We start from the raw sequence: 72,089 nt of genomic DNA, 5'->3' as shown, positions 1-72,089 counted from the left end.
GGAACCTTCACATACACACAGACATCTCTGGACGTCGTTGCTGCATGTTGGACTGATGGACCATTTTCCCTTAGAAAAAAAAGAGGAAAAAAAATTACTTTCCTGTTAGAAAATGAGATTTTTGCACAAACCAATATTTTTCTGCACAGTGAAAGAAAAAGAAAAAAACTTCCTAAAAATTCTCCAGCTGGAAAAAATATGGTTTGGGGTTTTTTTTTTTCACCTGCTTGAGCCAGCACGCTGCATGTTGGAAGACTTGTGATTTCCCCCACCTTACTCAACTGCTGGAAAAAATAATTATGGTAGATAGAGTTTAGCCAGTGCTGGGCTTTCCTGGGATCACAGGAAATAAAGAGCTACATCTCTGGTAAGCAAGAGGCTGTTCAGGCTGAAGAAAATGATGTCCTGATTCAAGGAAAAATATTTCATTTTAGCTCAAAATGTCAACATGAAACACTCTGACATTTGCAAATCAATTCTTTTTAGGAACTATGTATTCCAATTTGAGATGAAAACAAATATGAAAATACCAGAATTTCCCATGGGACAGAAGTTCTGTTTTCCAATGAAGTAGGAGCTATCTCTATTCTGAGGTCACTTCACTATTACAAAGGCACTGCTTTCTACAGCTGTGTCTAAACTTAACTAGATAGTCAGGGATCAAACATCTCAAAGCTACGTAGCCAGCTGGATTCCACAGTGCACATGGAGGGCCCACAACTTCTGTTTCACTGTTATCCCACATGGAGAATTTTTTCTTAATACCTAAATGGAATTTCCCTGATGCAATTTGTGGCTGTTGCCTCTTGTACCTTTGCAATGTGCCTCCAGGAATAGTCTGGCTCTGTGTCCTCTACGATCGTTCATTCATTGGATCCAGCTTGTAGATCCACTCTCAGTTTTCCTTTCCTCTGGCTGAACAAACAGCATCACAGAATCACAAGGCTGGAAAAGACCTTTCAGATCATCGAGTCCAACCATTCCTGTCCTGTGCTAAACCAGATCCCTGAGCACCTCATCTCCCCTCTGTTAAACACACCCAGGGCTGGGGACTCAGCCCCCTCCCTGGGCAGCCTGTGCCAGGCCCTGACAACTCTGCCAGGGAAGAACTTTTCCCTCCCAGCTGAGCTGACCCTGCCCTGGGGCAGCTTGAGCCCATTGCCCCTTGTCCCATCTCCTGTCCCCTGGCTGCAGAGACCATCGCCCACCTCTCTGCACCCTCCTGGCAGGGCAGGGGAGGTGGGGAGAAGGTCTCCCCTCAACCTCCTCTTCTCCAGGCTGAACACCCCCAGCTCCCTTTACCTCGTGCTCTCCATCGCTCTGTGCACACACCATGGACACTGCAGGGTCCTGATCACTTTGGTGGCCTCCACTGTCGCTCAGTGTCCTGTACCAAGGAGTCCCAAACCATACACAGCTCTGCATCTTTAATGAACGAGTGCCACAGGTGCCACAGGTGCCACAGGGTCTGAGGTTTGAACTTGCTCCTTGCTCTCCCTTTCCTCAGCAGCACAGTCTCCCTGATGGTTTTGCCATTTGCTCACTCTTAGCAGAAAGTGGCAACGCTCCTGGCTACTGTAAAGCAGCTCATCTCTGTGGGCTTCAAAATGGAGCCAGGCAGATCTGTACCTGGTCTGGGTGAGTCTGGCTGAGCCCTGGACAGCTTTGTTACCATTCCCATTTAAACAGAGGAAGCTGTGATTGGAAATCACCTTCCTGCCTGGTTACAAATAGCTAAATACCCAGTGGCACAATGAATGCTCCTGGGGAGAACAACCCAGTTATGGAATTCATAAATGGACAATAGTGTGGGGAGCTGTAGATTGTGTGTGGTTGGGGAAGGGGGGGGGGGCAGCAGATCCCAGCATATGAGCAGAGAGAAATGGAAAAGTAAACATTCAAGAAGAGCAATATGTAATTCTTTGCACCAAAGCACACGGTAATCATGCTACAAAGCTGACTGCAAGGAAAAAGCTAAATGTATTTTCAAGCAGCTTTTCATCATCTTTTAATGCAAAGTAAGAACTGGAAACAAAAGAGGGAAGCCAGCTCTCTGCACACCTCCAGCCAGCTCTCTGTGGAGAAACAGTGACATCAGGAAAAACAATCGCAAACCACAGGCCACCAGAAAGTGCCCCACACACCCAATGCAAATCACCACCACACACATGCCTGCCTTCTCTTGAGATCCTGATCAAGAGTCTGGGCACCAACTGCTGTTCCCCATCACACAAACCATCCCTCCCATCCCATGCATGGGGATACCTGTCATTAACAATGGGTTTCCATGGGATGCTCCCCCTTTCTTAGCAGAGGATGATCTCCCCAGTATCTTTGCTAGTTCCCTGTTTACTGTGCCTTGTTACTGGGGGGTTACATCTAAACAAGGGAGGGCTTTGCACCCCAGATACCTGGGGAAAGGCTTTCCCCAGCCAGGCTTTGGAAGAGAACCTAAAATCCCCAGAACACGATGCTGTAGTCTCATCTTCTCTTCTCTCATCTGTTCCAAAACTCCCAAAATATTTAGCCTTTATATTTCAGCCATGCAAACAAGACACTGTTGACTACCCCCACGCTTCCACATTACCACAGCAATTACACATCTCCCGTCTCCAACTTCTTTAAATAGAGATGATTAATATTCGGACTTTGCAATCCCTTGATTAGACAAGACACCCATGAGGAAGACACTCCCAGAGACCAATTGCCAAACTGGAACCCCCCTGTCAAAAATTATAAACAGAAAAAGGAAATAAAACCCCCAGCTCTTTCATCTGCTTCCTATGAAGTCTCAGCTGTGTCTGTGTCACCGTGCAGAAGGCAATAAGGGACGATGTCGACAGATGGGGAGCTGAGGACACAATTCACCCAGCCTTCAAGAAAGCTTACAGTCCCCGTACTATACATTAATCCACAAGGTCAGTAATGGGGAGGGGAGGGGGGGGAGACACTAGCTGTGTAAGAAGATAAAGAATTAAGATGGAGGGAGCAGACAAAGCGGGCATGTCTGCAGCATTTAGCGTGGATGGGGGAATCTGGTGGAATGTCACAGGGGGCATCTCAGCTACAGGGCCTTTTGCCAAAGGCATGACCAAAGGGGAGGAAAAGAGAGAAGAAGAACAGAAGGAAAGAAAAGGTGCAGGAGACGCTCATCCAAGTGACAGTCAGTGCTGAACAGGGAGTAAATTAATCCAGGATGACACTGGCAGACTAGGATTAAGTAGCTCACCCGTGTCATTAGGTTGCATGCACATATAGATGAGCTAACAAAGATAGGGACAATGCTTACCCCAAATAATTGAGGACACGAAGAAAAAAGGGTCAGGGGAAGGTTATAAAAATAGTAGATTAGGAAGCTTCTAGAGAAGCTCTCAAGTCAGCCCTTTTCTCACTTGTTCCTTTGCTAAATTATCTCTTTCTGTTCTGATCACCTCTCCTGTCACCTGAATTCCCTTTCTAGTTCCTCTCATCCTCCAGCCTGTCCAAACTACCAATTCCTTTCCTTGATTTACCATACATGTCATCTTGGTGTCCAAGTACCACATTATCTCACAGCCCTCCATGAAAGCCTATCAAGCCCCATTTCTTTGATAGAAGTCATCACTATGGTTCAGCTCATGAGGAATAACTTGCTAAGAAATGCCAAGGCAATCATTTGCCATCATGGGTCCAGAGAAGATACAACCAACGCACATCACAAATACAAATAGTACTGAAAATAAGAGAGCAGGGCTGTGCATGTTATGCTGCTCCATCCATAGGCTTGCCTGACACTGTACTTGGAGTTTCTCACAGTACTTGCCTGTTTGGGGTCCTCAGTGCTCTCTGCCAGCCAAATTTCACTCTCCCACACTGGAATAATGAAAACTGAAGATTGGTAATATGCACATCAGTGCCAAAGTGGCTCAAATCTGATTTAACCTTTGGTAAATTAAAAAGATGATCAATCTCCCTCCAAACAGACAAAGAGATAAGATTTAACTACCTATCCCTCAAGTGGGAAAAAGACCTCTAAAGCCTCTGTTGAAGGCAGCTCTGTCCAGAGCAGGGACATTCACCAAAGACATGTGGCTATCCCTTTGTTTCAGTTTTCCTTCCTCAAGACTGCTGCAATTAGCATTTCTTAATGCAGCTCAGCTGAAACTGCCACTAATATAATCCAAAGTTGCTAACTACAATGTCATTGTGCACCGTAACGAATGTTTGCTTAAAGATCAATAGGTGAGGCCAGTGTTAATTGTTAAATTAAACATAAACATTGTCAAAACACATCCATCGTTATTCTTCCACCTGATGACATGAACCTGGAGGTCCCTTGGTGACCTTATATTCAGGCTCTGTGACCTTCAGGTGGTTTGCATCAGATTGTCTTTACCTTATGCAAACTGAGCGTTTCAACCCATCCCTTCAGAACACAGCAGATTGCAGATCTCAGGCAGCCTCAGGAGGGTTTTCTTTCAGAAGCACTCTCTGAGGGGGGTAAAAACATCTAAAGGGTCCTTGGGAACGTTTGTTGGGTACAGGGAAACTTGGAGTAAAATATGTCACAGTTTAGCTGCAGCTGTTGGTGATCACACCCACCTGCCCGTTCCCAGATGCTTTGCTGATGGGTGGCATTCAGATCCTACTATCCAGTCACAGGAAGGCTGATGGTTCAGAGGACAGGCAGTGTGGGTGATGCAGGAAGACTGGTGACCATAAGAAGTCCTGGGCTCCAGCTCTGCACAAGCACCCTTGCTCTCCCTGACTGTGCAGTGACACTGTTTGTAGCAGTGAAGAGGAACTGAGTCCTGCCCTGCTCCACCCCCCTGCTTTGCTGCTATTGCCAGGTAATTAGAGCTTGCCACAGGCTGCAGAGAGCCTGAAATAATTACTCCAACATGCAATATCTGTCATGCATCTTCAGATACTGAAGTAATTGTAAAATTTGAAGGCATTGAGTCTGGTTCTTTACACCACAGGGGCAAAACTGCACAGGTTTGGTTGGTTTATCAAACCCCATCTTAAAACTTTAGAATGTTTGTGTCTGGTGGGGTCTGTTGCAGAGCCCCTTTCCTCTGCCAGTTAAAAGCTTCACTCGAACTTCCAGCCTTGATTTATTCTGAGCCAGTTCCTGCCTATTTGTTCTTGTGCCAGCATTTCAGCTTATATAGCTCTTATCCCTCCCTAGTGTTTACCCCCCCGATGCATTTCTGGAGAGCAGGCCTATCTCTTCCCAGCCTTCATGTTATTAGGCTGAACAAGCCCTGCACTTTCAGCCTTCTTTTATAAAATAGGTTCTCCATTTCCCCAGTCACCCCAGTAACCCAGCCAATCTGAATCTTAAACATGGGTAACCACAACTGTCCCACTCAGGTTTTCCTTCGTGTCTTCTGCAACAATATTAACATTACTATAGTTCTGTAATAAGATGGATATATTCTAGGATTGTGGTTGTTCTGTACACAGACAGGTTGCATAGTGGCCCATCTTTATCCCCTAAGTATTTAACACAGTCTTTGGGTATATCTGTCTTTCAAGCTGAAGAGTCCATGGTTTAAGGCAGCAACTTCTGTTATTGGTCCCAATGTGCATTGACTTTGTGCTTCACAATACCCAAATTCTGTTAAGTTGATCTGAATCAACAGTGCTACCAGTTTTTCTATCAGCAGTGTGTTTCATTAGCTCCAGCAACTCCATAAACATTTTCTAGGTCCTCATTTCTTCTTCCCACGTCACCTTCCATCCTTGCCCTTTTGACCACTCTTTGTCCCATGACAGAACACTGGTTTTAATCCTCATCTTCTCCATCATCACCACAAACTCCCTGTACAGCACAATATATTCAATTCTTCAGAGAAACCTAACTAGGCTGGGGCATTACACTGTTCTTGACTTCTGCTCAGTGACAGCTCTCCATGGAGCTCAGCACAATCTCTCTCTCACAAACTCATCTTGCATTTATCCCATTTTTTCATGTGCCTTCACGTAGTCAGTTATTTAAAAAGCTGCTCTAAAGCATTGCACAGTACTGAGGTACAGCCAGGAGTTTCCCTAATCACTTTTCAACAGCTGCTCCATCCTTTATTACAGGTACAGTGTTTGCTACTTCCCAGTCAAATGCTCGGGGCAGAGTACTCAGGCTTTGAGCAGTTTATTGAGAATCTTCGCTACGGGGATGGTGATTTCATGTGTCAGTTCCTCCTGTCTCCTGAGGCTGATCTGATCCTTACAGCCTTGAACAGGCGAAGCACTTGGAGCTCTGCATGCTGCACATGACCCTCTCTGGTTCTGTTCGCTCATTCCCATTACCCACCTTCATCCCTAGGGAAAGCTGAGGTAGTGCCCCTTCAGTGTTTGGATGGCACGTGCTAATCCCCAACCCATGCTTCTTGTGTGGTGGACCCATCCATTCTTTTTCACTTCTATGCCTAATGAGCCTTTTATTGTTTCTTTTCCTTACTGTACAGAATCCTCTCAGTTTCATACCCCCCTTTTTAGACCATCATCACCTAACTTTCAAGACATGGCTTCTCTACCTGATCTACCCCTTCTTCTATTGCTCACACCATCCATTTCACACCATATACCCTTTTCAAGGCTACTATTTATCTGCTCAGGTCTAAATCCCTTCCTGACAGGTTTTTCTCACTGGTAAACAACACAACTTCCAGATAACTTCTACACCTTCTGTTAAAGAAATCCCTGGCATTTTACATCTCCAAACCCTTGAGTTGGACCACCCTACTTCTTTCACCTGTATTAGACACCAGCATGAGTTACTGCTCGCCAGGAATATGTACACTTTGGGGACTCTCTCTTTGCCTTTGTTACAGGATGACTGAAGCCACTTGTTAACCAGCTACTCAGTTAAGGACAAGATGCATCCTGAATGGGTGTACACATGAGCTGTCTTCTCAGCTCCAGGCAGCTTTGCAGTAACAGGGAATGTGTGAAGCTTTGTCTGTCTGGGCTCTGAAATACAGCCTGTTGCTTTTTATAGCCCCTAGTTGATGCCTAGACAAGATGCCAAGCACCAGTTGAGACTCTGAACCCAGGTTAACAGGTAACAGCTCTTTTGCACCATGATCATCCCCTAGATCAAATTTTCTGCCTGCACGATTGAGGCTACACATGTCTCTCCAAGTCTGCACTGGCAGGACTGAACTGTTATCGGTGTTACACAGAAAGGAGTTGCCTTCTGATGGGATTCTGGAGTGGAGCTCTGCGTAAACCCTGCAGTTTTAATTTGCTGGAAGGAAGAATACCACTTTGATATTCACCCTCACTTCTGTCAAACAAGATACGTGCTCTGATCTGCCATGACTGCAATTTCATAACTTCAGAAATACACAGTCACACAGCAGCAAGGACGTGTTTTTGCTAAAGTCAACAAACCCAACATGACACTGGTTTAGGCTCCCTGTTATTTTTCACTGTGCTGTTAAAGCTGTTGAGTCCTCTCCTAATAAAGGCATTTATTCTTGCTACCCAGATTTCACAGTTGTGTAAAGGCACACGAGCCTCAACCACAGCACCTGAAATAATAAACACTGACATTTCATCAAGATAAGAAGGACATGGAGAGCTAGAATTAGGAGGACTGCTAAAAACCCACTAAGACAGCCTCCTCACCTCCCCTTTTTTTTCTGAAAAACCTGGGGAAAAAAAAAAAACCCACAACAAAGCGAGAGATGGGAAGAGATAGAAATGTCCAGATTCCAACTTCTCCACACCATTAATTATGGCAGTTAGAGGAATCAAGCGCTTTGGACAGATTTTGCCCGGATTCAGGAAAGCGCTTTAGCATGGGTTTAAGTTTACCCTCTGTTTGGAAAGTACTTAAGTATAGGCTTAACTTCAAGCAGACGTTTAAGTCCCCTTGACTTTAACATGTGCTCAAGTACTACCTACAAAGGAAGCATTTTCCTGAAGCAGAAGACCATCTTGGCTTAGGCACTGGATTAGCTGTCAAGAGACGGGGATTTGCTCCTGGCTCTACCCCTGGCCATTGACAGGGTGAGCCCAGGCAAAACGACATCCCTGCTCCACGCTTTGGTTTCACCACCTGTGAGATGGGGCTAACTGCACTGCCCTTTGCACAATGCTCCAACCTGGACACATTAAAGCCACTAAATTATAAAAGGACCCATTCATGGCATTATCAGGCTTCTCTTGCTGCTTCTTCCTTTCAGACAACGGGTGTTGGTAACTGCTGGACAACGAAGGATCTCAGCCACACATCCTCCTTATCCTTCCCTCATAATTCTGAATAAGGGATGATTTCCACTATTTATACATGTCTTAGAAACTCTTTTTTTTAAAAAAACATTAAAAATTCCATTGAAGTTAATGGGTTATTAAGTTGTTGGATGCATTTTACACCTTCATATGTGAAGTGAGTTTGGATTTTCATTAGTTAGAGCTAACACCAATTTTCAATAAAATATTAACCAAACACACAGAGAAATAGTTCATGTGGATCTATCCACTACTTCAATAAAATTAATAGACTTAGATATTTACTCTTGCCCCAGCAGTAATATTTTCCCACATTACATTTCAAACAGTGAAATGACACTAAATTCATTTAAAACAAATTTATATTATTGTTATTTTAAACAATACTTAATTCAATTTCAGTGTTTGGCATGCAAAGTTTGAAAATATCAATATTATTGTTTAATGTAAAAAAATAATAATAATATTTCAGCTACAAATTATTAGCATATGCAAGCTTCCTAAATTACTTCCAGAGCTGATATTTACATTAAACAGAAAATGAGCAAAACCAGCCAGATGTAACTGTGCCATACAGAGAGTGGGGCTGCTAAGACTTAAAACAAAAAAGGACATTCAGCCCTAGTTTCAGACCTCTCACCTGCACTTGGTGGTAGCTCAACTGGGGGACCATCACCGTGGGTTTGCTGTAGGTCAGCTGAAAACAGAGGCACACAAAGATATGAGAAGGGGAGTCAACCCACACACTGGTCACTGTGGAGCTTTTTGGGCTGTATTTATCATGAGCAAACTTCTAAATACGTTACAAATAGCATAACTTCCCTCACAAATGGGGAAACTGAGGCACCACTGCTCTTCTTACCATGGAGGACACTGGAGATACAGCCATGAGGGTAGGGGACATGAGCCCCTGCCATTGCAGCCCATCCTCACACCCCACAGCTCAGCCCTCACCTCCCCGTCTCCCCACCGACCAGCATGGCTTCTCACACAGCAGAGCAGGGTCTGTCTCTGGTGAGGAAAAGCCAAAGCCGACAGCCCATCCTCTACCATGTCGCTGTGGCAACACCTCCCCTCACGGCTAGGGAGCGGCAACCATCTTGTGTGCGCGGCTTCCTGCCATGGCAGGGCCTGAAGGGACAGCTCCTGGAGAGCAGCGGGTTTATTATTCACTAATGGCATACATTATATACTATAATATAATAGCCTGTGTCATTATACCTCTAATATATTACTCAAATATCTAGATTAATACAGGTACTGCAGGGAGATTGTAGGTCAGCTTCCGGGTCAGCACGGAGTGGTGCCGGTGGAGTTCAGGCCACCGTGGGCCAATGCTTCAGAGGGATGGCTCTACCCAGCTGTTTCCCTGAAAGAAATCAGATGCCTTGTGCCATTTCAGCCTCCCCTTATTGGGAAAAGGCTGGTTTGATCTTTTGGGCCAGATATTTCAGCAAATGAAGGGGATTGTAACTAACAGGAGGTTAAAATAAGACCTGGGTTTGTTTGAGCTGCCTGGAGGCACCTGGGAGGACGCTGGCATTAGCAGAAATGTTTTCTAGTGCTTTCACCCCATCTGTGACCAGTTGGGTTAGCTGGCCAACATCACCCCTTAACCTCAGTGTTGCTGAGCCACGTGTTCGCTGCCCTATGGCCAGAGCAATCTGGGATCAAACCCCTTCTGCACTTGGGATTTAAGACCAACTCATGGGGAAGCGGTGTCAGCACAGTGCAGGTGAATCCCACTTGGGGCAAATGGCATTTGAAACAACAAACAGTTCAAAGCTTGTAAACCAGGTGGAGAGTCAAGGTAAATAACATGCCCGCATGTCCCTGAATGCTCCATCAACAGGAAGGAGATGCTCCATCACTTGGAAACAAGCTGCTCCCTAAAAATTGCCAGGATGGCTCCTGCCAAGCTTTCCTGCTAACGGCAACACATCACCAGAACCTGGGAATGCTCGCAGAAAACCAGTCAGTCAAGGCAACCTTTGAGGAAATCACAAAGTACATTTAGATTTCATCTTTACCTACTAATGTGGCCCTTTAAAACCCTTTTAACAAAGAAGCAGTTGCCATTTGAGGATGCCTTCCCCACATCCAGCACTCAGAGGAGCTCTGGTTCAGAATAAAGCAAGTGGCTAGAAGAGTGTGTGGGTATTTAGCTAATTATATGTTTGGTAAAATTGTGTTTTAAAACAATGCTGCTTGTCTCCTCCCTTTGCAGAGTGCCAGTTCACTGGAGTGTTTCCCATGGATTCACAATTAGATGTAATTAGGTCTTGTGATTTCCACATTTGTCTTCATGTCACAAAGTTTACTACTGAAAATGCTCATTTCGATGGTAGGCGTTTTCTAATTGCTTACAGCCTGCAGCAGTAATAGAAACCATTGGCAGCTGCAGCACCTGAGTTTACTGCTGGATCAAGGCATTACTCCCTGCTCAAATTTTCAGGAGGATTTTGCAGCTCCACAAGTCTCAGCCAGCACTTTGTCTGGGTCAGATGCACTGAAGTCAAGGAGAGGGGACTTACACCTGCCTGCTGGCTCACCTGGTAAATCAGCTAGTAATTTGGGAGGTGAATTAGAGTAAAAGTTTAATAAGTATTAAAAATTTAGACAGGAGGAATTAAGCTTTCTTTCCTTCCTTTTCCTTTTCCTTTTCCTTTTCCTTTTCCTTTTCCTTTTCCTTTTCCTTTTCCTTTTCCTTTTCCTTTTCCTTTTCCTTTTCCTTTCCCTTTCCCTTTCCCTTTCCCTTTTCCCTTTTTTTTTCACCTCAGAAAAACCATGTCAGTATTAACCTACTAATTTACAAACCTTTTAGAATTCAGGTCTGTGACTGACGTTACCTCAGTGCCACGCAAGGCATTTTTCTGCAGTGAGTAGAAGGGACCTGTCTGCTGTGCGTTTCCAAGGTGGACAGGACAAGAAGTGACAGGATTGAGATGCAAAGGAAAACACAGATTAGGGAATATGAAAAAGGCTGCAGAGTGAGGACTGGGAATGGTGAACTAGGCTGGTGGTGATACAGTTGTTTCGAAACTGAAGATCTTTAAGATCTTTAAGAACAGCCAGGGAAAGGTGCTAACAGGAGTGATTTTGGTTTTGTTGGGTACCAGGACTGAGAGATGGACTAAATAGTTTCCTTTTGAGCCTTATTTTTTGGGTTTGAGAGTAGCACAAGTCTTTCTTTTGTCCACCATTGTACATATTGTCTCACTATGTGTGTATTTGTCACGTAAGTCATATGGGCACCAGTCCCCTCTCCTGGCTGGATCTCCTAAGCTCTTAAATGCATTCCCCTGAAGAGTGCATAGCAGAAGGGCGTATTTGACAAGCACAATTGGAGATAAGCAGCCCTGAGGAATTTTAGGACATTGAAGAAAGAAAATAATCTTCTGGTTTCTTCTTTGCACAAAAAAAAAAAAAAAAAGATTTAAAATGACTCCATCCCCTCTGGACTGGCGAAAGAGACACTGTAAACCAGATAATCTCCAGCTCTTAGACAGAACATTTTCTCTGTTGATCTCAAAGATCTTCGCTAAGGAGGTCAGCAGTGTGATCCTGTTTTGCTGATGCACACAGGTGTGCAGGTCTGAGTCGTGGCCACGCTGCCAGGTAAGCAGAGGTGGGATCCGGTTTTTCTGCTTGGAGACAGATCCAGGCTGTTCTCACCCTTTCCTGCAGATGGAGAGCACAGCACCTCCAGCCTGTGCATCTGTGTGGGCAGACCAGCTGGGCCCCGGCAGAGCTAAGCTTGCCATGTCTAAGTCCCTCAGCAGACACCATAAGACCAGCTCGTTCTTAGCAGGCTGCAGATGCTGTGTGCCTCGCCCACTGCTCGGCAACACGGACGACAGGCGTGCGTGGGTCACCAAGTACAGTGATTACTCTCATTTCCTCTTCCTCACCATGCTGGGTAGGCATATTACCAGCTACTGGTTTATGTTCACCCCACAGGTCATAGGATGGAGTAGAAGTAGAGCTAATGGTGCCATCCAGTTGTCCAGGCGTGTGCCTTTGCCTGGAGCAAGCACGCTTAGGGATGATGCATGTGGTTGTGCCTGTTCCACCTGCAGAGACTGCAGCTCTTTGTCTAGTAAATGCTGCTGTGACAAAAGCTGTTCCCTATCACTCCCTTTTATTAAATATTTGAAACAACACCGGCTCGGTGCTTTTCCTCAAGCTCCACAATCGTGGATTTAGGACTGACAATAGAGAAGCAGCTCAGAAATGGTATATGTGTGCACAGGGATAACACCTAAACATTAAAGGTCTGGTGATCCTGACATCACATAAGACTTTATTTGCTTCTTCAGTCAAGGTTTAAGAAAAAAAACCCCACCAAAACCCACCAACAAACCTAAAAACTGTCATCTAGTTTATTTTTGTCTGGAACTGCAGGGCAGATGAGTTTTCCAGAAGGGATAGAAGGCTGCCATCGATTTTATTATTGAGTCAGTTTTAATGAGTCACAGTATTTTTGGAAGGCTTTTAAGATTACTGTAAAGTGCTTAGTTACAGTGGCTACAGGTGCCAAGGCAGGAAAGGAAATAACAAAGAAATGCACAGCAGCTGTATTGCCACGCTTCCCCTCAGAACTGGGATCAGCACAACACCACACGTGGGAAATGCAAAAGAAAATAGGAGAAGATGTGAGAGATGACAGAAGTCAGCATGGTCAGCTGCTACACTAAAGCAAAACGCATTTTATTTCAGGGACTGCCCAGTGCTCCTGCTGCAAGTCGGAGAGGGCCCCTGACAGACTCTGCATTGCCAGACATTTGGTGAGTCGTGTGTCCTTCAAGCTGTCCTTCGGTTGTAAGTCACTTGCTCCCATAGCTGCCAAGCTCTGCCACTGCCATCCTGTGTTGAATGAAACTGTGGAGACATCTCATTTAGCAGATGAGAGGAGGGGAGGCAGAAAAGGGGGGAAAGAGGTGGTATGAAGAGGAAAAAATGAGTTTTTTCTTTGTGACTGGAACAGCCTTGCCTTTTTTTTTTTTTTCCCACCTGTACTATTCTGAAATACACCGGGCACAACTTTCAGAGACCTTACAGAGATGCTCTGTGTTGCGGGGTAAACAAGCAGTCAGTGTTTTCTCCTAAAAAGAACACGCTAAAAAAGTGCATTAGAAATATCTGGGGATGGAAAACAAAGAGCTGCAAAACCTCCTAGAGAGATTTAGAGAAAAACTTCTCTAGGAACAGGTGTAGAGAAAAAGCTTCCTGTTCCCATATGATGTGCAGGCTGGATTTTCAGACCCTTCCCGTGAAGACAGGACGCAGAGTTAGGTGGGTGCAGGAACTGTGACTTCGGTGAGCGAGCTGTGAGCAGGACCCGTCAAACAGGCTCCCACCGGCCTTGGCTTGGGCATCGCCAGCGACTGGACGCACAGCTGGACACTTGCCTATGCAAATACCAGTTTGGGCGTGCAGAGAGCCCCACGCAGCCCAGAGAGCCGCTCTGACTTCAGAGACCCGTTTTTCACTCCCCTCCTGCCGCCCCCACCCCGCTCCGCCAGACGGGGACGCGGGGAATTCTCTCCAGCTTGCACCAGCATGGCGAAGGGTCACCGCCGGCTCCACAGCGCCTTCCGGCATCCTCAGCGCCCACATCGCTCGCCCTGGAGATGCCACATAGCAACCTGGGCACCAGCCGCCCCGCACACAAGCAGGAGAGAGGCAGAGGAAGCTCCTTATTGTCTGCGGCGGAGCGGGGTCGCAGCGGATCCAGCCTTGTGTCTGCTCTTCATGCGTGACTGGCATGAGTCCCACCGCTAAGTCCTTGGCTGCCGGCCAAGCGCGGAGTGGCAGGCACCTGTCCCTGCTGGGAGACCTGGCGACCCCGACGTGCCCTAACGGTTAGTTCTTTTCTAACATCACGTCTACTCGAATTTACCTCAGGATTTCCCCCCTCCTCGGGGTGCCAGGGAACTAGGCTGATGCCAACTGCTTCACCATGGATAAAGCAAGGAGCGTTCCCAAGCTGCACCCGGGCACCCTTGAAGCATTCAGCTGTACTCTCCACCCTGGAACAGATGGGGCCCATCAAGGTGTTGGCGTCCTCCACCACATCAGCAAAATGCCCCAGCACTGGGACAAAGTCGAGAGAGAAAAACAAACCCCAGCGGGGCTCCCTCTCCACTGTCCTTAAAATGCAGTTTGAGACGTGTACCAAGGAGGAGCAGGCCTGGCTCTGTGCTCGGGGGTGGCTGTGGGCCTAAGATGACACCCCCTCACCACCCTTCCTTCACACAAGGTCTCTGTGCCCAAGGGAATCACAACTCCCAGGGCTCTGGGCTGCATTTTGATTCCCACTTCTTTAGGAAGTGGTTTTTTACCCCTGCAGCAGCACCTTTCACAAGTGGTTCTGCTGAAAGGAGAACAAAGAACATAGTTTCACAGGAGGAGAACCAGAGACCAGCCAGGAAGGGTTTTTTGGAGGAAGTTTGGGACAGAGGGAGGACTAGGACATGTATGTCCTCATTCTGCAGCCTGATTCTTACATAAAACTCTACTTTCTTCAGCGTTACTAAAGCAAGTGGAAATGTTTCCAAAGTGTAGGGAATTTTTGAATGATCTTCCATTATTTCAGTTCCATTATAGTCTCATCCCACTATTGGCACATCTCCCTTCTCCTTCTGAAGAAAAAGAATAGGATCTTTTGGTTTCTGCATTGGAAATTGGTAAGTTCTGTGTACCTCCTCCTCAACTCTAATGGCATGGAGTTCATCAGGTAGAAGAAATGACAGACTGGCTTGAAGAGACCTGACTGTGTATGGTTGGCCCTTGTTAGGAAAAATGGAGTTGTCTTGTGTGCATGTGTGATGAGGAAGAGAGGGTGGCTGAAGGCAGAGCATCCCAGCTCTACTGCTTCAATCCAGGCACTCAGTGTCTCAGCAGCTGCCTCTCTCCTCAAGCAACCACAGCCCATAGGTTCTTCTGCCTGTCCTGTCTCCAGACATTCATGGCCCAAGCTCTCATCTGCAGGGAGTATGTACAGGCTGGAAGCTTTATCTTGACAGGCTCCCCTGCAAAAATAAAATAGCACGAAAAAATCTAAAGATCCAAATCCTCTCTCTTAGAAGTCAATGCTCAATTTGTATTTGGGTTCAAAGAGGTGCAGAAACCAGCATAACCAAGGCTGGAAAATGGAAAGGAATGAGCAAAAAGTGCTTTGTGTTAGAATCACAGACCAAGGCTGAAGCCAGAAATAGTCAGGCCTGTTCATCTGTAAAAACAGGCTAAAACCAGCCTCACAGCAGCCAGATGAAGGAAAAGACATCATTTAGGGCAGTGGCAACTCGTTAACCCAAATGACCTGCATCTCTGGTGAGTGCTGACCCAAGGACTTGCAAATTTACCTCCACTGCCCAATAAACTGTCACTGCCCAGCGTCTCTAATTAAAATAGTCCTGGATTTGCAGGACCTACCCAGAGAATAAACTGGAATTTATCAGATTAGCTAAGCCAGATCATACGTAGAGCATACAGGCTGGCCAACAGCCTACTTTGGACCAGATTAACCAGCTAAAATAATTGGGGATTTTTACAAAGTCTGCCCCTAAAGACTGGCATTAAGGAGATGCACCAAAGACCGACCATATATTGCAGCTCATTTCTTTTTACCCTGTTCAGTTCTTAGCTTGATGTTCTTTGGAAATTGCTGGGAATCAGCTTTTCATCTTTCACTAACCAGTGAGAAAAAATTCTCTCTCTGCAGCTCCTTCAGGTGAGCTGTGTCAGTGGGAACTGGTGGATCTCTGGAAGGGTTGGGAGGCTGTATTTAATGTATTCCTACATCAGGGGAGTCTGTGGACTGATGTCTGTACAAGAGCAGCGTTGCATCTTGTCCTGAGGTCCTTGCTGTAAGATAATGAGAAGGTAAGAAAGTCTTGCAGACTGAAAGGGATGAAAGTCAGATGGCTGCAGAATGCCCTGGGGGCTATGTGTAAACCTGGGACCTCTCTCCTGGTCTCCTCAAGGGAAATGTGCTGCAGTGGTGCATCCATCCACCCGCTCTCAGCCTGTTATGAGCATGGGGTACAGCAGCAACATTCTGGCAGATGTTTCCTTTCAGCAATATGGGCTTCATCATGCTCAGGCAAAACTGGTTCTGCCTCCAGAGCCAAAGAACTGCAGGCACGGGGAGGAGCAGGAGGAGGAGCAGAGCCAGGAGGCACCTGAGAGCTGGATTTCCTGCTCCTGTTCTCTGTTCACACCCTCCTTCAGCAGCCTCTGCCCAAGCTGAACAGACAGCAGAGCCGTGGACATCTTGTTCCCCTCTGTGGGTGCAACCACCCACTTGGCTTGTGCCTGGAGCAGACCTTGGGCATTCGCAGCACTGCTTTAAACCTCTTAGTGCAGCCATTTCAGAGGGGAAATCAAACCTGAAGTCTTTTGGGACATTTCTGTGAAACTCTGCTTTTCAGCATCACCCTTCCCTTTCCCTTTTCCTTCAACATTCATGGGTGTTTGACTTCACAGCAGGCAGATTTAACAAAATAGGTAAAACATCCTAAAACCAGGAATGTTGTGTTCTGCTGAGCTCAGCTGTGAGATGTACCAGCATCCACTCACCTCCCTTCTCCTTATCAAGGATCTGTCTGCACACAGCCAACAGGGAACCTAAAATAACAGATGACAAGTGAGGAAATAAGATGCTGCTGTCCTGAGCCTGTGCTAGTCTGGAGTCCATGTCCCTGGAACAGTGATGCCATAGAAAGAAGGAGAAGTCATTAAAGGCCAGAAAAGAAATCTCCCCCTAATTTTGGCTTTGTCAAGAATACCAGGAGGAGCATCACTCAGTGTTTGGAGCTGCACAGAAGAACACAGAAAAGCTCACACCTCTGACCAGCTGAAAGCACCTTTCATTTCCCAAGAGCATCCATCCATCCATCTGAGCTCAAAGCAGCAGGCTTATTTCAGCCATGGCATCCATGAAACCCAGCCCTGCATGCACAAAACCCCCCCAGCCCTCTTCTGCACCAGTAATAGCCCCTCTGCCCCCAGCAACTCTGCGCTTCCAGACCAAAGTAAGGGAATCTGTTGCTTGCTGCTGGTTAGAGGCTGTGACCCCAGGGTTACCACGAGGCAAGCAAACCAAATGTTAACTGGCCTGCAAATGAATCTTTACATAGCTCAAAGCAGGGCGTGCATCTGCTTTTTGGGCAGAGGGACAGCTGCAGCAGCAGGGGAGAGCAGCTCAGGCCCAGCATTCAGTCTTGGCTGCAGCGACCTGGGGCCTGAATTCCACGGGTGAAATCGGTACTGATGTGAAGGAGGGAGCTCCACATACCCAACAAGAGCAAAACACACCGTGAATCCAGGCAACCAGGGGTTTCAGGGTGCCTGGGGAGCCTGGCCAGCTTTAGCTACGCTCTTCCCCAGCAAGCACAGAGCTTGCTGCAGGATCCAAAGCTGACGCCTGAATTTTTCACTGGCCCAGAAGCTGACCTAAGGCACCCGCACGGGGGAATATTACGTAACAATGGAGATTGTGTGTGTAGTTTATGTAAAAACATTTAATCTCACAGCTGCTTCCCTCCCCTACACCCTCTGCAAAAATTTTTCCTTCCATCTCCCATTGAAATACCTGGTATTTGATCGTTTCACGGGGTTGGCAAAACAAGCACAATGGAGGCGATGTTTGCTCAGATCTATTTGTGTGTGTGTGTGTGTGTGAAATTTTGGCAGAATCAGTGTTTGCAAGGAGTAGATAAAACTTTTTTCTGTTGGAGAACCACTGACAGCCAGGAATTGCTGCCTGCCAGCAAATCTCTGCTTACCAAGGGAGATCATGTCATTGTTAGCCAGGTAGAGGGGCTGGAGACGGAGATCTAGAGAGCTCCCTTGTTTGGCTATAAATGAAATAGTTGTTTAGCAATTACTCTAAGACAGTAAATCTCTGTGTGTGAACCCACTTCAAGATAAAATCCGAACTCGGTTTGCTCTGCTTATGCAGCACAGATGCATATGCATCCTGGAAGCTACATAACCCAGTAATATTTTATTCACATCACATTCTAAGGAGCTCACTGACTGGAATTCAATAGAAACTGTTCTCTGTGTGAAAGTAATTTCAGAAAGTAATCTAGTTTATGGAAATGAAAGGCATCAAAACACAAAAAACACTGTTTCTGTACAAGTGCTTTGCTTCAAATATTTGACATGGAAATTTATATAATCCCTCTGGGGCACATGGGTTTCACGAGTGTTAACATCTTTTGAAATGAATTTCACAAATGTTTATATGGAATACCAGGCATACAAATAATTTAGAATATCAAGGCATCTTGTTGAATCAGTCTTAATGATACGTATCTCAGATGGCTGCCAAGGTTAAAAGGTATGAATTTTAATTGGGTGGATGGAAGATGTCATTTTCAATCACTGCGCTGCACTGCCAAAGCTATCACTTTCCAATTCTAAGCTTCCTGCTACCTCCTCCTCGACTCCCTCTGTTACTTAAAGACCAAAATGAAACATTTTTCACGTTTTATTTGTGTGCTGGGCATGTATTAAACACGGAGTTTTGCTGCCTATCTTGGTTTATACAGGACCCCATCACCGTTGTGTCGCAACGCTTCTCAAGCAATAAAGAGGTTGACTTTTTCCAGACAGTGGTATATTGTCATTCCAGTTTTATGAAAAGCTAAATGATGAAAGGAAAACAATGTTGAGGCCATCTACAGCACAAATGGCTGCTCAGACTCTGGTCAAAGTCACATTTGAGGGCTGCTGTCTTTCTTCCCTGCTCCCATGGTGGGCCCTCCTTTCAATATGGTATAAGTCAGAAGTGGAATTGTTTTGCCATTTCAAATCTATCTTTTAATGAGTAGATCCATATTTATTTCTGGCTGTGGATAATGTGGTGGTTAAGTATGAAAAGAAAAACTAACCAGGTACCTGTTAAAGAGATCTTTGTCCATCCTGTGTGGCAAAGGAACAAGGATCCTCTGGGAAAAGATATCGTGTGATGGGGTAATTAAAAATTATCATAAGCCATAGGCAGTAGGAAGGCAAATTAAGCCTGCAAAGGCAGCATGAGTTCTGAGAGCTCCTCAGCTCCCGAGTGTTCAACATTGCAACTTTAACACTCATTTAAGTTTTCTTGTAACCTAGATTTTTAAATCAGCCAGATTTTATCCAAGATACTGGGTTTTTGCATATTATAAAATAATAATAATAATAATGAAACAAAAAAAGAAACTGGGGTGGGAGAACTGAAGAGCAGTTTGTTCATACGGAACCAAGTCCTCGAGCCTTCCCGTGTGCTCACTTGCTGGCTAACCTTAGGTGTGTTCAGTCAAAGCAAGAGATCGTTAAGGATCTCTTAAGGATTGTTAAGGATCGTGCCTTGGGGATTTATGGGCATACTTGCTATAAAAACCTGGGATTGAAGGGGACTGACCCCCTGTGAGGCACAAATATCTCCAGAGCATCGCTGGGGGATGCTCAGCAGAACCTTCCATGCAAGGCTGGCTCAGGGTTTCAACACTTTCACAAGCAGAAAGCCTTTCCCAATAACATCTTTAGGAAACTCCCATTTCAGAGGATGCAGGCTGGCCACAAAATTCCTTTGTTGTTTTTCCCCCTCAGTTTCCCAGCTGTCTCCACCCCGGCTGGTCGCTGGGCCCTGGTGCTGTGACACAGGTCCCCTCTCCATGGTGTGTGAGCACACACTCCCCACTGCCGGCCCCGAAACTCCCCCCTCGTTAGGGCGGGCCAGGAGGAACACAAAGCCCTGTTTTGCTTGAGTCTCTCCTGTGAATAGGCAGAACAAATGATAGGCACAGAAAGCAAGAAGAGTTGTCCAAGTGGGGCATCAGTTTCCCTCAAGGGAAAGGCTTCCCAAACCCTCCCCTTCTCCTCTGCCCTGCTGGGATGGGAGCGAGCCTTCTGCTGGGTGACCTGGACATCAGCTTCCTCCGTCTCTCCACTTGTGTCAACTGCCTTTCCCCCTTCCATTGCACCTATCTCCTCCCTCGCTGCCTTGTGGGCTGTGTCAGGCTGTGAGCAATGTCAAGGTGGTCGAGCTGGCTTCCAAAACTCCTGTGTTATAGCAGAGCAGTGGCAGAAGCATCCCTTGGAAGGAAAAGCACCAGTAGAGAAGCCTCAGATTCTTTTCTGAGAAGGGCTGGTGAGTTGTGATGTCTTCCCCATGTTACAGACCACATTTTCAAAACAGCAGAGCAGAGAAGAAAAAGAGGGCAGCATCTGCCACAAAGCTTCTGGCTGTGCAGAACACCTTCCAGTTGCAGGTTGGAGGGAGTAAAAGACTTGTTTTGCTGGAACGAGCAGCACTCTGGATCCTCTGCAATGAAAGGACTTTGCTGACCTCTCTTAGGGATGTGAACTGCCTGGTGCTGCTGCTGGTTTGCTGCCAGTTGGCTGCATTTGCTGTCAGTAACACAGAGAGGATTGGTCCTAAGGACCCTCAAAGCTTCGGGGTGCAAAGGGTTCCCTGATGCCAGGTGCAACACGGAGCAGAGGCTGTCTGACCCTGCAGCTACTGCCCACAACACCTCTCCTGGCTGAGCTGTGCGCTTGGGGCATCCTCTGTCTTCCCAAAATCATACTTATTTGTTAATATGCAGGGGAAGAATACCTTTGTACAGGTTCTCAGAGGGGCTTTCACCATTCCAGAGATGCTTTCAACCCCAAGTTCTCATTGCACACAGACAGCACCATTTCATGTCTTCAGTGTGCTGCAACCCCACCTACTTGAGCACCTGCTGCTTTTACAGGTCTGCTGAGAACTGCTCAAACCAAACCCATGGGTATGGAGGAGTTCCTCTTGAGTCCTCCCCTCTGACAAACCTATTATCAGCCAAGCAACATCTGGAAACTGAATGCTTACACAGTGCTCACTGGTCCAGAAGATTTGATGGGGTAGTAGTAGTATAACGTGTGATTTAAGTGCCTGGCATTGACTGATGCATTATTTCTTCTAATGATGGCTCTGTGCACAACACACTGATTTTACAGACAGCTAAAGAACAGGAAACCAGTTCAGAAAGAAACCTTTCAGGCTCAGGTTACATATGTGTCTGTATGTAGTGCACTGTGGGATGTAAACCTCTGGGAAAACCCAGAGCCTTTTGGAAGCAAGAGATCTGCAAGATCTCAGATGTGAGGAGCTTAGGAGGAGCTAAGCAGCTGACAGGCATAGGGAAAAGGAACAAATACCTCCCTACTAGCCTGCAGCATCAGGTAGGAGGGATCTTCTGAGTTACCAAATCCAAACTCCTGTTTGCAGTCATGTCATATGGTCCCAGACAGAACATTTGATTACACCAAACCCACAGCCCTTCATCTCACAAGTAGAGGATGACAATGCCTCCAGGGCATGCACTTCAACCAGACACAGACATTCCTGTTTGCCAGAATATGCCAACAGCCTAAAAAGCAGTGTAAATCACCATGGTCATCAAAACATGACAGCAGCTCCAGGACTTTCTGGGAAGCACCTCCAGAACCAAAGAGGAAACTAAAACATCCTAAAGCCCATTTGAGGACAAGGAGGAACCCCTTTAATCACCAAGTCCTTCCCATCACATTCCCCGGCAACCAAGTCACACAATCTCATTTCACAGGCTGAACAAGCATCAGCTTCAAATGAGCTGGAGCATTTGCCCCAAGGCCATTCCCAAATCTCTGTTGTCTGAGTGTCTCAAACTCTCTTCTGATATCCAGCTTGAATATATTCCTCATCAGCTCATGTCTCTCTGTATTTGCAGCAGTATGGCCCGTTAAAGCTGGGCATCCTCACCCCTCTCACAACCACTCTACACACAACCAGCAGCCATATCCCCTTCAGCATGCACCAAGCCAGGATGAATCATCCTGTCTGTGCCCATCTCCTCTCTTCATTCCTGCCCTAAGTTGAAAAAACCATCCCCTTTTTCTGTTCCCATCTCATGTCCCCAGTCTTAAACCCAGACAACGCACCAAAGGAGCACCCACCTCAAACAGCAAAGCGTGCTGAGGAAAAGGAGACTGTGCCTTTCACTGCAGAGATGAAGTTGGGATGGACAGGTGTCTGCAAAGCCCCCAGATGCTGGGATGGTTATACCAGCTGAATGCAACCTTGAAGATGCTCATCCTCTGCAGAATGTTTCTGCTCCACACAGTGCTGGCAATTTTGGGAAGGTCTCTTAAGCTGGGCCAGGTGATTGCTGCACTCACTGCTTTGGAAATGACTTTCACAGGCAGTCTGGGTCTGGGTTGCTCACCTGGTTATTGGGGCTCACATTTTTCCCTGCTTGGCACAAAGCCCCAAATAGTCCAGCTTGGCAGGTCTGCAGGAACTCATCCTCTCCTTTTGTTGTAGCACTGGAGGCACTGGTTAAAAATAACTATGTAAAACCATTTCTGGAAGTGAATGTCCCTCACTCAGCACTTCCAGGCAAGCTTCTAGCATGCTTAATCCAAAAAGGTTCCCCAAGGTGGCCAGCCCAAGCCACCATTCAGCACTGTGTGTAGCTAGGGCAGCACGCAGGCAGGCAGAGCAGTGCTGTGCACCCCTCGGTGTCTTAGGAGCACCCCTGGGATAGGAGACTCAAGGTGGGAACCTGCCATCAGGACCTGTGTCTCTCCCACCCAGCTATCCCATTCCTTGGCATCCTTTGACCAATGGCAGTCACAGGATAGTTAGTCTCATTAGGTAGAACACCCTGAGCTCCCTCAGATGAGTTCCCAAGGTTGTGGAGGAATTTAGCATAGAGTATAGAAATCAAGATGGGCTTCCCACGACCTAAAAGGCCACAGCAAGCCCCTTCCACCTCTGTGGCAGATGGACCCATGGTCAATTAGCCAAACTACCCAGTGGCATGGAGCTGGTCCTCAGGGCTTCACCCTTGGGACAATTCTCACTGGAGAAAAACAGGAGCCCTAAAAATGCAGGGCTTCAGATTGAGTGTGATCAAATATCACCAAATTCCTTCAAATTTTTGCAGTTTTGTTTCACTGCTGCTCTAAGTACCCTTTGGAGGAATTTCAAACCCCTTCCAACATCCGCGTAGATCTGATCCCACGCTCAATATATAATCGATACCACACAATCACTACTTACTTGGATTTGAACAGGGATCGTTGGGAGTGGTGGTGAGGAGAGATCACATCTACAGGTTGGCATCTTGCTCACAGAAAAAAAAAAAGAAGTTTAAAAAAAAATCACAATCAGCATCGAGTGGATTGCTTGGGAAATAATTTCCCTTCCAAAATGTAATCATCTATATTGGACACAATGCTTATTTGTTGAAAAGAAAATAAAAATGGAGTTTTGGAGCTCTCATGTCTATAAAAAGACTACTTTCCCTGGCATTTATAAATATTAATATGGAACGCTTGCGAAGAACAATACATAACAATAATGAGAATCACCAAATCCCATCACTTTTGACATTGTCATATCAACAGCTTAAGGATTAGCAGGTGAACTTTAAACATATTGCTTCCAAATAATAATAATAACAGTAATGATAATAACATCAGAATGAAGAAGGGGGGGGGAAAAAAACCCCTTACTGCATTATATATTCTTGATGGCTTTCTTCTGTTAACAGCGTTTACAGGATCATTGCTTTGAATGTTTGGATGACATGCTTAAAAAATTAACCTGGAGAAGGGGGAGGTCTTCTTATCTCTTTCCATTCTTGCAGAGCTTTGCTTAGCCTTGGCTTTGTTTCCCACTAACCCCTGACATTGACGGAGTCAAAGGCCTATCAACTAATACCCTAATTTCAGGGGGATTTTATATATACATATATCTCTGCAGCCTGCAGATGTTTTCAGCACGTGTGTACGTATATGCATAACAAGGAGCTGTGTTTTGAAAGATAAAGTTGCACCAGGTGTCAATTTTCACACCTCTCACTAAATACACACGGGTAAACCTTCCCCCCCTCCCCCCCCAAAAAAAAACCCCGATGCCACAATTTCATTGAAAATCCAAGCTATTGAGATCTAATCGCTGCTTAAGCTGTGGCTTTATTCAAATCTGGATCACCAATAGGGCTTGGGATGTAAATGAAGTGCAAAGAGAAATAAAGCAAAGGCAGAAAAAAAATAAAAAAGAAAGAAAAAAAAATAAAAAAATAAATCTGTGATAGCCCCTTCCTTCAGCCATTTGATTCCCAAGTCCTTATCAGTCAATTAATGCATACTAAAACTTTAGTGGCAGCCTCAGTTTAACAGACCTAATAGCTAGAGCAAGCCCCAAGCATTAGCCAAACAAAACACACTTTCAGCAGCCTTAATATGAGACTGAAAAAAGGTCAAAATAGACAGGCTTTACAGAATAAATCCTGAAGATCCATTCTAATTTCCACTCAAGGATCTTTTAAGCAGTTCTTGGATGCTCTTTATGGTACTTTGATCCAAGCATAGTTTCATTAAAACTTTGTGGCTGGGTATTTTTAAACCTGATAGCTTCACTAAACTAGTTCTCAAAATGTTGGCTAAGCTGCTATGCATAAAACTACTTTCCTGTCATGGTGCCTTCTAATATCACCTAAGTACAGGCTGGTGCAATTTTGAAAATGAACCTTTTCTACATTCACTAGATCTCAGCTTGGGAATTTCTGCTTTCGCTCTTGAAGGCTGCCTTGGCAGTATAAAGGGAAGGTGCTGCCTTCCCCCCTTCCTCTCCCCCTCCTTGAAACCTAAAACTAAAATTAGCTGCTGTACCTTATTTGTTCTGGAAGCGAGTTACACAGTACTTTTATCCACCGTGGTTTCCAATTGCAGGATTAACACTGGAGGCTATAAAAAAACCCCAAAAACCCAACCAAAAAAACCCACCCTTAGAAAAATAACAAAACATTAACTGGTGGTTTAAAATCCAGTTTAATGATGGCAGGATAAATTCCCTAAAGGCCCAGGAAAACAAATGTTACTTCCCACCTTCATAACGTGGCATGTTAATAAATCTGATTTAACTGCCACTGATAAAAAAACCCCTCGTGTCTCCAGAGATTGTCCTTTGCTCCCCTGAAAATGAGGATAGCTGAAAGGTTAGGGACAATTTTCTTCCTTTCTCCTGGCGTTCACAAAAGCCTGGGTTTCTCCAGGAGCTTTTGTGGGGAGTTTGCATTACAGCAGTTGGGAGAATTACAGGAAGATGGCTTCAGAAGAGGCTGGGCTGAGGAGGTTTTTCTTTTTGAGAGAAAATATAAACAAAAGGATTATTTTAAAAAAATAGTAATAGAACTGAGGAGATGGGATTTGCACAGAGAGACAAGAAAAAAGAACTTCTCTGGGCTTTTGGGTGGGAGACTACTTCACTGGTATCATAGAGGTTGGGAGGGACCTCCAGAGATTATCAAGTGCAACCCCCCCTGCTGAAGCAGGTTCCCTAGAACTTCCATGCATGTGGACATTTTGGGCCAAGGTGGCATTTTGGGCTGAAACAGGAGCTTGTTTGCAGTAACATCTGTCACAGTGCAACTTCTGCTCTCTGCATTGTCACTCCCAGTCCTGCATGGGCACCAAACATCACCCTGAAATGGGCCCAGAGCTGGTTCTAACTGCACCCCATTGGCTCTCTAGGGCTGGGTCACCGAGGGTCCCACCCTCCAGCCTCACCCCTGGCCCCAAGACCACCACCAAAGGAGGCAGAACTGAGCGTGGAACCCTTTGGCAGACAAAATCTCATGACATATTCCTGGTTTTGGGAAAAAAAGACTGGCCCATCAACCACTTCTTGTGCAAGGGCTGCTTTTGACTGTCTAATGAGACAGGCTGCCACATCTTTGCCCTTTAATCCCTCAGATGCTCTCTCCAAACCCCACTTTGCCAGCAGTCGCTGTCTGGTGGGTTGGGATGAGACTGTCCCTCTGCTGCCCGGGTCCCCATCACCTGGCACAAACGGTTGGGTTGTTTTCACTGCTTCACACACCTCTGATGGGTCAGCAGAAACAGCCTGTCAAGGGAAGGTCTGACAAAAGCATCCTGATGTCAGGTATAAAGAATGCCACCTACAGCTTCATGTCTGCAAAAGAACCACCCCACCCCCCCGATTTCGGGCAGACAATGAACGTTTTTGTCTTCTTAATGCCCAGTCTGCAATCGAGTGGAAATGCTACTTCCATCCTTAATCTACAAATGAAATTAAAGTTGTTGAAAGACGCACGATAACCCGGGATCCTTTGTTTCTTACAGAAGAGGGGGGGGGGGGGGGGGAATTGAAACCACTAAATATTTTAGCAGATTTACTAAATTTCCAATTAAATCTGGAATTACGGCAGAGGCCGGTATCTCCCTCTCACTCCGCCACACGCATTTGCTATTTAAATAAAGTGGGTTAGACGCGGCTCCCTCCGCCCACCCACCCGCGCAGGAATATTAACCAAGCAGATCCCCCGGCGGCGCGTTGGGCCGGTGGGGATGCTCGGGCATCCCCGGGCCCAGCGTGTGGGAAGGGCTGGTTTCGAGGGGAACAGCCCCGGCTATCCGGAGGGAGCGGGATACGCTAGGCAAGAGCACCCTCTGCCCGCTGGCAGGAGGGTCTGGCTTTATTAACATGCCCCCCCCATCCCTCCCCCCTTCTTCCCTCTGCCGAGGAAAGGTCACGGGAAGCGGCTTACACAAGCCAGATGAGGTGGAGACCAAATCAGGACCAGGATTAGATGTCAGGTATTTAAAGGCAGGAGGGGAAGGGCAGCGTGCAGCGCTGCTGCGTGCTCCCTGCCCGCTTCCAGCCCCCCCTCTCAGCCTGCAGAGCATCAGGCATGCCAGAGCAGGGCATCCCTTCGCTCCAAAGTTTCCAGCACACCTGGCCAAGGTAGCTGGGACTTGGCCAAAAAGGTTTGAGAGCCATGGGTGTGCTTACAGATCTTCCAGTCTGGTCCAGGCCTGTTTGAATTAAAAGGGATGTGGTGGCTGGCCCTCGTGGGGGAACAAACCCCACTGGCCCCGTGTCTGCTTGGGGGAAAGGGGGGGATTTCTCCCTTGTCAAAACAGCAAGGGACAGGCAGACCGGCAGGGAATCACTGACCCTGAAGCCTAGGTAACGTGGGCTGTGAGAACAGGGTCAGGTCTGTACTGTATCGGGTCAGGGGTCCAGCTAGTGTGTTGTCCCACCTCCAACACCATCCACACTTGAGAAATGAGGTGGGCAAAGAAGCACAGAGCACTATTCCCCAGCCACATGCCCCAGCTTCCAGCAATCAGTGCTTTACAGATGCCTTGAGCTGGGCTTTTGCACATAAGACCATCCCTTCTACATTTTGGCTCCACGTTCCTCTCTGAACATCTCTGGGGATGTCCACTCAGAGATGTACAAACACCAAAGAGGACAGGGAAATGCTCACCATGAGCACTGCCTGCAGTGAGAGGGACCAGCTACAGAAGCTGCCTGAGCAAGGATGCCCACCTGCACGAAGGCAAAGACAGACATCCCAGCGTGGCTCTTGGGGTGGCTTATCCCAGCACACCCATGGGTGACACCCACTGCAAGGGTACCACTCACAAGCACAAAGCTCTGCCCCACCCCAGCATCCTTGGACATCCCTTCACATCTGCAGGGATAGCTGATGGATTTCCTCTGGGCTGATGCTAGGGCAACACACTTGAAAGGAAAGCAAGATGCAGTTTTGGAAAACGTTTCCTATCACCTGGTGAAAGCTGTGGAGGAGCATTTACACCCCACTTCTGAGTTTCTCCTCTTTTTCTCATCCATCACAATGAATGAGGACACGCCACTCACTTCTCCCAGTTATTCAGAGCTGGCTTGTGCTGCTGCTGCTCAGCACACCCCTTCCCTGTAACGCTGGGCAGCAGCAGCACACCAAGACTTCCTCAGAGGCACCGGGAGGCAGGGGTACGGAACAGGAGGGACCCACAAAAAATGCCTTTGCCTCATTACTGACCTTTCATCTACCTTTCTTATGCACTAGCTACGACTTTCCCTCCCCAGGCTGTCTGTGCATCACGCCCACTCGGTCTCTGGCCACTCAGTGCTCCTTCTACTCTCGGGCAACATCTTGCACAGGAGAAAGGAGTTTCTTAGTCCCACTAAAACCAAACCACAGAGAGGAAGATTCCTTTTTTCTTTGGCCTTACGTAGCAGCTAAGCCCATGCAAGGTTAGTACAAGGCTTTGCCATGGAACAGAGCCGGTGAGAATTGGCCAAAGAAATCAGCAATTGTGCTTATTTCCCCCTCTTAAAACCAGCTCAATTGGCCCATTGCAACTTACTCCTGCGGTCTCTATTCACATCTTTTCTTCTAGGCAGCTGCCAGTTGATGCTGCACATTTGCTTTGAGTGGAATATAGCAGCAGGCCTGAGCTCTAAAATGATGTTTCAGGCGTGTTTCAATATTTAGCTTATACACAGGTCTGTGCAAGGCCTGGGTGTTTCACCACCTCGTGCTCCAAGAGAGCTAAACAGCGCTGGTCACAGAATGCAAATAGCAGCCACAGAAGGGTTTGCCACCTTGTGTGGGATTTCCTACACTGCAGATGCCCATCCCTGAGCTGGCAACCCAGGCTCCCTCCAGTGCTGACCGAGAGAAGGGGCCCCCAGAACATGTGATCCCCTCCCTGCCACCCCCAACCTTCCTGGGATCACTGCATCACCCCCTGTGCTGTGCGGGCTGGGATGCAGTGTGGTCGCCTTCCAGGAGAGGCTTCCTTGGGCTGCTGGGAAGACAGAAGGCTGAGTTGCAAAGGCGATGCTGTGAGAGGGGGATTTAGAGCAGTGTCTTTGTGCCCCACTGCTCCCAACCCAGAGATGCAGTCAGGAGGCAGGTCAGGATACGTCCTGTTTTCCATGAGGTATCAGTAAAGCTGAGGAAACAGAGGCGACCACATGAAATGCAAGGGAAGCCTGAGGAGATCATAGAATCACAGAATGGTTTTGGTTGGAAAAGACCTTTGAGATCATCCAGTCCAACCATCGATCCAGCCCTACAAGGCCCAACACCAGACAGTGTCACCAGGTATAACATCTACTCCAGGGATGGTGGCTCAACCACCTCCCTGGGCAGCCATTCAGTGACTACTGCAGGGATGTGCTGACCTTCCAGAGTCTCCTTCTAACCCGAGCTGGACAGGGCTGAAAACCATGGAAGGGCTTCCAGCCTGTACTTTGGGGTCGGGGCAGGATGGGGAGAGCAATGACATGGGGGGGGTCGCAGCAGACAGGAGCACTAAGGAAATCTGGGGGAGTGTGGGCCAGCAATGGCAGATCAGAGACAGGCTGTGTTAGAGTGATCCTCACCCTCTCCACCATCTCCCAACGTGATGCTCGTGATCCTGGGGAAGACCATGAGGCAAATAAACTCATTTTTATTCTTCCCATGTTTTTGTATTTCTTTGCTCCAGCAATAGAAGACTGGGAAATACACCTACGTGCCCCAGTGAGGACCTCAAGTCGTGTTTGCAGTGGTGGGTAAAGGTACACAGACATTGTGAGCAGCTCACTAGCTAAATGAAAAATGGTCCTAAGAAAAAAAAAGCTGCTGCTGTATTCAGGTTGATTTCAGGACATTTCAGCCACAAGAAATACATCAGAAATGTACCCAAAACAGCACAAGCCAGTGTGTAATGATTATAATTCTTATATTTTCAGAATTTAGGTCTGAAAATTCAAGTTGGTTTTGGGTTTTTTTAACTGAAATATATGACTTTTCATTTCAAACATGGACAGCTGACAATTTAAATAGCATCTCTAAGGGAGAAGGTGTGAAACCAAGTGAAACTCAACTAATCCTCTGACTGATGCAAACCATTTCACCAGACCATCACAGGGAAACGGTTCAACAGCAAAACTCATGACCTCGTCTAATCTAAACCGACTGTCCTCCAAACCCAATAATTTGAAGAATTCCCAGTGGGAATTCCTCCTTGTCATTGCCATGAGAGTGGTAGGAATACCCACTACCAACAGCCTGACCTGGATACCTCGGTGGGAGATGGATAGCCCCAGACACCAGGACATCTCCCTTGGCTAGTCACAGGATCACAGAAGGTCAGGAGTTGGAAGGCACCTCGAAAGATCATCTAGTCCAACCCCCCTGCCAGAGCAGGATCACCCAGACTAAATCCCACAGTGATGGAGATGCTGGAGAAGGAGCTGCAATGGGAAGGTCTCCGATGGAGGATGCAGACCTGCCAGAACAAGGGCCCCTGTGTCATGAGACCAAACAACCTCTCCTTACCCAGAGAAGGCCACAAAACCTCCTTGGAATGGGTTCAGTCAATCTCCATGGCTTTCACTCCTCCTAAGGGGAAAAAGGAATTACCTGCCAGCCAGCTTGTAGGGAAGGCACTGCTGCAAGTTTGCAGCTTATGGGATGAAGCTCCACCAAAGGGAAGGGCAAAAAGAGCCTCCTCAGACTCTGTGTCTCGAATCTGGGGGGTCTTGGATTGGTCACAAGAGATTAGCAGCCCTTATTGCTTTCCTGCCTCACAAGAGCTGTGGGTTTCCACTTCTCGCTGGACTCAAGCTTGGTGGAAGGCATGGGAAGCATTTGAAGTCCAACCCAATAATGACTGCACGATGGTTTGGGATCTCAGGAGGTCTTGCCTGCTTTCTCCTTGTAGAGATCTCTGAGTTGCTCTCGGACCTAAGCCTGGATCAGAGAACCTGGTGATCTCTGTCCCTAAAAGCAGAACCCGCAGAGGTCCAGTAAAACCTGTTCCTGCAGGTGTACTCGGTCTTGCAGGCACTGCCACGGGTTATGTGATTAAACAGCAGCACTCAGCTTGCAAAGCTGTCAATCCCATACCTTTCATCAGCACTTAATTCACAACAACAACAACCAAAAAAAGCGCTATACCAGCCCTTAAAAGCTTTGGAGCTGCATTTCTCCTGGCTGCAGTAATACTTACTTACAATATGGACTCTAGCTGCTTTTTATGTAACTGCTGCTCTTAATCAGCTCAGTATTAGCAGCTCTAACCTGCTCTTGCTTGATTTATTTTATTTTATTTCTAAAACAAACATAGATTTACAATCTCTCTGATTTCCCAGCTTTTATGCCACTCCGCTGAGGCGCTTTAAACATCTCATTTATCTCCCATACGTTGGGAAATTACAACCCCCTCCTCCCCAAAACAAACAAGCAAGCAAAAGAAAAACCCCTCCAGCTAAAATCTACACAGTTGGGAAGTGTTGATTTAGACAATAACCCTGAAACAAGATAGGGAGGGACTAGAACATGAAAATGGACTTTTTTTCCTTGCACAGATTGAGCTCTGAGGTTGTTTGCATCAAACACTGACTTGTTCCAAGGTTGTTTCTGTTGACACCTTGTGAAAAGGGAAGGAAGCAGCTTGAAGAGATATTTATTTCAGCTGTTTGAGAAAGACTGCTCCATTGCACTTCTTCCCACACCCATTTCCCTCACCTTCCTTCCCTGCCCACTTCATCTCTACTTGTGCAAAGGGGGTTGGAAGCACTGGCAATAATTGGAGGTATCAGGCTTTCTGAACAGGTTTGGATTGGAAGCAGGGAACATTCCTTTTCTGGTCTACATCACTTATGAAAAAAATTCTGCTCTAATCAGACTGATGATTTAAGGGTGATGCTTGTTCCCAGTTGATATGTTTGCTGATACAAAGAGCTGTACTTAAGAAAAACATCAGTGCATTTTGCACTAGTGAGAGAACTCCTGTGCACCCACATCCCAGTCCATCTTGATAACTGCATCATTCACTGAGTGCAAATAACAGGGTTGTTGGGGGTTTTTTAATTGTTTTTCTTTTGGACTTCTCTCACATCTTCTCCCCATCTCTCTCCTGCCTGATGCAATCACAGACTCTTCATGCTGTTGTCAAACTAACGGGAAACTTTCTCTTCCCTATTGCGTTTGATGTAAATAAGCAACTCACAATCTTCCATAAATAAAAGGGACAGCATTCATAGAATCACAGAGCCACAGAATCATTCCTCTCCTTATAATTATTTTCAACCTTTTTTGGTTTGTTCTATTCCCCCCCAACTCCATAACAACATTTTTATTTACCCACATAAAAAATAACTGCTGGGGAGTCCGATATGACAACACACATCACCCCCCTGTTAGCAGTCAAGGCTGGGATTTTTAATCCAAGATATCACCCAAACACTGAACCATCTCACTGCACTTTAACCAGCAAGACCCAGCGACTTCCCAAAACCAGAAAGCGGGCAAAACCCCCAAAAGTCTCCTATGTATTGATGGGGGTGGGGGGGGGAAGAGTTATAAACCTAAACCCTCCATTCCAGACCACATCCCCAGATGTAAATAAGCACACAAGCATGTTGCTACATATTTTTACAGAGATAATTACCAACGGCCTTATCAGCGGTGAGGGATTCTGCGGCGCTCCCATCACTTATCCGTTGTGCCCTCTGCTGGATAGAGCACACAAGGCAAGCAAGATGATTTCCAATTAATTTTTGGCATCATCACTTGGCATCTGCTTGAGGAATGCAAAGCGTGAAATTTGTAGTAGCAGGTTTAATATTCGATCCAGCCAAAAAATATTTTTGCTACAAGGACTTACCTTTGGTGGTGTTTTCCTCCCCACTCGCCCTTCCCCCCCCCTCCCCTCACATCCCCTCCTCCTCCTCTACTCCGTGTTGTTTTGTTGCCACCAAGCCTTGTTTACGGTCCAAACGGGAGAAATCTGCCACCGAACACCATACGTGGCAGGAATAATTTCATGCTGTGCAAAATTTGTTTCATTTCACATCCTGTAAGAATAATTACTTAGCATAATGCCACTTAAGCTGTATTTCTAGCTGCAAACATTAAGGAAATGGCAAAAAGCTAGATCCTGGTTGGGAGAGGGGGAAAAAAGGGTATTTAGGGGTCACTGGGGTTTCTTAAAACTAGTTGCTTTCAACACCAGGGACAAGAAGAAGAATTAAAACATTATAAGTGATGTCATTGAATTAAAAAGCACAAAACCCCCTCAATATTTTCAATGATAATCGAGGTCGCCCAATAGGACTCTGCCATCAGAAAGAGAGGACAAAACACCCAGCCCATATTCCCCACGTTTCTCATGTTTTCTGTAATTAATTTGATTTCAAGGTGACAGTTACCCAAACCCCCCTAAATAAAACACCAGGTGAAGAAGCTGGAGCCGCCTCACGTCACGTTACCAGCTCAGATTCTTACATGATGGAAAATAGTACTGAGTAGGTCTGGAGGAGAGTCGATGCGATGGATGAGAGGGGGGTTTTGACCCAATATCAGCATAAGTTGTGCAAAAAACCCCATAGCACTTTGGGGCAGTGTGACACGCTGTGCCAAAGGGGTCCCTGACCTCCCTCCTGGGACCCCACAAGAGGGAAAGATCCTCTTTCATAGCCAGTCAGTATTATTCATGGGTCACTCTTACCTTCTAGCACAACCTAAGTGCAGTCTCCAATCACATGCAGGACTGGCATGGTCTAATTGAATTAGTTCAATTAAGTTTAAAGATTTAAAAAAAAATCCATGATCATCATTTCAAATAAATACATTTCTCTTGATGCCAAACCACAGTTTGGAACCAAGTAAATTCTTACCTTTGCATTCCCAAACAGGAAACAATCACCTACAGAGAACTTCTCTTGAGAAGTAACTTACCCCCCTCTCATTTTATTAACCAGCAGTGACAAGGCTGGTGTACACCAAGGATCCAAGGCTGACCTTCATCTTCCCTGAGGCCACTGTGGCTCTTCCTCACTCATCAGCAAAACCCCACTTTTGCCATAGTGTGACCAACAAAGCTTTACTGATAAAACTCACTGATAATCAGTTTGCATTGGGTTTATTTAACCCAACAAAGGGCAGAGTCTGAAGATGTGTTAGAAGCAGGCTGGGTGGATGGAGGCTGTCAGTCACACCACACCATCCCAACCAGCCCTCCGCCGGCACCAATTCCCCCAGCTCCACTCATCTGAGTAAAGTTATTCCAATTTATACTCATTCCTTGTTTTCACTCTGCTTCAAAAAAGCCTTTATTGAAACGTCAAGTTTGAATCTAGCAGGAGTGTCAAGAGGCAGTAAGGGAGAAATAAATTTTAGGGGAAAAAAAAGCAACGATTTGAGCTCACAAGTCATTCTTCTGGCCTGAAATACACAGCAGATCCTCCCTGGGGAAGCTTTATGAGCAGCAGTGTCCTTCAGATGCCATTTTTTTTAAGTGGCTTTACTGCTAAATCAAAGGATGTGACAAAGAAGCCCCCCCCAAACCCCCCAAAGCTGTTACTCTTACATGTTTCTCATCCAAAGCTCAGTGAGCTGCTGCTGTACCAGTAACAATGCGTTACAACTCTAAAATACCCAAGAGCACTCAAACTCACCCACAGAAGGGACAACATGTGGAGGACATGGTGCCACCAGGACCCACCATCCTCATTGCATGGCTCTTCATGGCCATGGAGCCAGGCAGCATCTTGCAGCCATCTGACAGGGGCAACAGCACAAGCACTTGTTCTGGCTTCATCCGGAGACCCAACCCAAACAGCCTTTTGGAGGGTCTTCATTCCCAACCATGAGTGGTGTGGGAACTTTAGCCACCTGTTTGCTCATGTAGCACCATGGTCTACCTGTAGACCTGGTATGTAGCTCTCATGTAGTTCTTGGTCCTGGAACTCCCTGGAAAGATGGTGAGGGGTCCAGCATGGGTGGGCTTTGTCAGGGTATATGCACTGGCATCCTAGTGGGAGGTGCCATCCTTAATGTGGGCACCACCATCTATAAATCCCATCACCAAACTCAGGGATGACTCAAAGGCATCCAGAATTGGCCCCTGGGTACATGAAAATCTCAACTCGGCTCTGCTTGACCCTCGGGCAGTTGTAAACTGCCAAGAACGAAGATGTCACCTCACAGATCTTCTCCAGGCTGGTTTTGGGAAGCCTGGCTGCTGGTAGGTTTTGGTAACATACACATGTAAGACACGTGGATTTGAACAGCAGTTCAGGATGGCTCACCCTGTGTCACATCTGGCTCCATGGCAAATAAAAGTTGCCAACATCCTCACGATGCACAAGCCCAACAATTTCACAAGCCCAACAATTTAGCAGTTGCCTCTATTTTTTTTTCCCCTTTTTCCCCTTAATTTTTTTTAAACACCACACTGAATCCCAACGGGATTTGGGGGTTTTGTTTTAATGGCAAGGCAAGAATTTGCTGATCCTCCCCGTGGCGAAGTTACTTTCAAGTCAGTGAAAGTTCTTGGCCCGCGATGAAAAGTCTTTGCCAATTAGCGCTCAACAACTTCAATTCATCCCTCCTGGTTCAAGATGAGTAGGAACCTAATAAGGCTGCGATAAAAGGGCAAAAGGCACCGAGTACCCAAAGGGGATTAATGGGCTCTTCCATTTATTTGTCTTCCTAACAGCTGAACTGTTACAAGTATTGAGGGTCTTCAAACGCCCGGGTGCCGGGGTCTCCAATGGCCATCTCCAGCTTCCCGGCCCTGAGGGGCGAGGGCTTCCCCCTGGGCGATGCCAAAACCAACAAAGCCCCGGGGATCAGGTAATGAAACTTCAGCTTTAACCCCCCCCCCCTTCCTCCTCCCTTCCCCTCCTTCTCTTTGAGATTTATTTACTGGCAGCTGACAAGGGGCAAATTCAGCTGGAATTGTGTAGTCAAGGCCCTGTCAAGCCTTCAGAGGCACCCTTATGTCGAATCACCTTCCTGACTGGCATGTCGCTGAAAAGCCCTCGGCGCTGGTCCTTAACAGCTCCCGACAGCACAAAGGACACTCCAGACAGATGCCTACATGGCATCCTGCAGCATTTTAAAAGAGAATTAGTGGTTTTAATTATGGTCGTCGTATGAAAGGAAACCATGCAAGCTCGGCAGGAGACCTTTGATCAAACCCTTTTGCCAGCACAATGCCGCGGAACTGTGACTATTCCTAGCAAGGGGCCTTTTCTCGCTGAATGACTCACCAGTGATCTTTGAATGCAGACAAGTTCCTCGCCCTCCCTCTTCATTAGCGAGCATTTCTATACAGGCCCCTATATAGTGCGCGGAGTCTCGGAGCTATACAATGCGGGGGGAAAAAAAGAATCCCTACAGATTCTGGCCTCTACTTAGGAAGTGCTGAAGGACTCTGAGTGACTTTATTCATTAAAACAGGTTGCTATTAATTAACTGTCATAATAAAATAAAGAACTATTATTTGCATTTCTGAGCGCGCTCCCCTTTAGTAATATGTATAAAAGATGCTTGTAACAAAAATGAATTTATAAGGGAGAAAAACCCCTCAGAAGTCTTTTTTTACCCCCCCTTTATTTTGTTATTTTTTTTTTTAAAGGTCTAGGCAGCAGGAGCCCGACTAATTATTGGGACCGGCTTCGCAACGAGAACAAACAGAGGTAAAACACAAATATGAAAGTAATTAGGAAAATGCAAAATCCTGTTTACTTGGCAACCGATTCGTGCAACTGAGACTAACGAAGAGCAAATCAGCTTTGCTTGTTTGATAAACTTAAAGGGTGCCACCTAAGAGGAGGCTGATAAAAATGAGACTTCCGCCGGCGTCCCTCAGCACCGCCTTTTCGGGAGCCGGCTCGGGAGCACCTCGTCTGCCAGCACCAGCGAATCTCCTATGAACAGCTTCAGGGGGAAGGGATTCTGTAACTTCCATCAGCCTTAAATGTCTCCCCCAGTCTCGGTTGGTCATCGGGGAGATCTTCAAGCTGAAGCCCCAGCACTTATCAGGTGGGGATAGCACACGTGAACAGCGCAGTTGCAGCCAGTTCTGCTTCGCTCCCTAAAAACACCCCACCCAGCATCACATTTCCATGGCTCTTCACACCTGGGAAGGCTTTTGCTGGTGGGAAAGTTCTCCTTGTAGCTCCCATCGCCGCTCGCTCTGATGCATATGAAGATACGTTACCCGACGCGGGCCACAGGCTGGGATACCTTTGTCCAGCCCCTCTTTTCCCCCAAGTAGATAGTGGCATCCACAAAAGCTTCCAATTATTTCAAGACTATACAGCTAAGGAGAGGCATCTAATCAAGATAAAGAAAACCCTCAGCTCAGTATATTTGCTTGAATGGATTTTCAATAATGCAGGTAACAAAAGCATTGAAAAATTGGATTCCTGATGCTTTTCTGCTAGGCTGAAGGACTGGTTTGGAGAAGGGAGAAGAAAGCCAGCCCTGAGAAAGCTGCACGGAGGAATGTATGATATTCCCCCTGCTCTGTACAAACACTTCTGCGGTGATTGAGAGAAAGGAAGAGATTTAAGTGAGGCACGGCCGACCTGAAATGTAGTCAATTACAACACAAAGAGTTAAAATGACACCCCTGAACCGCTCCTCTTCCTTCTCTCCCTCTGCTTTGTGGCTTTGCAACCCAGAAGCCATAGTTTTTTCTTTCTTTTTAATTGCCTATTTCTCATCCGTGGTTTGGGCAGAAATCCTTTCTAGAAGGGACGGGGGGAATTGCTTTGGGAATCATACTATGAAAATAAATCAGAATGAGAGGGAGAAAAATAAAGGATGCTTTTTTTTTTGCAGCTCAGAGTTGAGAGATTCCTAGATGGCAGCTTGATTTCTATGCAGGCAGCATACAATAAAAGTCAGTCTGGGAAAATTCAGCACTCTCTGAGAACAGAAAAAAAGTAGCCTATCCTTTTCAAGGGATCTATTAGGATTAGTAGTCACACGAGCCTAAATCTGCACCTACATACATGCACAGCAGAGATCATGCGTGGTACCAAACCGGACTGCCAAGAGCATCCACATGCAACACCCCTGGCTCCTGCACGCATCCTGCTCTGGATGGGAAGCTTCCAGAGGTGCTGCTGGGTATCCTGATCTTTGGAGAAACACTTTCTTCTCTGGAAGTTTTACTAGTCAGGATGAATTCCTGCACAGCAATTTCTCACCTGTTAAACACTGGGCTGAGATCTCACAGAAACAGAGTGAAGTATGAAAACTCAGATGAACACAACTTTCCTGTAGCAATACCACACTTCTGGGTCTGCTTAAAGCGTCTTAAGGACTTACCAATTGACATGCTGAAAGCCAGGGTATTTTATGTCTCTCTTTTTTTTGGAAAACAAGTAGCTGAGCTCTTGTTAATGGAGTCACCTGGGCTTTGCAGTGGTCTGAAAAGCAGGATGGAGTCACACTTCGTTCATCTCTAGAACTGCAGTTCTGGTACCTGTGAGGATGTGGCAGAGAACAAAAGCGTTAACAGGAAAGGGGATGCAGAGCTGGTGCCAAGAGCCATGGGGAGAGCAGAGTCCCAGGGGAGCTGCTCTTGTGTCCCCAGGCAGATCTCAGCACCACAATCCCTCCACCACAACATGGGCGCAGCGCAGGAGATGCCACTCTGCCACCCACAGTCAGGGTGCTCTGCAAAGGAAAATACAACTGGCAGTGATAAAGCCCACCTCAGCACAGAACCCCAGGGTAATGAAGATAACTATCCCCCCAAAGCAAGGGCCAGAGGGACTCTATCCCCCCATCCCATACCAGGACACTGTATCTGCAGCTCCCCAGGGCACCCTAACCACCCTGTCCCAGGACCACAAGAACACACAGACACAGCACAGCTAAAGACAGATGGCTGTAGAAGACAGCTTGGCTCAGTAACAGGAGAAGGATTTAAAGGCTAAATATGTATATATTTTTTTGCACCGATAAATGAGGCCGAGTTCATTTAAAAAAATTAAAAACTTCAGAGCACAACAGATTCACAGGTTTCTTAAGAGCTTTTCTGAAAGCTCTCACTTTTGAAATCCAGCATTTTATTTAGGGATGAGCTTTTTTTTTTTCCCCTTCCCCACACACAAAAACAATACAAACAGCTCATTTGGCAACAGTGATCAAAGACCAAACAACAGTACGTTCCCGCAGAGGCAATCACGCTTCATTTCTTCTCTGCTGCCATTCCTGTCACCTCTTAAACCCACTCTTGCATTGGCAAGGACTAATTCCCATTTTAAGTCACCATTTCAGCACTTCAGCAGGCGGGTGGAGGCGCTGGCGCTACCCAGCTCAGCCCCTCGCATCTTTTTTCATCTTCCTCAGCCCCTGCAGCTCTTTTTTCAGGTGCTTCACAGCCTGCAGAATGTCCTGGCGCTGGGGATCCTCTTCTGCTTTCTCTGTGTACAGAAGGAAATGCCTCACAGTTTCGGAGAGCAACACTTCGGGATCGGGCTCCAGCCGACGCAGACGCAACATCCTCTCGCAGGCGATGGCGAAGTTTTTGTGCCAGTTCACTGGGTGATTGGGATGAGAGTTGACAATTTCTTTGTATGACTGTTCAAGGGACAATAAATAATGAGAAGGAAAAAAAAAAGGGGGGAGAAATTAATTGAACGAAGGGAACCAACAGCTCTGGACAAGTGCTTCAAAACTGCCTGCAAAGGAACAGATGCTATTTAGGTGTCCAAGTCCAGAGCTGGAGCATTTCTGTATCTCTGCCTTTGCTGTGTGATGTACAATAGTGTGGATCAGATAGCCAAGGGGGGGCTGGAAAAACGTTTCCCTTCCTACAGCAGCTGTTTGCTTAGAAACGTTACAGAGGAGCGTGATAACCCCACCACACACTGTGTTACATCAGGCTGGGGGAGTAAAAAAAACCAGAAGAGATTTAACTGCCATGCCTGGGAAGACTCTGACTCAGTATTTCAGGAGATCAGGTCTGCTGACCTGAGTGGGAATATTCAAAAGCTCAACAGTGGGCACGTGCCTGAGAACTTTGCAGAACAGCAAAACCCAGGGCAAAACGGGCAAGAGTTGAAAGGAAACTGTGTGTTGAGTCTTTGCAGGGGTATGAAACATTCCTCCTCTCTGTGGACACGCACTGATCTGTGCATCTGTTGGCATCTTGGGCAGTTGAGTGTTTCCAGAGATACCTACACCAGCTTCTGGGTGTTATTCTTCGGGGTGAAATGCCACAGAATTAATTTGCAGCCTTCTTAAGGCTGTTGAATTTTACTTGCTGGCTCAGATGCCTGACTGTGTAATGACAGAGAGGACGAGCACACAGAGGGGACTTCAGGACAAGCTCTTGGCATGGGTCTGGAGCCCAGCACATAATTAGAGTAAAAGCAGGGTGTTGACTGGTTAGCTTTTGGCACCCTCTGTGACCAAGGGGGCAAGTAGGAATGGATAAAATCCCTAAACAAATCTCTTTGGATCTGCTGTGCACCTGGTTTGGATGAACGAGGGAAAATGGGAATTACAGGACTGCTGATCTATATGGAAACACCACACTTTGGTTAAAAAGGGGAAAAAAAACCCCAAACCCAAAAAAGCAAAAAGAGCTGGAAACTGCAGGGATTGTTCCGAACCAAAATCCGTGACTTACGGTGTACGCAAAGGTGTAAAGTTGTGATTTCACTTCTGCAGTCACACGGGCAGTTTCTGCCAGCTCAAATATAAAGAAAGCTGTTTTCATCCTAGGAGAACAAGAAAAGCTTCCATGTAACTCCTACCCCATGTAACCAGCCCACGTCACGTGGCTATACACATCTTCAACACATCCACACAGCTCCTACAGTTAACTGTCAGCAATACAACTTTCTCTCCATTAGATATTTTCTCACCCAATACCCAAATTAACCCTCCCCTCCTCTGAGATACTTGGAGCAGAACCTTCTGGTGAACAAAGCCACCACTTCGCTGAAGGATGTGCCAGAAGCCGTGCGCTCTTCTGGTCACTGCGCCAGCCCTTCCCTTCCAAAGCCTGGCACACAGAGGTCTGATGAGGCCACGAACCACCGAGCTGCCCAGTGGGTGTGTATTTCCACACCAGGGGGTCAGCATTGCCCACCGGCTGCTGGAAGCAAAGGAGCATCACCTGGCTTGCCACATCTCCTCGTTGGCGACAGCTTCCCAGGAAGAGGGCTTGAAACTAAATGGGAAGGAGAAGCAAATTCAGCCATCAGATCCATGTCGCTGTGTTTCACCCACTGTGCAATCAACCCTTCTTCCCCCTAGCAGATCCAGACCTCTCAGGCAGAAGAAAACCCATCATGAAGCCTATGGCTCTGACAGAAGAGAGTTCAGCTGATTCTCAGTCATTCATAAAACTTTGTTCCCCTCCCTCCACAGAAGGAGCCTCTGGTACATCGGGTGCTTCACAGATCCTCAAGGTGAGGGATGCTTTTTACCATCCATCACAGTACAGTCTATGACACTTAAAGCTTTGGATGTCCCAAGTCCACAATGATTTTTGGCTCCTGATCAAATTTCAAGATCAGAACTGGACTTAATATTTGACTAGAACCATACTCTGGTTTTAATATTAATAAAAATACCACATGAATCACAGAACTTTAGGAATTGGAAGGGACCTCTAAAGTTCATCTAGTCCAACCCCCTGCCAGAGCAGGATCACCCAGTCTAAATCCCACAGGAACACATGCAGGTGGGTTTGAATGTCTCCAGAGAAGGAGACTCCACAGCCTCTCTGGGCAGCCTGTCCCAGGGCTCTGTCACCCTCAAAGTGACAAAGTTCCTCCTGACATTCCCATGGATGAAGATTTGTTATATATTCCAAACTACAAATTATTATGATTCTGACTGACATTTAGTATCTCTAACACTGCAATGGATGTGGTTATGCTGCTGCCAGAGGAATGAAGAGCTGGAAGGAGGGTAGTCACCTCTGCATCGTACCTGCCATAGTCTTCAGTCCAGTTATAGAGATTTCTTGTAAGTTGAATCCACTTTTCTGGGTCAAAGACGACATCGGAAGGAACCAGCTTTTCACAGGTACCCCATGGCCACAGCGAATAGCTCCTTCTCCAGGTTGAGTCCCCTTCATGAAGACCTATGCAGGCAAACACTTCCTTACTGCCAAAAAAACCCCAGAGAGAGCAACTATAAAGCCATGCCAGAGACCCTCAGACCACCCAACCTCAGTGCAGCAGAAAAGTACAACATTTTCTACAGCATGGTTACCTGTCCAGACCATTTCACATCAGAAAGGGCATGTCTCTGGGCCTGGAAAACAGCCCTCTCCCCATCTGGCATTGCACATTTGTGTAGCCAGCACAGGAGTCTCATCCTTTCCCCTATGTCAGACCCCACAAACGTGCCAGAAGCTGCTGGAGAAGCCCAGTTCTTCCTGATGGCACCCGGCAACGCTCTTCTGCCTACCCACACTCACAAGGCTCACCCTGGCTAGTCTGAACACAGATGCTATTCTTATTCATGTGAGTATCTAATCCTTTCTCCACTCTTACTAAGCTATTTTTATATGATGATTATTCCTGGAATACATTCATTCTATGCTAATCAGTTGGCCACAACGTTCATGAAGGAGAAGCAGCAGCAATTTGCTCTCCAGCCATCATCGTTTGGAATACACAGGAACGTTTGGTTTTGGGGGTTTTTTTGGTGATGAATTGTATCAACAGCAGCAAAAAGATACTCAGGAAATGCTCTGGGTTGCTCACCTGCTTATTTTTCCTTCCTAAAACCCAAAACAACGAGCAACCTTGTATCTGGATGGAGTCCCTTCTGCATAGATATTTGCTTTAATTGCAAAAATAACCTCACCACTGGGGAGGAAGTTGGTGGAGAAAAACTGGTCTTTTGGATTCAGTCCCAAGCTGTTCCATAAGCAAGTGCAAGGAAAAAAAAACCCACCAAGGTTGAGGATTTTAGGAAAGCAGTTACATATGAAAGAAATGCTTACTTTTTATTGACTTGGAGGAAACGATGGAGATTAAAAGCAAGTGTCCCATCTGGTAATACTCCTTCCACAGGATTCCATCGGTTCCCAGGAAAATAAACGCCGGGCAAATGCTTTGCCAGCTTGGGTAAATACCATTCGTAAGTCATCATCTATCACCAAAAACATAAGGAAAATTAAACCAAGGAACCAAAATTTTAATCCATTTCACATCCAGAAGCTGCAGAAAATGGTTTCTGGGGGAGGACTGACTCTCTCTGCTCAGTGAGGTCATCTCCCGTTTCAGCTATTGCCTGGGACCACAACATCAGGTCACCAGTGGTTTCTGATCAGAGGCACGTGGTCCTCCCCATTGAGGGGGCAAAGGAAACGCTGCTGGGAAGAGACACAACAAGGCTTGGGTTTGGTTAAATATGGGGTGTTGGGTTTTGGGTTTCTCAACACATCAGAAACCTGGATGGGCAAATCCTCTGAGGAGCAGCTGAGGGAGCTGGGGGTGTTCAGCCTGGAGAAGAGGAGGCTGAGGGGAGACCTTATCACTACCTACACTGACCTGTGAGGAGGGTGCAGAGAGGTGGGCGATGGTCTCTTCAGCCAGGGGACAGGAGTATCTGTACATAAGGGGGATTTTTCTTCTCCTATTTTTCAGGAAAAAAGGGAAGAGTGGGAATACCCCCCAAGGGAGACACAGCACCTCCGTTTCCATCTACAAAACCAGAGGCAGACATCTGCAAAACCACCTCTGGGGGACTGGGATAACCCAGGGGATGCAGCCTCAGCATGGCAAAGTCCTTGGGAGGAACCCCAAAGCCACATCCCCCTCAGGGCAACTGCTGACCTGCTGCCCTCCAGGCTGCTCCCAGAAACCTTCTGCTGCTCCAACACCTGTACTTTAGGGCAACCACAGTGAACAGCAGGGACAAAGCTTCCTCAGCAAGGCAGACAGCAGTCCTGTGCCCCATTTGGGTATCTGCTGTGATGGAGAACTTGGGCTTCCCCTTCTCTCCACCTGCTATTTTCCACCTTGTTGACTTTTTGGGCTTGAATGGGGCACCTGCACTATGATACAACCCCAGAGCTACCCATGACCCCTTAAAAAACCAAACAAAACCAATTTTATTTCTGCATCATGAATTTTACTTGAACAAAGAGACCTTCTCGTGTAGAGAAAGGAACAACTGAACTTTGGCTTCCTCCTCCTAAATCTGCCTCTGAATAGTAGTTTCTGGACTTACCTCCTGGTCCACTAAGGTGATATCTGGCCTCATCCCTTCACAGTAATGAAGATAACGAAGAGCATTCCCAGGTAAATCTCCTCTCAGCAAGATCACCGCACCCTTCGGCATGGAGGACAGCAGGTTCCGCGCAAACTTATCGACCACATAGTTGTTGCTCTGATCACAAGCACTGAAGAGAAGAGATAAAACCCCAGTATCTTAAAAACAGCTACTTGCATGGCTTTGCATACTTCAGAACAATTCTATGCAATAGGCACTGACAGGTGAAGTCCTTCACCCTGCTGAGATCTTCCTGAAAAGCATCATCTCCATGTACAGAGGAACCAAGATACAGAACTGAAGCATCTAACTCCAGTCCCCCTGAAAGCAGCACAGGGGACATCAGCCTTTAGAGTTTTGCCAAAATACTCACTCCTTGCACATCTTCACCTTAATTCTCTTTTTTTTTTTTCCCCTAAAACTCAAGACTTAGTAGCTGGAGCTGGAAGTGACAGCATGATGGTTCTGTTAAGTCTCTGAAATCCTCCCCACCCTTTTAATGCTTTTAATTAAGGATTTAAAAGTCAAGTATTTGTCGTATCAGGCAGAGGAAGATTTACATTACCTGAGATTAGATCCTTTTTGTTACACAATCCTGCATGCCCATGCTCCAGGTATGGACTGAGGGATGCTCTGATGTTGCTCAGGACACAGGAAAAGATGTGTGCAAAGGAGTCATGAGTACAAAGTGCTGCATGTTCTAAACTTCACCAGTTGGTCAACCTCTACCTGAGCATCCCTATTACTACACTCATTCCTACCCAAGCCAATGGGGAGTGTTCAGTGTGGTTATGGGCTAAGGAAGACTCACAGTATAGATCTATGTCTTCAAAATGGAAAAATCAGAAAAAAATCCCCAGGGCACAAGGTTTCTAGAAGTAAAGCAAGGGAAGGAAAAGGTAACTGTTTGGGTCACATGAACTCTGCAAACCTTCTTAGGAATAATGCACAGATTTATGAGTTTCTTTCATTAGAATATTATGGATCTACAGAAAATTATGGATCTGCTTGAGAAGACTGAGGGGAGACCTAATCACTGCCTTCAACTACCTGAAGGGAGGTTGTAGAGAGGTGGACGATGGTCTCTGCAGCCAGGGGACAGGAACTGAGACAAGGGGCAATGGGCTCAAGCTGCCCCAGGGCAGGGTCAGCTCAGATGGGACGGAAAAGTTCTTCCCTGAAAGAGCTGTCAGGGCCTGGCACAGGCTGCCCAGGGAGGGGCTGAGTCCCCACCCCTGGGTGTGTTTAACAGAGGGGAGATGAGGTGCTCAGGGAGCTGGTTTAGCACAGGACAGGGACGGTTGGACTCAATGATTTTAAAAGTCTTTTCCAACCTTGTGATTCTTCTTTCAACCCACACCACACCCCCACTTCCAGCCTGGCGTTGGGGCTTGGTGGTTCTGAGGGAGATCAGAGAAGAATCCTGCAGGCTGTGACCACACACACCTAGGTGGGACGTGAAACCTGCCCCTCCCACTTTGCAACAAGGACAGAAACCCCAGGAGCAGGGAGAGGAGGGTCTTAGAGCAGCACCTTGACCACACAGCACCCCGAAACCCCACGTTGCTGTGGCAAGACAGGTACCTGTAGTTTGTCCAGACTTGGGAAGCCACGAGAGCAAGAGCAGAAAGCCACTCCAGGCACGGCAGCGCCCGGCTGCCCTTCAGCACGGCGCTTCCAACCGAGGCGAGCGTGGCCAGCCCCAGCCCCGCCAGCACAGCCACCACGGCGCTGCTCTGCAGCCAGAATCGCTCCACCTAAGGAACAAGATCCCAAACACCCCCATTTCCACAGGAACACAGAACAAGCAGCTGTATTTCTGCACTTTGCGCAGCTTCAAGACAAACCACCCGCCCCCGGTGAAGTGGGTTTTTAAGGCTTCTTCCCAAAACGACCAGGGAATTTTTGGATCTGTAACTCACCACGCCCAGAAACAGAGGTTTTGTAATATCCAGATTTGCTCTCCAAGCGAAGAACAGGGAATAAAGACAGAGCATTGCAGCGAAGAGCCAGATGGTGGAGGATCTCTGCCGCTTTGCCCTATGAAAAACAGATCAATAATGTAGCTAGTGGCTTGATGAACAGGGGAGACAAAAGTCACACGCGCTTGAAAATGACTCTCCCCCCTAAATGCATTCAAGCCAAGGAGCTGAGGAGCCTTTCTTTACCTTTGCAATTCGTGAAACTTCTGTTTTCAAAGCCCAAAATCAGAGTTTTGAGAGTTTTAAGGTTGCAGCCTACAAAGCCACAGGGTCAGCAGTGATGGGGATATCTGACTCTTTAATTAATAGATCTCCACAGCCAATTGCTGAATTTGTTTGCCCCGCAAGCAGAAGGCAAAGCAAGCCTCCCACACAGCCAGTAAGAAAGGGCATGTGGGAGCAGATGTTCTCCTCCAACTTACGGCAGCGCTGTGCTCAGACAAGCCACCAGTGCCAGGGCCAGGACGGGAAGGGAGAGCTCCAACTTCATCTGCACCAGCTGAAAACTGCAGAGAAATGAATGGATGGACAGGTCATCCCCTGCACTCAATCAATGTGTCAAGAGAAGCAAGGAATGAGCCCAATGGAATGCACTCCCATTCTGCTGTGGTTAACCTCCCAGAAATGCGAATACGGTTGGTTTGCATGTCAGGGGTCGGAATGAAGAATCACTGGGGAGGGGGATTATATGTTTTTCCTTCCATGGGGAAGACAGACGGACATGCAAGCTGTCCCTGTATGCAGCCCCAGCTCTGGACCAAGCCAAGCAAAGGCAGGACAGGAGCCACGTTGGCCAAAATCACAGCAGCAGCAACAGGTTTTTCTCCACTAACAAGTACAGTCAAGATTTTACTCACACCAGCATCTCTCTCATACTGGATCCAGTCTCGGACTTGGCCTAGATTGAAAAGAAAGAAAACCCCTGAGAAACCCACACACTGATTGCCACGTCACCAGGGCAAGGAGAAGCCTTTTCCTTTTGTGTCTGCAGAGCTCTGAGCACACAGGGCTCCTAAACACTCCTTCAGGTGGCTCACCAAGGTGGTCCCAGAGAACAGGAATGGCTTAAAATGGTCAAAAAACTATTCAAGCCTTCATTGCAAGACCTTATCCCATGCTCACTTTACATGCTGCCACCGTGCAGGGTTTACCACATGGCTACACATTACTTCCAGGTGCTCCCAGCCCATTACCCTGTGTTTAGCAATGATCTCCTCTATATCACAGAATCACTTAGTTTGGAAAAGACCTTTAAGACCATGGGGTCCAACAGTAAAGCTAACACTGCCAAGTCCACTGCTAAACCACATCCCCAAGCACGACATCTGCACATCTTCTAAATACCTTCATGGATGGTGACTCACCCACTTCCCTGGGCAGCCAGTTCCAATGCTTGACAACCCCTTCAGCAAAGAGTTTTCTCCAAATATTCAGTTTAAACCTCCTCTGCCACAACTTGAGGCTGTTTCCTGTCACCCTATATCTGCATGGTGCAATTCTTTCCCAGGACACCTCCCCACAGCCTGAGACAAGTACAAGGGTCTCAACTCCTGCTTGCTTGCCAGACTCAGCCCTGTCCCCTCTCTCATGACAGAGGCAGAACTGCATGAGACTTCCATGAGATATATGAGAAGCTTTATTGGAGAGGTTGGGATCCATGGCACAGATCTGCTTGGTGAAGGTGAGGAATTACCTTCCACTTATTGGGAAAGTGGTGGCTACCAGATAAAAGATAAAGTAAATGGATCTGCAAGGTCCAGAAGGAATATTTATATCTCAATAAAAATGGAAGAGTTAATTGCATCCAAGATTTAAATAAAAAAAAATAAAAATACAAGTGTTCAAGGATGGAGAGCCAGCCCACAGCTCCTGAAGCACCACTGCCACCTCCCTGTGTCTTGCAAAACCCCACCTTGGTGGCAGCTGACAGCTTCTGGCCCCAGACACATCCCTTGCAAATGACAACATTTCTGATCCTCACCTTATAGGTGGAACTGTGGACCCCTATCCTGGGTCTTTTTCTGGATTTTTTTTTTTGTTCTGGGTTTTTTTTTTTTTTACCCTGCCTGCCCTTAAAAAAGAGCTGTGGCACACAAGGGCTGTCTGTCCATCCAGGCAGGGCTCTGGAGCCAAACACTTAGATTTTGCTGCATTTACTGCTCCTGCTTCAGACAAGTTCATCACAAATGTGATTTGTGGTGCAGGATTACACACAGTCTATCCCTAAGCCTCCTGAACATCAACCTGAATTCATCACATTTGATGGAGAAAGGAGTTAAGGGATTTGGATGCCTTGGTATTGCTCTGCTCAAGAGAGTCTCGTTCTTAGGAGACAGCTGGAAACAGGACAAGGGAGATCTCAGAAGTCCTTCAGAGGATGGATCTTCTCTCTGTAGGAGTTTCAGAAAGATTAAGTGGCAGCAGGAGGAATTGCCAAGTTGTCTGCTTGACACCAGCTTTCCAAGGAAGATGGAAAGGAATGGGAATTGCTGCATCACTCCAGAAGGATGAGGTTGCTGCAGGCTCAGGGCTAAATTTCTGAGGACACGGGGCTTCAGGACCCCAAGGAGTGACAGGATATGTAAACTGTCCCTTCTTCTCTTTTTCCTCTCCAGTGGTGCGATTCCCCAGCCCTCTGCTCTGACACCTCTGGAGCAGGAAGGACAGAAGGGCTGCCAGGGACTTGTTTTCCTGGGGTGGCCAGAGCCAAATGTCTAAGTGAGGGCTCAAAGAGACTGATGCAAACCCTACACTCTGCAAGCAACCATGCAATACCTCCTTCCCTCCCTCTGCAAGAGCACAGAGCGGTCAGTAACTCAGATCAGAGGATTCTGAGACATCCCTTCCCCAAACCTACCGTTCATTTCAATTCAATATCAGTAAGAAGTAAGTTCAGAGGAATCTTTTTTTAAAGGTACAGCAATGGAAACAGCTTGCAACCTCTTTAAATAGCTGAGTTTGAAATAAATAAAACCCAAGACAATTATTTGTCTTAAAACAAGAAAAGCACAAACTTGATGTCACCACCTCCCTCTAGCACAGGTTGCTCTTCAGGCTCTTATAACTGAGAGACACCTGTACAGCTCTCAGTAAATAATACAGCTCACCCTGCAAAGGGAAAGAGAATTACTTCTTTGCTTTCCAAGCTGTGGGATCCACTCCCAGGAAGCCTGACAGATCAGAAGGTCAAAATCAGAAATCATGTTTTTAAAAAAGAAACCATTTTCAATTTCTTCCCCTGCAAGCCATTAATCCCCACGAATAGAAAGCTTCTGCTATTGCATAAGTTAAAAGAAAGTAATTTAGGAAATGACCCTTATTTACCAGATTGAATGTCCCATATTCTTCCCTGAGAAAGTGGGTCAAAAATCCTTGAAAAGTCGTCTGGTCTCCCCATGTCCAACGGGCTTGATTGAGGTAGGATGAAGCCGGCAGATAGAGATAAGGCAGCAAACCAGCCAAGAAGCATAAACCCAACTTCAGCAAATGGCCTAGGGACAATTCCTGCACCAAAATATGTCATATTGCATAACAATGTTTATTTTAGTTTAATCACGCTGGAACTTCAAGAACAGATAAAGAAAAACATCAAATATATTTACACAGAGCTGATCTCTCAATTTATAGTAAGTCCCTACAAAATGCTATGTTAAACCTTATGATTTTGTGGATTACTAGGAAACTGCATCAAACTGATCTCCTTTGCATGGCAGGGTGAAATTTAAGTGAAGCAAATAATATTAGCTAGGACTCATGAGTATCATACTCATTGCATCTTTCACATTTAAATCATGGCATGACATGCATAGATGGCTGGAGCACTGCAAGGCTGAGATAACCCACTTTGCAGCGATTAAGAGTTGGCTGGTATTCCATCTGGCAAAAAGATATAATTAAATAAATAAACCCCGCCGCTCCAGCACAGCTACACACATCGGCACCACCACCACCATCAGGAGGCAGCTTTGCCACTTACTCCATCGTGATTACGCTGGCTAAATTGGATAGGCCAAGTTTTGGGGTGGGATTTTCAAGACTGCCTTAAGGGGTCAGGAAGACAAGACTTTCAAAGGGACTTCTGTGCCTAACTCCTTTAAGTGCTTTGGAAAATCCCAGCCCGGAATACTGCACGCTTGCCTTATCATCAGCCACTGCCCTGTCAATCAAAGCTCTTCTTGAGCACTTGGGGTTGTGGGGAAGAGGCACCATTCACAGTGATGCTCTACAGGGTAGAAAACGTAGCTTGGCAGTGGTGGTGGCCACAGATCCTTCAGAAGAAAGCCATCTCTTTTTTACTTGAGAAGGCACTGGTTTCCATCAGGTATCTTCCTTGTGAGGTGGTTTTCTGCAGCAGGCACTACTGGGCTGTCTGAACTATTTCCCAGGAATATTATATTGGCATAGGATTGTCCTTGCTGGGAATCAGAGAGGTGTCTCTGGACCTCCCCAATTAAAACAACCCAAACCAACAACCCCCCCATGCTTAAAGCCTACAAATACACTGCAGCACTGAGTCAACATTTTGTTCAAAGAACTACACAGTCAGAAAGGGGTTTGCTGGAGACAGGCCAACAGGCAGAAGAGAGCTCTCCTCTTTGGTAGGTCATGGAACATGCTCTTCTTTCCCACATGCTGAGCAGCTTTGAGCTCTCAGTATCGGTCCCATGGCTGTGTACAGTATGGCCAACTCGTTGAGACCAACCATTGACCACCAGTGTTCGTGCCTCAACATAAAAGCAACACAAGTGCTTGGGAGGAAGAATTACTCCCTGCCTTACAAAACCAGGAGCACAGGGCAGCAAGATACATACCATCTTCCTGAGAAGCCGGGAGAGAACCCAAGGCACAATGCAAGCGATGTAAAGCACTATTGTGTGCTGGTTGCACAAACTGAGCCCGCAGCAAAAGGCACCGAGTTTAGAGATCTGAAAGGAAAACAGAAAACAAACCAGGTAAGTGCACAATTACTCCTTAAGGTTTGCAAAAAAACATCCAGAGACCAAATGAGCGTCACTGCAACCTGCAGGATGTCCTTACAGGAGATGGGCAGAGGCATCAGTGAGCACCAGTCAACCATAACACAGAATATTTGTGATTATTTACAAGGTGGTTTCATTTGTTTAAGTGAAAAGAGTCTTTAAGAATTGTCCAGCTGAGGGGCTACATCTCCATGTATCCAGAGATCCTATGTAGTGACATCACATACATCATAACGATGTGATGGGGTCCGAGTCCTGAACCCTCCTGCACAGCAATTCACTCTGAATATTGCACATTTTTCAAAAATCCCACCCTAAAATAATGCCATTATGTACAGAGATCTCATTTCATAAATCAGGAATGATTCTTCCCTCTTTTTCAGGCACAGAGAGCTAAAGTCAGGGAGACACAAACCTCCTGAGCAAAGGGGAATTAAATGCAGTATCCCTCAGTAATCTAAAAGCTCATTTTCAAGCATCTTTGAAAGAGCTTTCTGATAAAACCAGTAATGTTTTGGACTATGCAGCACAATGCAGGGCCACCACTCCTCCTCTGAATTTGCCTCCTCCACCACTGGCCACTTGGTACACATTACAACCAGAAGTCATGGCCCAGGGTAACTCCTCAGTGGGCAAAAAGCCACCAGAGTCCCACAGACATTGAGCTGACAACCCATCCCCACCTTCCCAACCATCCCCAAGGAGGATGGCACTTCCATCTACCAGCAGAGCATCACCCCTGATTATTTCAGTCACTGGTGAGGATGGTGTGTGAGATGCAAACTCTTGCCCTGGCACTGTGATAGGACCCTCTGGTCATTTTTAATTGACAGCCCAACATTCAACGTGGAATGCTGCTTTGCCCTGGAAACACCTGCCACAACTTCTCAACAACATCTGTGGGCTTCAGAGCTGCCCTGTGGGACTCAGAACAACCTCAGACATTTTTCAAGTAGTCTGATGAACTCCAAGCACACCCCTGAAGATGTTTGCCTGAACATGTGATTTTTGAGAAGTTCTGTGAGCCTGCTCATGGCTGCCTGGCTTTTTCAAGGTATGGGATGTCAGACAGCCAAAACCCATTGAAACAAGCTCCTTAACTGCCCCTGGAAACCTCATTTGAAAATCCCACTGGGAATTGGGCAGGTGAAACGTGGCAGTAGGTTGGAAAATGCCAACTTTGTGGAGTTTGTTTCAGGTTGCAGGGATCTTGGGACAGGGCTCACCAGAAAATAAATAAATAACCCCCCTCCCAAATGGTGAAGCAAGGTCTCTATAAGCACGGATAAAACATGTTATTTGAGAACTCAGTGAAGCTGAGTAAACTACCACTGTGGGCTCCTGAAATTCTAGCCTAGCCTGACAAAAATCCTTTTATTCACACAATTTGCAGGAGTCACAGCAGGGCAAGTCAGTTGGAGGAGCAGTGATCAGATGCTCAGGTAAAAATAAGTAGAAAGAACAAGACTGATGAGTGAAAATATCATCAGGCTGCCTTGTCTGTCTATAAAGTAGAGAATACGGCGTGGGATGGATTTAAGGTCTCTCTATTTAATAATGGCACTATTTTAGGTGCACACTTAATTTCAAAAGAAGAATCGATTGAAAATTTGGTTGCTTCTGTTTTTCAGAGAAACCTGGGTTTCTGATTAGATGAAGTTTTCTATAACATGTATCTATTTACCCTGAGGACATAATATCAGCCCTGGAAACAAATACTTGAGCACCCACAGCCTAGTCTGAGTCTGATGCAGGGAACAGAACTTTATATTGAAACATTTAAATTATCTTCTTTTCCTGTTTCCATCCTGTGTCTATTCAACCAACCAACCAACCCCATCCAACAGGTCCCAACTCAACCCTTAAGCAAAAGCAGACAGGTTTTTCAACGTTTGGCACTTTTGAACATCCAGGTAGGATGAACATCCAGGGCAGGGATTGATGCCACCCAGCACCAGTGCTGAACCCAGTCCCAAAATTTGTCCTTCTTTATTTAAAGAAGACTAAATCAACACTAAGAAATTAAACAGATGTGAGAAACGATTGAAAAAATAAAAGTAGTGTTCACTTTGCTTGAGATGTTTTACCTTTGATCTCTCTTTTGCAGTGGATGCCTCCTCAAAATGCACGGTGAGAGCCATCAGCAGCCCCACAAACAGATTGTTTAAGCTGAAAACCTCCGCCGCGATGGACCACTGCCATGTTAGACGAGAAAATGAAAACACCCCCGCAGCAAGGATTCCTCCAGCATATGAGCCAGAAAGCCTGCAAACACAGATAACATGAAATCTTCTTTTCCAACAAAAAAAAGCCTACTTTATTGTCCTTCTTTTTTTTTTTAAATTTTTTTTTTCTTCTTTTAAATACTGTAGCAGTAGAAATGAGGACTGGCACCCAGCACCCTGCCGAAACACTATATGGTTAATATCTTCCTAATAATTTCCTCACACTGAATCACAATTAGGAAGCCAGCCCATCTATTTGCAAGCCACCCGATGCCGAAGAGTTGGCTTCTTCTCACAAGCACCATGAAAACTTCCAGGATTGAATCTGGTTCAGAAACCATGAGGAGCGACGATGGCCCAGCGGGCTGTGGTACGCCGAGCCAGGGAGTCACGGCTCTAACGGGATACTCTCTGTGTGCAGCCTTAAACTCATCAAGGTGCTGAATAAAGAGTGGATTAGAGCTATTTGTGATGGACAGCATTAGCAGAGCTTTCCTGGGGGGAAAAGGTTTGAGTGTCTCAGGGGTGGGTGAGGATTAGAGCGTCCGTGGTCCCGGCAGGGAGAGGCACCTGCTGAGGTCAGGAGCAGGAACAATGGGTGTCAGCTCCAGCAAGCAGGAAGGAATGGAGGAAGCAGGTGAAGCACCCACCATTGGGTGCAAGCCCAAAATCTGGACACCTCTGTGACTCCCAGATGGGATTATGGCACAGGCTCCCCACAGAGGTGCCTATCCATCTCAGCTGAACTTTGCAGCCAGTGTGGAGAGCCCACGAGGTGGGATTTAGCCCCAGAAACCTCTGACACCCATTCTTCAATATCGGCTCCTCCACCCAGTCGCATCAGGGCAGCTCCAACACTGCCTGTTTGGATGGTCTCCCCTTTGGGTAATCACCCTGAGAAGACACAGTGTAAGGCACCACCACCAGCTCAATTATGCCTTATCCAAAGACAGAAATACCCGCGGCTAGGATCAAAGCTGCTCTCCAGAAACTCACCCTCCTGCTGCGAGACTAAGCCGGGCTCTACAACAAATTGGGTATTTTTTCAGTCCCACCCCAGATATGCACGCTCCCATTTACTCCTAACATCTCCAACAGGTTTAAAGCAGAATGATGATAAGCTATCCATCTTCTTCACCAAGCTACCCATGTGACTTGCTCCTAAATATTGGCCATATCCTCTAGCACAGCCAAAGTCCCCAGCTGGCTTGTTCTGCCCATCAGGGATTGGAGAGCAGCCGCCCACATAGGACTTGCTTATGGGGTTCCTCACATAACTCTGAGGTAAGTGGAGACCAAGTAAACAAACATACAGCCCCTACGAACAGGGATGAGGGAGCTGCCAGCACAGCACTCCTGAGCAAAGGCTCCTCTCCCAGGTAACGTTTTCTTTCCACCTTCCCAAAAAAACCTCAATACATTGAGGCACCAACCTGTTTCAGTGGGTGTCACAGAAGGGCTTGTGCAGTCACAACGGGAATTTCTAATCCATTAAAAATGTGAAGCAGGGGAGGAAAGGACTGGTGTGAGGGCTTGGGAAGACCAGGTCTCTGTTCCTCCTCCTGGCACAGACACCAGACATCCTGGGTGGTCTGGGACAAGTCACTCTGCTGCTGTTGCCCCAGATATCAGCAAAATAGGACTAATGTTCTTTATCTCCTTGTAAAGCATTTTCAGATCTGCAGCCGCAGGAGGCAGCTGGAGGTTGAGAAGCAAAGCAGGTCAGGTAACACTGGGGAAAAAAGAAACCAACTCTCAGGTGTCCTAGGCCACTGTGAGATAAGCTCAGGGTGACACAGAGCTTCAGCATCCAGACTGTAGGAAGAGGCCTTGAAAAGTCTCATCAACAAAGGGGAAAACGAAGCCTGAAAATTCCCAACCAACAGCAGGTGGGACTGTTTCAGACCAAACCTGTGCCTGCAGAGCAGCCTCTATGCTTCTGAAGAAAGGTGATGTGGAACCTCTTCTGCAGGAAATCAGGCAAAGTCTGAAGTATCTGCTGCAGTGCTCACTAATGTGTGTCACCACGTGGGACTCTGACAATGTCTAAATTTCACCACAGTTCAATGTTCTGGGTATTTGGCATGAAATCCTCCAAGGCAAGACCCATTTCTCACCACATTAATATAATGTTTCAGAATCACACAATTACACAGAGAAAGACGTCCACAGGCATGAACGCTGCTCTGTTGGTTTTGCCATGAAGACAGCGCTGAATCCATCACCTCCAAGGAAGAGGTGGGAGACACACCACCCATCTGGCATGGTTTCCAGCTTCAAGGGCTCTGGTTGTGCTCTCCTCCCTGTCACTAGAAGGATGTGGCATCCACGTCAGAAAAGGAAAGATGTAATGGAGTTTACAGGAATCAAGTCAGGAGCAGTTTCTGTTCCTAAAGAAAAATACCAGCACAGGGCAGCAGAGCAGCATGTATTTAATCATAGACTCTTTAAGGTTGGAAAAGACCTCTAAGATCAAAGTTAAAACCCAAGAGCTCCCCTGATACACAAACTCCACTACACAACATATTAAGCTTTGACTAAACTCTTTAAACAGCAAAAACTTTTCAACTTCATAAAAACCTTTGAAATTCTTGCAGGGATATAAGGTGACAAGCAGGTAAAACAACCTTTCCAAAAACCTTGGGATGAAAAGCAGCATTTTAGGCAAATGTCCCAATCATTTACCAATTTTCATTGTCTCTCCCAGAAAAGACTCAACTGTATCACTGGAATACAAATGAGAAGAAATAAATCCCATCCTCATGATAAAAAGTCACAAACCTGCGATTCAAGTTTTATGAAATAAGGATTAAGCAGAAGTTACTCATCCCAAAGCTGGAAGACTTATTCAAGCTATGTGGGGCAGGGGACACCTCTCCTTACCACCCAGCTCATGGTCAGGATCCAGCACTGAGCATGGTCCACAGGTCTGTTTGTCAACAGAGCTGGTGTTGCTTTTAGTTCCCTATGGAACTCATGGGACAGCCAGGCTGCTAGGCTTACTCTGTAAAAGCATGGAACACTAAGCTCCTACAACAATACTAGATGATAAAACATGAAGGGAAGCGTGTTGCATTCTGGAAGAACATGAAGACAGTAGCTTTGGGAAATGCAAGTTTTTCTTAAAAACATCCAGGGAGAAGTAAGCTGGGTCACCCTGTTGTTGGAACAGCCTCAGCACGCAGACATCAGCTCAAGAAAGAAGAAAAGCCAATGCAAAAGTCTTCATAACTTCTCCCAGGGGTATGAGAGCTACCACCGCCAGGTCCACCTCCAGAAGGACTGAAGCTTCAATAAAAGCTGCCTTCTGGGCTTGTTTATCTTACATGGACGAAAACCCCAAAAGAACAGCTTGTATTTTTGATTTTGCAAAATAACTAGTTTGGGGCAAGACCTGCTGTAAGCACACAGAGAACTTTTTCAAAACAAAAACCAGGGGGAAGAAGGTCCCTTCCTATCCCTCCAATAACCACAATCTTTGATCATTCCTACCATCTGAAAACGTGCTAAGGAGGGGCAGAACCACTCAGCAAACGAGGTCACGCAGTCCTTTGTGAGAAATATTTTCCCATGACATCCCTAAACATAAAAGACTAAAAAAAAATTAAATCATTATTATTTCGTTTTCCTTTTCAGGCAAACGAAAGAATGTGTGGCGGGGCCTCAGTTCCAAGGACACAGGCAGGAGAAACTGGCTTTAATCAGGAATATTTTAGCTGCAGGTTTTTGTTACAAGTTCACAATGGGGAAAACTGAAATTAGGTATTTTAATCTGGTTTTGCAAATTAAGTTTTTTAGTTTCCCATCTGTTGTCAATGACTAAAACACGTCGGTTAGAGATTTGAAATTTAGCTTCTCCTCTAAGTTTGGTAAAACTTCAGTAGGCAAGAGCACAGGTCACATCAATGTGTCTTTAATAAAGAACTATATCAACGTTTTTTACCTCTGATTTAGAAAATAAAGGCAGGCATCTTGTATTTAGCAGTTTGCAAAAACTTATTAAATGATGGGTATAAAGCTATGTGTGGATGGGAATCAGAATGTAATTAAAATCTGGTAAGTGCAAGCTGCAGCATGCTGGATTCATGAAGAGGAAAAGTAAGATAGTCAGAAGGTTTTATATTGGAAGCTGATGTATTAAAACACTGGAAACACCTATCTGTACCTAGCGAAATAAGCTGATTATTTCTGACTTCTGTTCCCTCCCAAACTTCACCGGTAGCACAGATCTCAGCCTCACATCTTCTTTTCTTTCACTCAATGGAATAAGAAAAAACTCTCAATTCTTAAAATCTCCATTACTAAACTAATAATTATTATTACTGTTTTTTAATTTCAGCCTCTCCCTGTACCTACAGATGATGACCCTGATGCTGGTGGTTCCCTGTATGCTTGGCACGGATGGGTCCCAATACATCACCAGCAACTTCTGTACTGCTGTGACTTCACTTTGCAATAGCAAAGATACATCCCTGCAATGGAGTTTTATTTCATGATACAAGAGAGTACTGCTCTGAAGATTTAACATTTTGAATTTAAGAGGTTTCACTTGTTTAATTAATTAAAAAAAAACCCAACCCCCAAATTTTTTGGATGTAGGCTAAAAGGAAGAGCACTTAGAAGAACTCAACAACCAAGCTTTTCCACAGATAAATTTTAAGTATGGTGCTGAAATAGAAAAACTGTTTAAAAATAAACCACAAATAAAAATCCAAACACGAGTTTAGGACCTAAGTAACAACAATTATCCTCCGCCCCCCAAAAAATAAACCCCAATCCCTGGGGCTTTGCCTGCCTCTCAGTCACAAACACTCAAGGGACAAAAGGCGGTTTCTCTTGCTCTCAGCGCTGAAGAGCCAGTGCAGGTACTACAGGGAATAGCAAACCAGATTTTATTCTTCCTCAAGGACCTGGAGCTGAATAGCCACTTAAGCCCTGCCTGCAGCCTCCGCTCCTGGCGCCGGAGGAGGAGGCAGGAGAGCGCGGCTTGGCTCGCCTAGCCCAGTTGTGTCTTTACGGCTGCAAGGAGAGGACAGAGACCAAGCAAATGGGCAGGACCACCAATAAAAACAACCCAAACCCCCAAATGACATTACGATGGATGCTTTCCAGTAAGGACATGACATTTGTAGGATAATATTGAGTCTTCTGCCTGTCCCCTTGTTAAATGCAGGCTCGGGAAGGTAACCAGCATGTGCAAGAGGCATCTTGCATGCCACCGCCTGGGTCGTGGGGCAATGCCACCTCAGCTCCTCTCAGTGGAAGGACTGAGCTGCCCCTGCGGTGGGGTGTGCCGGGATGGTGACAGGGACCTTGATGGGTCTGGACACCAAAGATGGGGAAAGCCACCTTGCGAGGGGACCAAGAAACGGCACTTCCTGACTTCAAACCTCACTCCTGGACACCCGACACCATACTGGAACAGATCCTCCTGTCCGCAGCAGCCCCTTCCCCAAGAACATTTGGTCACAAATTTCAACATCCCCATACCAAGCCATCCCAGAGCAGTTCAGTGAGCAGCACAACTGGCGACAGATCGATACAGTGCGTATACAGCTGCTCTACTTGATCAAATACCGCCCCGCACTCACACCTCTCTCATAATGAGCTGTAAAATATTATGCTTCCAGCCACTACAAATGAGAACTTCTCTCCTGGTGCCTTCACAAGCTGAAAAGGTATATTAGTTAGACCCATTATTTGATTCACAATCCTCAGAAAATAGGTACGCCTTTATCCTGGGCGCCTGTAATAACCAGGAGCCAAAAAAACCCCAACCCTCGGTAGGAACTGACTGTAGTTATTTAAATGTTTTATAAGTTGGGGTTGGCTTTTTTTTTTTCTGTAATTGCAGAAACTTTTCCTAATCTGACATTTGTTAAAACCCCTTATTAGAAATTATGCAGCCACAGAAAAAAAAAAAAAAGGAAAAAAAAAAAAGAAGAAAAAAAAAGAGAAAAAAAAAAGAAAGAGAGAGAATAAAAATATAAAATAAAATAAAAATGAGCTGGCTTCACAATTACCGAGTCAGCCCATGCAGCCCTTCGCTATTGTACGGAGTGGCATAAACCCCCCGGCGCCCTATCAGCTCCCTGGCAGGCAGGGGGCTGTGCTATTCAAAGCGAGAGATACAAGCTGCAGGGCAAAAACCTGGCAGCTCCCATCTGACCCCCCAATCCCCGGCTGGTGACAGCTCCAAGCTCCATGGCAAATTAGCCCTTCTCACATTACAATTGCAGGAGACAGATTCCATTAGCGGTATCTGAAATTGAGTGGAGAGCTGCTCCGTTATCAGACTTGACTCATAAGCGCCGCTATTAATCAGAGCTATGATAGCATTTATATATTTCAAGCTATCTGCCGCCGCTGTGATATTCTGCTACAAAGGGTTGATGGGACTTAGGGAAGGGAACAATGGAGCTTTCTGGGAAAAGCAGAGTAAATCAAGAAAGTCTGTGACTTCCGCACATTCTGAAGGGATTGCGGTTTACATAAATTTTCTCCCAATTGGAGATTGAGCTCTTCCTCATCTTACACATGGGATTTAGTTGTCACTCAATGGTAACAGCTGTGAAAAGGTGAAGCGGCCCACCGCTCAGAATATTGCCTCCGCTTTTAAAGCAATTAACCCATGAACAGGAGGATACCTGGTGATATCAAAGGGATTAGGCCAGGCAGTGCATTATTAACATTTCCTTGAACTAATTCTAACTCTGACTAGCTGTCAGAAAAGACTCTTCAGTCTTTTTTTTTTTTCTAAAAGAGAAGAGTTTTTTGCCCTGCTTTCCCCCCCTCCCTCTTCAAAACGAAGCGGAGTTATTGCAGGCTAATGTGCCTACTTTAGAGCAAATGAGCAGATTCGGTAATGTCTTCAGGCAAACTGAACTCAGTGCTGGCTTATCATGGGGACAACGGGGGGAAAGAGTAAATATATGTATATATGAAATTAGTCAGAGGTCATTGTAGATATTCTTCTGAAAGCAAATTAACACTTGGGTTAATTAACACCCTTTTCCTCTCTCCCTCCTCAAACTTCCTAACTAGTTGTTATTAAGCTCAGTTGCCTTTGAAACAACCAAGAGCTTGGCACTGCGCTACAACAGTGGTAATCTACCATGAGCTGTAACTTGGAAAAACCCAAATATGCCCTGTGAGGAGACTCTGCCTTCCCAAAGCCGATATTTCCATTTCCCATGATGGTCGAGGGGGCACTGGCATGCCAGGTGGGAGAGCTTCTCCCTCATCTTCCATCTTCCCCAAACCGTGCCCCAAAAAAAGAAGTCAAACAATCTGGGGATGACTCCTGCTCCACCAAAACTGCATACCTGAGGGAAACAGAGTATTTCCCCCACTCATTGCAGGCAGCAGAGAACTTTTCCCAGTACCAGTTAGTTTTAGGGGAGCCTTGGCCATGAAGTCCCGTGCTCCAACACGCCTGGTCCTCCTCAGGGACCTTCCCACAAGAGCTCTGTGACCCACAGCACTGAAGAAAGAAACTTCAGGACCATCAAGCGCCATTTCCAGAAGAGCTTAATGATTTCAAAATGATAAAACTATTCTGATTTCATTATAAACCATGCTTAATGCTCCTTTTTGTTGGCGGCAGGAGAAGAGCTGATGCCAGTTCTCACATACATGCAGTGTGTTGCTTGGGAGGTTTGGGGAACAGGGAATATATATAGATACTAATATATATATATTAGTCCAAAATTTAGTGCAATACCCAGAACAGTGAGCTGAAGAGACATGAAATTCTTGATTCAATGCAAGAATTTCCCCCTTTTCAAAAACCCAGCAAGAACTCACCGAAGTACTTGGGCAATGACACCTTCTACCTTGCTACTGCCCCTGCAATAAATTACCTTTGTATATTTAGATACAGCAAAGCAGCCAAGCTATGGTATACATACATTGAAAATAAAACAATAATGAAGAAAAAAGCAGCATTTTAAGCATCCTGTTTCTCTTAGCAGTGGAGAACGCAAAGAATGCATCATCCATGCAGAAAATGACACTTTGGCAATCATATTATAAGAAGATAATTGGTTTACTTTGTAAACTTGCTATGCTTTGCCTCCCACAGTAAAACAAATAAATAGTTGTTTAAAGAAACAATCCTATAGCCGCACTTGCTGCGTCCTAAAAACATAAAGGGGCTCCCCCCCGTCCCCGCTTTCAAAGCGAAGATGAATTATTTGCCTCAGTTACAAGCAGTCCGAGAAAACTCTTTGTAAATGCCATTTTACGATAATTACAAGCAATTTATTAAGACTGCATGTGTGCGAGGTGGGGGAAAAACTCATGTTAGAGGACTAATTCAAAGGGGTAAACCGCTCATTCGGCGGTAGTCTGGATTACTGACAAAAGAGCTTTTCACAGCTACACGGGCTGACGTAACTTTGTTTGAGCAAGCACAATCTGGCCTTAAAAAATATATAATAAGTAAATGAATAATAAAATATAATATACAAGATGATGGGGTTGCTTCCCATCGACGCCAGCAGTGCCTCTGTGCAGCATCCCTCCAGCCATCACCGGGCTGAGGAGAAATCTGTCTAAGGAATGAGTTCAATCCTAATCCCGCACACGCCGTAACATCCCAACCACCACCCTGCCGCAGAGGGAACGGCAGCTCGTTCCTTAAGCAGCAAAAGAAATTATCCTGAGCCACCGAGGAATAAACTCGGGATATGTTTCTGAAACAAAAAAGTGGGGAGAAGGAAGGGAGTGTGGGAAAAAAAAAGGGAGAGATTTATTGTCCACGGGTGCCGGGTGGCAAAGAAACACCCCACACGGGTAAACAGCAACCCTGCCCGGCTTGGCGGGGAGAAAAGAAAGGTTTTAGAGGTTAAGTTCGGGTCAGACGCCAAATGAAATTGTAACAACCCAACTGACATTGTATAATGTCTTCTTCCAGCCGATCAATAGGGCAGCGTCAGCCCCATTTCCATAGAGATGGCTTCCTCCCCGCCGAAGGGTGCCTATTGTTTGAGCAGAGAGATTTGCCACTTGAACCGTGTTGCTCCCGAAGGATGTGTACTTCATCAATTATTTGTATTCCTAACATCTACATATTTTCATATTAACGTCCGCGTTTCGCGCGGCACGAGGAGATGGGACTTTCTCCTCCTCCCCCCCCCCCACCCCCGCCACCTTGAGGGGGGTCATCCCATCAGCTAAATTTTAATTAGACCACAAAAATGCAGGGGGGGGATTTGATAGACTGGTTTAGATCCTTTGTGAGGACGGACAAGCCCGGTTAAAACCAAGACGTGCCACCTTCGGATATCTACGGCTTTCGCACAGATGATACCAGCAAACACTTCCTGAAAGATTATTATTATTATAATTAATTATTTTACGTAGATGGCAATAGAAAGAAAAAACTTTGTTTTTTGCTAAATGGATGCCCTAAAAAAAAAAACAAAAAACCAATCAATTTTCAGGTGCTTAAAAGGAAAAAATATAACACTGTAATTTGGAAATAAAACTGACCCACAATACCTTACAATTCATTTCCAAAAAAAATCAATCGCTGCTAGGCTGAATAATTGATTCTGTCAGCGCCTTGCATCTATGAAATAATTTTCTATAAGTCCTAATAGTCTCTATCATCTTGCGGCTCTGTGCTTTCTGTTCTTCTAAATTTGACAGAAGCCACATCTTCCACGTCTGACAACAACAAAAAATTAATAAATTAAACCCCCAGAAGGGTAAAAATAATTCCCAAATTTGACCTGTCATTTCTCTCCCGTATTCTTACCCATCTAAAGTGAATATCGCAGCATTTCATACGCACAAAACGGGCCGGTAAGGAACTGTCACGTTGGTGTTAAAACTAAAAAGCAGGGCAGATCTTCATGGTAAATGGAATAAGGGGAATAACCATAATTAAAAATAAAATAAAATAATATCTGAACCCAATATTTAAAACCTTTAGCAACTCCTTGCAGGAGTTTTTAATATAATCAAAGCGAGTTGTGCTCTGACGCTGCGCCTGGCGCTGTGCACGGGAGGGCAGCGCCACTTCCAGCTCCCCAAATACGCTGTAAAATACAGGATATTAAATTAAATAATGCCAACTTAATTACACGTATTACCCTACAGTAAAAGCAATCACTTGAAATGCCTATGGAAATATTTAGGAATTACTTCGGCAGGTCCAGCAGGTGTGCTTTGAAGCCGATGTGCTGCTACGTGAAAGGGGATGTCCAAGGCAACTCCTCTTCAGCAGAGGAAGATGCAGCTGGACAGGTGGACCCTGTGGACATAACTTTAAGTGAGCTCAGGGGTCCCGGGCTGTGCAGAATTTGCCCCCCCCCCCCCCCCGCCCTTCCACATTTATTCCTGCTTTTATTTCCAGGCTGCTCTTGCTCTCAGGGAAGTTTCCCTGAGGGGTGATGTGGCTCTGGGAAGGAGCGAGAGAAAAGGAAGGGCTTTTGTCAAAATAATCTGGGTAAGGAAACATCCTGTCTCATCCCGAAAGGCCCCCCGATATCATTTCAGATGCCACTGTTCGCAACCTCAAAACGTGCCCTATTTTCCCTGCAAAAGAACATCAGAAATTGTTTGTACGGGCTGCGATAATCCTCTCAAATATGGGTCAGGCTGAGGTTAAGAGCAGCCAGAACTTGCACATCAAAGACGAGCGGGGTTAACAAAACCCCCTAACCACGTGCGCATCCCGATTATTCCCTTTTCTCCCAAGGTTAGCGGTCCGGAGAAAACGGATGGGCTCCGGTCGGTCCCATCCGCCCCTCTGTCTCCCCCCTGCAGACAGCAGCACCTCTGCCAGGGAAAGGCGGTGGGCAGCGATGCTCATCCCGGTCCTCGGGTACCACCGGCAGGCAACTGCCCATCCGCCTCCGCCGGGAGCTGCAATTAAACCAAGTTCACGGTCTCCCGATAGGTGAAGCTCATCCTGTTAATTTAAACAGACCATCTGCATCTTTCGAGAACGACAAACTTCATTAGTTCTGGTTAGTTAAACCGAGCGGTGATTTGTGATAATGAGCCTGAACAACCTGTCACGTCTGTGTAAGGGAAAGGGCGCACTTTTTATTATTACTATTATTATTATTATTATTATTTAACAGAAAGGAAGGTGGGGGGGGGGGGAAGAGGGACCTTTTGTGCAGGAAAGAAGGTCAAATTCAGATTAAACTGCTGTTAGGTTAATCAGAGGAACTAATTAGAGCTGCAATGGGAGGGGGAGAACGCAGGTCCGAAGGCCGGAGGGGAACAGAGGGATCCTTCGGAAACATCCCGAGCCGACGGGGGGAAAGCCCCGCCGGCATCACGCCAAGGAGAAAAACACCCCCAATGACTTTACCTGAAAACAGTGTAAAAAAGCAGAGAGGCAGCAGCTGCTCCCAACAAGCCGCAGAGGAGATTGACTCGGTAGGCGGGAGAGCCTACAGGCAGCAGCCCCATCGCCAGTTTGGCCAGCAGCGTGAACAGGGGGTAGCCGGGAGGGTGGGCGACCTACGGACAGATCGATACGGGCTTGAAAAGGGGCGAAATTCTACCAAAGCAACCGAGCAGCACGACGGGGAACAGCACGGTGGGGTCCGGCAGCAGGATGGGGGTGAGGGGAGGGCAGTCTCTCAGCGGCACCTCTCCCCGACCCACCCTTTAGTACCAATTTTTAATTCCACAAATATATTTCTTTTCCTTAGTGGATTTGGCTCCGCGCTTCGCCCATAATAATGAAGCGGCGAGAAAAGGAGGTGCCACCTTTCATTAGCGCTCCTTCAAGGGCTCCTTGTTTGGGTTCACAGTATATTAGGGTCATTCAAAAGGCTGGGTTTTTTTTTTTTCTTGTTTTTTTTTTTTTTTTTAAAAAAGCAGCTTCTCAACTATTTTATTGGTTAGCAAGTTGAAAGACCACACTGCTATCGGATTACCACCGCGCTGACAGTCCTAAGGTCTTGCCTAAAGGGATCATGCACCATAATAAAGTTTATTAAATAATAAAACTTATTAAAATTGTTAACCCGATTTATTTTATTCTCCCCAGCTTATACAAAATTTGGGTTGATAATAAGCCAGCTACTGTATATACAGTAAAGGCTTTGCTTTATAATTTAGTTTAATTGGATTTAAAACTTGAAGTAAATTGTCGCGTGCTGTACTTATAAGTTAGTAAAAACTGTGGTTTGAAAATAAATTAATCTACTTTACTCCATGCTTAATTAAACTTCCTTAATTCCTAAAACTGTTAATGAGAGCATTGATTAAACAATAAAACTAATACTTACTCCAAGCTCATATGCGGCTGTGATCAGCTCCCCTGTGAAAAAATAATGTAAAACCAATAATTACTATTAGGAAATGACACTCCTCCAAAGTTTTCAAAATCCAAATGCTTGCATTGGGGTTTTGCATTAATTTGACTGGATAAAACTGTAAATCTGTAGAGATTTAACAGCATGAAATTTTCTAAGAATATTTTCTCCCTCTGATGTCATTGCACAAAATATCTTTTTTTGTAGGTTTTCGGGAGACTTTTTATGAACAGATAAGTGAAAGGATAGGTAGGCTGGGGGAAAGAACGGCCTGAGATACTCAGAACACAGAAATTTGTGCCGGCGTGTTTTTAATTTAAAGCCAATTGCCCCGCTAACTTTCAAGCACTCCAGTTCGCAGCACTTAATCTGCATTGTCTCTTTAACAAGCCCGTGGTTTCTCATTAAACCTTCCCCCTTCCCCGAGCCTTATAGTTTGTAAAAAGAGGGGAAAAATATAATCAACCATCGTGCAAATCTGCATCCGCGCAGCCGGGAAGGCGTCTCTCCCTCGATGCTAAGCGCAGTAACGCGTGTACCTGCCGACGGATGCAGCACCCAGAAGCTGCCCCCATTAGAAGCAGCAGTTAAGATTTTTGCATTTCATTTGTGTTTTACGCCAAGAGAAATAGCTGCCACAAAAAGATCTGCCTTAGCATGGCGGTTAATACTTGACATTTCTAGAGCACTCCATGCCGAAGCGTCTTGCAATGCTCCTGAGCGGCGTATATTAAATATATTCAATAGGCACAACACGTTCAGGGGTGAAGGGCACAACCGAGGGGCGGCAAGACTAAGAATGATGAATTATGGCTGGTTTTCCTTCTTTCCCTCAAAATTCACGAGCCAGTTTTGCAGAGTTTGGTCTTACTGGTCCTGCTGATGTTGCAAGAGCCAAGCTCATGGTAGCTCAGTCCCGTTGTTAGATGGTAAAGATGCAAAATATATCACAGAATCCCTGAATCACATGGCTAGAAAAGACCTTTAAGATCATCGAGTCCCATGCTAAACCACATCCCTAAGCACCTCATCTCCCCATCTTTTAGATACATCCAGGGGTGGTGACTCAGCCCCCTCCCTGGGCAGCCTGTGTCAGGCCCTGACAATTCTTTCAGGGAAGAACTTTTCCCTCACATTTCATCTGACCCTGCCCTGGGGCAGCTTGAGCCCATTTCCCCTTGTCCCATCTCCTGTCACCTGCCTGAAGAAACCATCGCCCACAAAGGGCACTGCTGGCTTTAAAAGCTAAATCAACAATATTTTACATCTCTGCTCATTATTATGTCTCTGCCACCCAATGCAAAGGAGGAGGCTTGTACAAGTGGCACGTTTAAATCTTGACATTACAATAAACAACAGATTTTAAAAGGAAGATGTGCATCAACCCACTGTTGGCAACTGCCATAAATTTAAGTTATTGCCCCACGAGATGCCCAGGGACAGCCCTGCGACTTTCTGCGCACAGTCCTCTCTGATGTGGATTTTATCCTGCTTGCAAGCACTGGCTACTTTTATTGCTACTCCATTTTAGGAATTTTTCAACCTATTGCACGATGATCACCCCCAAAAACAAGTGTATGTAATGGGAAAACCCTACATCCCGAGCCGAGCCCATTGGCACCCAGCAACTCTGATGTTTGCATGGGCATGGTGAGGCTGGGAAGCAATGGACATAAACCAGAAAGCTAAAAAAAATTTACAAAGACACTGACGGATGCCAAGGCCAGGCTCAGAAAGCCAACTACACAACTTTGTTTCATAACAAATAAGAAAAAAAAAAAAAAAAGCAAGAAAACATGCAAAAATAAGCTCCCAGGCTGCAGGCCTGCTGCCTTCCACTGGGAAAAATCAGAATGAGAGCATGAGACCCATCACTTCAGACAAGGTTAATCCTCCATCTCCCACCCGCATACCTGGACCCCACTTAGAGCCTCTGTGGGCTTTTGTATGCCAAGAGACAGGCCATGAAAGCCCAGAGTAGAATCACAGAATCATCTGGGTTGGAAGGGACCCCAAGGATCACAGAGTTCCAACCCCCCCTGCCACAGGCAGGGACACCAACCTCCAGGCCTGGAGCTACACAAGGCTGCCCAGGGCCCCATCCAACCTGGCCTTGAACACCCCCAGGGATGGGGCACCCACCCCCTCTCTGGGCAGCCCGTTCCAGCCCCTCACCACTCTCTCTCTAAAGAACTTCCCCCTAATATCTAATTTAAACCTTCCCTCCTTTAGCTTTAGTCCATTCCCCCTTGTACCGTTATTAAATGGCGAAACACCGAGGAAGAACACAGCTGCCCCACTTTGCCACAAACACCATGCCCAACATATTTCTCCTAAGAGAACACGACCTCCTGCATCTTCAGGCGCTGGTTCAACTTGAAGAGTTTATCCCTGCCTAACCTTGGTGTAAATACATTTCTAGCTTGGTTCCCCAATAAGGGTGTTCAGGCAACAGGCCCGGTGCTGCCTGAAAGTTGATTTATCCCCAGCAAGGCTGGGAGCTGACACCCGAAATCAGAGGGAAGGTTTGGGTTGGTTTTTTGGTTTGGGTTTTGGGGGTTTTTTTTCTTTCCTTTCTCTTGACTTGAGTTTATTTGATCCCTTTATAAGCTGTTCCAACACCCATGGATGTTTCTGAATTAGCTTTAAAATTCATTCTCTCATTTATTATAACACTAAGCAACACAAGAAAGCTGCCAATGGGAACACCTATTGCCTCTTACGTTCTAGGATTACTGCAAACTCCAGGAACAATTAGAAATATACTGATAGCTTAAAAAATAAAATTAAATAATATAATAACAGGCTCCCTGCCTGAAAGCAGATATGGCAAATCCTTAAGCACCTCTTCACTCACACAAGTAGCTTCAGTGGTTTTGATGGCACAAGTATGAGCCCAGCTCAGGCAAGGTAATCACCTCGAGCAGGGCTGTGCAGAGACCTTTTGTGGGACTCTGGCCCGGCTGCAGTGCTGAAGCATCCTGTGGGCCATGAAAAACCAAGGAAATAACCCAAAAAGTCTTAACACAATCCATTGGGGTGGCTGCCAGCTGGGACAGGTACAAGGGGATGGTGGGGATGAACCTGTCTCTATTCAGGTCCAGTGAATGTGTGGAATTCCAGCAGCAGATTTAGAAGAAAATGCAGAAAAAAATTAAAAAGAAAATAAGGGGAGATGGGGAGCGAGGTTGTGGGCTAGCTGGGGAACACTGTGCCGAGAGATTTCCTCAACCTAACTCCCTCTAACACAGGTTAACACATGTGGAGCCCAGGTGCTGGGGCATCTCTCTGCTGTGCCTCTGTTTACAGCACACACGCAGTTAATGTCACTGACACCTCTGACAAAAGGCATCAGCAGAGGGGCAATGCATGCTGCACATCTATACATACATTTCTATACATCCAGCTGCTCCACTGAGAAGAACCAGGATGCCTCTGGAAATTAGGGACAGAGTAATCCCCCTCCTGCCCCAAAAATGGGATAAAATAACTATGATAACCCAGGGAGAGTGGGATGAGCCCATGGTTGCTCACTCTATCCACTGGGATAATTCCCATCAAGCAAGGAAGGAATCCCAGCATCGATTTGTCACCTCACTGGGAGAGCCCGCATCCCATTTTGCAAAGGGTGCTAATGGTTATTTCCATCCTGGGGGCCAAACCCAAGCTCAAGTACAATTAAAAACCAAGTTCCTGAGGCTTCACGCAGCACAAACAGCTCAGAGCACAGGCACCCTGCGTATTTATAGACGTGCCAGTCCCATCAGGGGGGCACTTTAAAAGACAAAGTGGTAAGGACTGTAAATATATCAATGAACAGGTATTAAGGGACACAACCAGAAGGGGCTTAGTCAGCCCTCTTACAAACTTGGGAGCAGAAGCAAAAGCCATGAGGGACACCAGCCAGCCCAGCCTCATCCGAAGTGCAGGATGCAAGCTCTGTGGGGAAAGGGTTTAAAAAGAAATTCTTTTAGTACAGCTCTGACAACAAGGTGCCTCTGATCCAAACATGGGAACAGGGAAAAGGGGCAACACGAGGTTGCACCAGTGTCCATCTACATGCCAAAAGTCCCTGCTTGCTCTGAGAGCCGGCTAATCAGTGCTGCCTGACAGCAGCGCACCGGCCCCCGGAGAGGGGGTGCAAGCCCATGGGGCCACAGCGATGCGGCAGCCCGCACAGGATGAGCATCCCTATACGACAACCGCGATGCACCAGCCCCTAAGGGCTCAGCCTCCCCTCGAAGGGTGACCGCGACGCACCGGCCCCGTACGGGGCGAGTGTCCCTAGAAGGACATCTCCCCGGTGGGGTGACTCCACGCCCCGGCCCCACGGGATGCCCCTTCTTCCCTCCCCCGCGGGCTGGCGGCGCTGGGTACGTTACCCGCATCCCCGCCGGGCAGGGCTGGCGGCAGCGTGGCCGCGTAGAGAGCCGCCACGGCAGCGCCCAGCGCCACAGCGGCACCGCCCGCCCCGATCCCGATCCCGGTGCCGGTGCCGGTGCCCGCCCCGGCCCCCGCGCCCATGTGCGCCGCCGCGCCCGCGCCTTCCGGGTTCGGCCGCGCGGGGCGGACGGGCCGTACCACTTCACTGCCCCGCGGGGGAGCGGAGGGAGAGAGGGAGAGAGGGAGCATCCCCACCCTGCCCACCTCCCCGCTCCAACCGGGTCTCACTCGTACCGGGAGCGACCGTCATCAACAGCGCTGGGACAGGGAACAAGCAGCGGCCGCGGGGCCGGTGAAGCAATTCAGAGCGGCTTCCCGCCTCCCTCCCCGTCTCCCCGCCGAGAGGAGTTGGTACAGCCGGGGAGGGCGGGGCGGAGGATCGCAGCCTTCGGTGTGGGCGGCGGGGCGGGACCACGGCGGCGGGGGTGGGCGGAGCGCCGGGTCCGCTCAGCAGCACCTGCCCCGGCGGCCTCCCGGTATCGGGGCGTGTGGCTGGGATTTGCCCACGGGGACGGTGCCCCGGTGCCCCCGGGCCTGGAACCCGGGCCGAGCTGAGCCTCCTGACTCCCGGCCTGGCTCAGGGGCTTCTGCCCGCCCTCGGCAGCCACGGGCCCGGCCGAGCGGCTCCTCTGCTGCTGCTGCTCAGGCTGGCGCCGGCCGGTGCTGGGTGGGCTCGGAGGCCCGGCCCCGGGGTACAGGCCGCGGCGCCCCCCCCCACGCCTAACGCTGTGGTGACAGAGACCCCAGCCCCGAGTGGGGCTGTGCCAGCCCCTGGGGAAGGAAAGGATTGGGGGTGTGGGCATATAGAATATCAGAGGCAGCGATTCCCGCTGTGGCAGTAGTTGAGGGGAGGCAAATAGCGTCCTGAGCCCCGTCGATAGAGGACTAAAAGGCATCCATAGGAATCATTATGGGATTGTGCGAAAGAGCGGTGAGGCCGTACCTGGAGAATCGAGGCAGATTAAAGGGAGGCTTCTGAATACGAATGAAAAAGGTGTGGAAGAGGGTAACTGAGATAATAAACAGCCTTATGGATTAGATCTAAGTGGAGATGGTAGAAAATTAAGTTTGCATTTACTACAAAAAGCAGGGTTAAGGATTGACACGACTGAAAAAACCACAGATTCACAGAACTGCAGGGGGTGGAAGGGACCTCCAGAGATCATCAAGTCCAACCCCCTGCCCAAGCAGGGTCCCTAGGACAGGGCACACAGGTCGGCGTCCAGACAGGTCTGGAGTATCTCCTGAGAAGGAGACTCCACACCCCCTGGGCAGCCTGTCCCAGGGCTCCCTCACCCTCACTGGGAAGAAGTTCTTCCCCATATTGGTGTGGAACTCCTTGTGTTCCAACTTGAGCCCATCGCCCCTTGTCCTGTCCCCACAGACACTGAGAAGAGGATGCCCATTTCCCTGTGTCTCCCACACTTGAGATACTGATAAACGTTAATAAGATCCCCTCTCAGTCTTCTTTTCTCAAGGCTGAACAGCCCCAGGTCACTCAGCATGATGTTCTGGGGACTGGAGGAGCTGGTGCCAAAGGACCATTTTGAAAAAGCCATCAAAAAAGCTCAGAAAGAGCACAAGCTGAGACTGAGAAAGGTATCAAGGAAATTTAGGGACAGTCTTTTCCCACACTCCAGCCGATATGTACAGAGACAGCAATAATACGACGCTGTGGCCCACTCAGAAGTTCACTGGGTTTCCTGAAGGGACTGGTATACGAGGGTTGAAACATGGGCTGGGCCCATGCAGCTGCCTTCCATCCAAAAGGCAACCGCTCGGCTCTGCGGTGACCAAGTGAGCTTCAATATACCCACCTCGCTGGCAGGTTTCTGCTGTTGTTGGCTGAGGTTCATCGGGAGAGAAGAAAAAGACACGTTGCGATCCTTCCCCAGCCATTGTCACTATGGTAATGAGAGGGGACATTGTTCCCCAACCCGTTGGGGCTGCTGCAGTGTAATTTTAGCAGCAAAGTGCGCAGTCTGGGTGTGAAAGCAGGCTGTTGGCGAGGCTCTTTATCCGAAGCGTGGCTTTTTTCTTTGTGGTATTTTTCTCTCTTTGTATT

At 46.8% G+C, this 72,089-nt stretch overlaps 1 protein-coding gene across 1 annotated transcript; it reads right to left on the bottom strand.

Moving 5' to 3' along the window:
* Positions 1–38,881: 38,881 nt before the first annotated feature.
* TMEM260 (transmembrane protein 260) lies at positions 38,882–70,105 on the bottom strand (the record flags this gene model as incomplete). The annotated part of the gene is made up of 16 exons (XM_084270764.1): positions 38,882–39,443; positions 40,498–40,588; positions 40,990–41,043; positions 41,811–41,987; positions 42,835–42,983; positions 44,067–44,238; positions 45,693–45,865; positions 46,031–46,148; positions 46,513–46,596; positions 46,948–46,988; positions 49,415–49,594; positions 50,902–51,015; positions 53,157–53,334; positions 64,627–64,778; positions 65,555–65,586; positions 69,964–70,105. 16 exons carry the CDS (start codon positions 70,103–70,105, stop codon positions 39,180–39,182), a joined length of 2,121 nt encoding a protein of 706 aa, XP_084126890.1. The 3' UTR covers positions 38,882–39,179.
* Positions 70,106–72,089: the final 1,984 nt, after the last annotated feature.

Source organism: Gallinula chloropus (genome assembly GCF_964237585.1).
Source record: "Gallinula chloropus genome assembly, chromosome: 14".
Lineage (NCBI taxonomy): Eukaryota > Metazoa > Chordata > Aves > Gruiformes > Rallidae > Gallinula > Gallinula chloropus.
The sequence above is the reverse complement of the archived record's forward strand: the minus strand, read 5'-3'. Positions and strand labels throughout refer to the sequence as shown.